The sequence below is a fragment of the Lepisma saccharinum genome, chromosome 1 (genome assembly GCF_977018435.1).
Source record: "Lepisma saccharinum chromosome 1, izLepSacc3.1, whole genome shotgun sequence".
NCBI lineage: Eukaryota > Metazoa > Arthropoda > Insecta > Zygentoma > Lepismatidae > Lepisma > Lepisma saccharinum.
The window spans coordinates 4,546,169-4,607,117 of NC_139229.1; the positions used below are offsets into that span (position 1 = coordinate 4,546,169).

The following is a 60,949-nucleotide window of genomic DNA, read 5'->3' on the forward strand; positions in this document are numbered from 1 at the left end:
ACAAACGTCAAGAGGCTGCAATGCGTGGGTTGTGTGGGGTGGCAAGAGCAACACTTCGACGTTAAATTTCTCACACCAATCAGCAACAGCGAGAGTTTTATGCGAACCATGTCCGTCCATAATTAAAATCACTTTACCTGGACTTCTAAGCCTGTTGAAATGTTCCAGCCACTTCATGAACGCTTCCTCATTTGCCCACCCTGATTCAGTCATACACACTTCGGATATTGGTGGCATATCATCTCGAAATTGGTCCCTCATTCTCTTACCCTTAAAAATAATAAACGGTGGGATGTACACTCCCGTTGCGAATGCACATGTGAGTAGTGTCACGGTTTCCTCGCGTTCTACATTTGTTAGCGATATTACACCGCGAGAGCCAATGTTACACCCAATGTTGGGTGGCTTATTGTTTAATGGTGACCCACTTTCGTCCTGGATATAAATACACTCTGGCTTACCTTCCAGTTTACATTCTCGAATCAGATTTTTCAACCGAGTGTGAAAGTTCGAAACATTTTATCGTGTCATGCCATTCATTCTTGCACGAGAAAGACCTTCGGCTTTCCGAATATAAAGTTCCCTGTGTCTTTTCGTAAATCCCTGAAACCAACCAATGCCGACCATTTCGGATTCCTCGTTGAAATTATTTGGAATCCATCCCTCCGTCACATACTTATAGGCATACTCACGTACGCTCCTCGGTGTCAAACCAAATCCCCTTTTGGACAGGTAGACTAGAGCTGCTTCAGTGTCTGGAGGTATCACTGGTTGACTTCCAACATTATGCACTGGAACATTTTCAGGCGCTGAAGTTCTTCTTTGAAGGGTTGTAAATGGGACACCAAACAAGTTTGAGGCTTTCCGTATTGAATATTGCCCTCCTCTAACAGCAGTGACAGCTTCTTCCATAGCTACAACCGACCAGGAACTATAAGGACCATGAGCAGTTTTCCGAATGTAGTTACGAGGCATCTGAAACAAAACAAAACGTTGCTATAGCCTACATTAAAGCATAGGTACACATGTTGTGCTACAAATTAGGCTGCTGATGATCATAGATAGACAGACTGATTTATTAAAATATAAATATAGCCTCCAGTTATTTCAAAACAATGAAACAGAAAGGAGAATTCGAATGATCCGATTTACCCTGAAATACACCTTATTAAAAACCTATTTTTTGTTGGCACTGATTTCTGTGTTTTGTTGAAAATTATTACAAGATCTGGTGAGGCATGCTTAATTCAATGAAATATTACAATTGAAAATAAAATTTACTTAACAAGCAATGAATAGAAGCTTATTCCACGACAATGAAAACTTACATCGGCTGCTTTTTTGTCCGCACAAAAATGCACAACTTGAAACAATGTATAGTGGAACCACAAGCAAAAAAACCTGCGCAGAAGCACATCGCGCCGGCAGGTGCGGGAAAGGGCAGGGGGAAGCAACATTCGCGCTGGCTCACATCAGCGTTGCCAGGCCTATTGATTTCTCGGGAGAATCCCTTAATAAACTATTGCTATGGAACCTACAACGGCCAGCTTAAAAACACGTTTCCTGCTCATCTTACTTGAACTTGGAGGGGAGATGTCGAGGGGAACTCCACTCACCAGTGAAAAGTGCTGTTTGAACTCTGAAATTATGTCAAACGCTACTCAATTGTGCTAGGACATTATTTTATTACTTTTACTACATTACTATTTTTAGATGGCTGTATTTTATCCCACCCTAAACTCTATTTCTATTGTTGTTTTTTTACGTCGCTTTTGTGCCTCTACGGGTAAGTACGACAATATGGATGAATGAAAAACTGATGAAATGGATGATGTGACACAAACATGTGTTTGTGGGTGTGTGTGTGTATTTCTAGCAGATGGGGAGGATGGGTGGCACCCTAGCATAAGCGTTGCTATCTTGAATTATTGAGGAAGCCATGCTGTCTAATTCACCAAATATATTTCACATACGTAATGCATTTTCTCATTATGGTGCAGGATGCGTGCCCACCCCTATCGATAGCTGTAGGATACACCGAACACCAGCAGAAGGCAAATTGATTTGTTATTGTTAGCATTCGACTTGAAAGATTGTGGAAAATCGCCGACAATGAAAGGCGGCACGTTAGCTTCATCTGTGAACACAACTTTCTACCATTTCCTGGCATAAAAATTCCTCGCGATAATAGAGGCATCGCAAACCCCTTGTGTAGGTGCTGAGAAAGGGCAAATTTGAGGGTGTTTTCCACGCACCCTCTAACCGGAAAATGCGGAAGAGATGAAAGATGTTGGTCGGTTCCCTCGGGCGATTTACTTTCTTTTGTTTGAAACATGTCCACTCCTGAAATGGAGATCTTCGGTATATTTTCGCCAAACACAGGGTGCTGGGTTTAGCACCATTGTTACAAAAGTATCTGTGACGTTTACACCGTAAACAACGTGCGCCACTCCAGCTCCACTCCCCTTGTCCCCTCCCCAGTGCGCACGACTATGCCGCCCCTCCGCCCCCAAGCACGTCGTTCATCCGCTACTATTAGATCATCGGATTTTGTAGCAGATCTTCTGGTTTCCCAAGGAACAATCTCCCGAATTTTTCAAATCTGACCTGGCAACACTGCCCCGAACACCGATAACGGCAGGGAAGTTGCGCGAACGCTTTGGACGGAAGGTTTTTTTCCTTGTGGTCGAGCTATAGTCTGATACTCTTCTGGCGCCAAACAAACAATGGGTTCTGGCAGTTCTCGTTTCTTCTGAGAGGTGGCAGCACAATGCACTCCGCAATGACGCAAAAACTTCATTTCTTGTGTCTGCAAAACTGAGTTCTTTTCAACCGATCCGATTTCCTCCATGATCCGATTTCCTCCATGATCCGATTTCCCCTACCTACCTACATATCCATTATCATATTCTTTACACTTCTTAAAAGGAAACAGTATATCATTGACATAGGCGTCCGCAGACCCTCTGATTAGGGTGGACAAAATCCTTGATGAAAGTTCAGTCTAAAAAGAAAAACCTCATATTATCTCACTCTTTTAGTTTTATTGCATTGAGGGTGTGTGTGTATATATAATATTATATTATACATATTATTTAAATACATTATATAATCAATTCATCTCCCCATAACAAATCAACAGCAAAATCGATAAAAATAGTCTGAAATGTGCGCGCACCTTTAGCTCCGAACAATTGATTGATTGATTGATTTGATTTATTTTACTTCGCATTTTGTGCCACTTTTGGCTAATATGCGAAGATGGGAATGAGTGATGATATGATGAAATTGATGAATGGACACTCACAAACATCCATGCCCAGGCTAGGATTCTAACCCGAGATCCCTGGCGTCGTAGTGTGATGTGCTTACCACTCCACCACGTGGAGGGGGGGGGGGGGGTTCGGCCTCCAAACAATTGTTCCTGCATTTAAGACAAAACTGTTTAGAAGAAACAGTCTGAACTTCTTAGTTGTTATTATTTCTCTCTCTTTCTTTTCTTTCTTGTAATTTACAATGCAGTACAGAAAAAAGTAAAATGCGAGCGAAACGAGCAAGAAAAAAATTTTGTTCTAAATTATTGCAAACTGAAAACAATATTGATTTAATAGGGCAGAAAAAAAATCATGGGGCGCCATGGTATTCGCTTTACATTTTTTTTTCATTGAGACTGTTTGGCGTCGAGGGCCAACTCCCTATAAAATTTTAAATTGAGTGGGCAGTTACCTCTCTGTGCCCCACTGCAGGTTCTCTTGGCCGTCTGGAAGAAATAATGTCAAGAAAGACGTAAAAACTAATACCATCTTGAGTGTCCTTTTGTCCTGCTACTCTTAGACTCGGCTAGCCTTGCTTCCTTTTACTTAAATGTTTGCCCCCTCCCCCAGAATTGATTTCCGTCTACTGCACCCACCCCCTTTCCCCGTATTTGCTTCAGCTTGAAAATATAATATCGCTTAATAACGGCAATAAGATTCCTCTACACTCAATTTCTAGGTGAAAGTATAATACAGGGGAATGGACATCTGGAAGGGGGACTAGGATGGCCACACTTCCCCCTTAGAAAACGAATGCCAATCTAAAAGTATATATTTCACACGTATAATTTGATTTCAGTTACAGTAATTTACATTAATTATTATATTGGAAATGCGGGAATGCGATAATTTCAAATTCAAGAGGTGTTTTTTGGGGGAGCAACACTATTATCAGTGTAATATGACCCATGGACATATACCTTGCTAGTCCCTCCGTGGAAAAAATCTACGGACGTCCATGATCAGGGTCTTTGGCAATTTTCTTTTAATATCTCGTTTAGAATACTGACATATTCACAGTACCCCTTTTGAGGTGCCCAACATAATCTTGCACTGCATGAAAACAAATTGGCTAGAACAAGTGAAGGTGTTCGGAACTCCCCACAGGTTACACAGTGGAAACTGAAACTGAGATATTTCTCTTCTACTCTAGTAAAAATTGTAAGTAAATTCTATATGTGAATACAATTCCACAAGCCACGCTACTTAGTATTGATGCTTTTCTGTTCATCTTGTGTCAAACAACTTGAGAATGTTACGGTGTTTGCCTGGTTTTCTTGCACTTCGTTTTTAGAAACCAAATTCCTTTAAGAAAACCGGAAGAAAAAAATATATAACTGATTTGACAGTCCCAATGCAGTTTCTTATTGCAGAAATTCCGAAATTATCAGGAATTTGCAGACATTTGGTTTACAGTCCCATCTAGTGTGTGAAATTACATAATTTTCTTCCCATCCGTATCCCGTTCTAAACGTCTCGAATTGAGGAGAATAAAATAAGTCCGAAGAAATTTTAATGAACAAGCGGATAAAACATGTAATTTGGTAATTTTATTGAACCATAAAGGGGGGTTTGGTCCCGTTGAACCCCACCTTAAATACGCCCATGCCAACGGCAAAGGTAATAAATTGTAAGTAAATTGACCATCACTATCCATTCTTATTTATTAAACATCCTGTGTTGTTTCAAGAAATGCAATTCTGTAGATGCGAAGCAGATGTTGTCCTCTACTTATTAACGTTTTTTTTCTATATTTGGTAATCACATTGTGAAAAACACATTGAAGTGGAAACATTCTGATTAATTTGAATTTTTTGATGTTCGAAATGGAACACGCCAATGAAAATCGACACACTTATAGTCGACGCGCTAGCTACGTTAACGACCGGCTGGCTTTGAAGTCCACGCCCACCAGCTGCAACAGTCACATTCAATGCACAGTGTTGCCAGCCACACATCTACTCTACGCCACCTTGTCCCTCCGCGCACAAGCACCTTTCCACGGTCTCCACAATGAAGTTGCAAGTACGGCAACAGCGTATCCGCAGTCATGTGACTGAGACTCCACGTGGAGTAGACGAGCAGAATGACAGCTGCGTCCGTTGGCTGAAGGTTGAGTGTGATTGGACGAAAACAACTCGCCCGCTATTTATCCCCACCCACGTTCGTGGCGGCGGCTTTCTTCAGTTCTTCGACGTTAACGAAGTAAACGCGTGGACTATACCAAAATTAATTAAATGATATTCGGCAGAGGAAACTAAAAATTCCATTAGATCCAGTCAATGACAACTAATTTAAACCAAATTTTATATTTGACAACAGACCTAGATATAAATTTTAAAAATTATGAAGCTATTTTCGAGTAAAATCGGGGCATCGACTTTTTAAAGACGAAGTTACCAGGCCGCGAGCTCACGAAGGTTAAGAACCACTGGTGTGGTGGCAAGAGTGTGCAAGATTCACCAGGCGCGTAGCCAGGAGGAGGATTTGGGAAATGATGGCCCCCGTAAATCATCTACAGAGCATTCTGTGACATTCGCTACGAGACTCGGCGCCAAGCGGCCCGGCGTCAGCGCTTGTCTTTCCCGGTGAACGAGGTCCGCGACAGTCGCTAGAGTCGGCTATTAAAATTACAGTTTTCATATTGTGTACTAACCTTGACTACAGAAGGTGTTGAAAATGATGTCCCTCTGCTGCAACACATTCCTGGCATCTCCGAAGGAGTTTGCCATTTACACGTGCAAGTTCATCTACTGTAATTCTCCCGATTTCTCGTACAATACTCTTTTAACTCACTGATGATGTGCGGATTGTCTTTGTATACTTTATTTTTTAAATTTCGCCATAAATAAAAATCGCAGGCTGATCCTGTTACTCTAAACTTTTCTACGAGGTTGAATATAGTGGTCCTATGTGGAACGGGAACATCAGGAAATTTCGTTGCACTTCTCCACAATTCCTCTTTCTGAAGTAACACTCGACAAGATAAATCCTTTGTTGTAATGTAAACTTTTGTGGTGCCATATTAAGCCACAATCTTCAACACACGGACACGACACAACACAACTTCCGAGGGAGGATAATACTGGCGTCAGTCTGCAACGTCAACAGAAAGGGAAAGAGAGCGAAGATAGGGAGAGGGGAAAAAAAACAGACTGTAGCGTGCGACTGTCGCGGACCCGTTCACCGGAAAAGACAATCGCTGACACCGGGCCGCTTACCGACGACTCTCGTAGCGAATGTCAGAGAATGCTCTGTAATTTAAATAATGTATAGTGATAATTTATTTTACTTCCTTAGCAGGATTAAACATCGTGCATAAGAATTTGTAATATACTGAGAAATTCATCTTCAGGGCTTGTACCCCTCTCCCCACGTTTTCGCCTTTAAATATCGGTTGGTGATAAAGGATGAACCCCCACCCACCCCCGCGAAATAAAGATATGGCTACGGGCCTGGCCTCGACCCTCTCTCCATAACCTTGACCTATCACTCTGCTACTACCACCACAGCCAAACATGGACGTTCTTCGCTCGAAGTTTCCACAATCTAGTGACGTGCTGAGACACTTACTTGATCCGACAAGGTGTATGCTGGATATGTAGCCCAAGTATCACACACACACACACACAAAAGAAAGCTCACTTTCATTTGGGGGGTTATGCATGCTGGCGTTTGGTTTTGAGTTGCTGTTTTAAGTCCACTTTATGCACAGTAAGGCTAATCGGGACTGGACCTACAGTTTAAAGTGGGATCCGAACCACTTGTGCCTCCACCGGGTATCGAACCCGGGACCCCTTAATTACAAGGCAATGACGCTACCACTGCACCATGGGGGAGGCTCTTATGCATGCTGGAATTACATACATACCACACATAAGTGCACGCTCAGACGTAGAACGAAAGCAGCTCATAGTGTTTTTCTTCAAAACTATTTGTTATTGCATGATAGTGTGCAACACACATACGTTAGATTGTTACTATACTGGTCGCATTTCCAGCTGGGGACTGAGAAAGAACGAGTCAGCGATCTGTTGAATTCTCTTCGACTGACATCGGGCATTTTCGTGTCACAAGGCACCGAAAGTTGCTGGCGGACGAAACAAATGAGCGTCGGCTACACAGTATGTTGCCAAACCTGCTCCAAAAAAGGGGGCAGAGTTGATCAGCGCTATTACTGGATAAAAGTTGTACAAAAGTACACAAGGCACTGTACAACTTACAAAAACAGACGTACGCTTGGTAACATAACGGGAGAGCAATGTTACCCCTAAAGCTCTTACTTTGCAACTGAGGTTGTTGACATTCAAAGAGTCACACACACACCCGAAGACGATTTGTGGACAAATGGTCGGTCGCCATTTGGGCCTGCGATCAGGGCCGGATTAAGGTGGGTTCTATTGATTGCAGCATTATGCCCTTTCCTGAAATAGGCCCAGATGAAAACAAACTAGAATTTTCCGAAAGCTGAACAGTTTTCTTTTGCTATATTAACCTGAAATTAAATCTTAGAATGAAATTAGTAAAATTTTCACCTTGAAAATTAGTTGTATACAAAAAAATCGACGGTATGCACCATCAGGCCCAATTTCGTCTTAATCCGGCCCTGGAGGCATTCAAGCTATCGACTACGAAACCATGAAATATCAGAAAATCAAATTCAATGCCTTTAAAAATGAACCGAATGTGAATTTAGACTGCAGAAAAACATAACTATTGATGAGCAACAAGGACTGTGAATTTCACAGGAAAAGCATTAGCGTGTGACCTTGAAACGAATACTAGGCCTATATGTCATTAAGTATTTGGCAGAGCATGATCTTGCATTACGGGGTCTGGGGCATAAAATATTCGCGGGACGTACTATATATATATATATATATTTCATTTTTTTTCGTTAGTCTGAAGTACAGGTGTCCTACAAAATCATAATGTAAACACTATTACATTTTCATTTAGTTTTCATTCTGATGTACGTCGTTACCAGGTGGAGGCACATGGCACAGTCGTTCGGATCCGACTTTAAACTGTAGGTTCAGTACCGATTAGCCTCTCTGGGCATAAAGTGGACTTACAACAACAAATCAATCAATCTGACGTTCATTATATTTAATTGCAAAAACGAGAATGTTCAATATCATATTGTTATTTTAACTAAAAAGTAGCAATATTTAATCATATCCAATAACATAATTGTTTTCCTTACTTTTCATTGAATTTTGACACTGTAGTGAATTTGAATTGCTTCCATAAAATAATATTTTCATATCATATTTCATTCTATAAGTAAGCAAACAATAGCCTATATGTTAAGTATTTTTGATACAAATATTTGTAACACTATCTTTATGTCGTGGCCACTTTGTTTATGATTTCAGTAATTTTGGATATATTTAAGCATGTCAAAATAATACACGCATGCAGGCTATATCAGATTAGTTACTTAATTGGAAGCACCAGCATCCTATAAACTCGTTAAAAAAACGCACACAAGTTGCCACCCCTGTCATGACCCCCATTCCGTATTTAGTGCGTTTTCTGGCAGAAAAAAATCATATCAACAACAAGGATAAATTTACAGTACATGCCTGCGAACTCAAAGAATAAGAAAAAAATTCTGGGGCTTGTATCGCTAAAATTAGGTCTCAATCAGCAAAAGTCATTAAGAAAAGGTGGTTGCCAAATTTTAAATTTTATTGGTGCTAAACGGCGATACTGCGAACGCGCGCTCGTGCTTAACAATAGGTAATAATTGCACAACTCTAAACACCAGGTTGGCGTTAGAGAATAATTTTACAAGAAACGGATGTTATCGATATTTTAACATTACATAATACAAGGGCCTCGCGGATATAGTTCGCACAAGGCCTCGCGTTCCCTAATGGCGGCCTGGGTGGAAGAGCATTCAGGAAGTCCTGGATGAGCTTTCGGCAGATAAGGAGCAGAAGGCAGATACGAGAAACCAGAGCGCGGGATTTTCACGCAGGATGAACGAACTTGAGACAGCAGTTATGGCGACTGCCCGGAACGATATCCTTGGCCGTCTCAACAGTACGAGCATTAGCCTCCAAGGTACTACAGTCAGAATGAATATGGCAACTGGCTTGATGGCATCACTGATCGACACGGTTCAGTTTGCACGGGATAGATTTGACGTGTATGAGCAGATGGCGACCGAAAAGGTTCAACACGGCGAATGCAAAGATGAGCGGCGTCGAGGCCGTAAGCGAAAGCGAATGCCTGATGAGGGAGCTGCAAACGCAGCAGATCTCGGCCAAAGGGAAACGTTCAAAACTCAGACGTATCTGGTCATGATCGACAGTCTGTTAGCTGAACTGGAAAAGCGGATGAAGGCATATGACGATATTTGTAAAACATTCGGATTTCTCTCGGAGCTAACGTCATTGAACATTGAGCAGATCGAGGAAAATCAAAGTATATCGTTTCCTCGTATCCAGATGACTTGGAAGACACACTGGCGGCTGAGCTGGTACAGTTTGCTGCATTTATGCGCACTCAGAAACCGGTGACTGTGAACGAATCAGCAGAGCTTACCATGTGCAGGCTTCTGTCATCGTTGAATCTTTCTCAGACATTTCCAAACGTCGAGATTGCGTTGCGCATCTATCTGTGCATGATGGTGTCCAATGCCTCCGGCGAACGGAGCTTCTCAAAGTTGAGAATAGTCAAAGGAGAGCTGCGGTCTTCAATGGGGCAGGAAAGGCTAAGAATGCTGGCGCTTATGAGCATTGAGCATGAGCTGCTGCGCTGCCTTGACTTCACTGACACGATCGAAGATTTCGCGCTTGCTAAGGCTCGAAAAACAGCAATATAAGTAAGCAGCAATAGCGCACCTCTCATAATCATTTCATATCATAATCACAAAAATAATAATTAAAAAAAACATAAAAAAACAAGAAAACCATTAAAATATAAATATATATATTAATCACAGTATGTAAGTGCATCAGGCCCAATTTGCGCTACAGCATCAGGCCCAATTTCGTCTTAATCCGGCCCTGCCTGCGATCAGTGTAGACGCGTATATGTATATTACACATAGATATTATCTTTTTGAATTTTTATTTCATAGCAAAGATAGTGAGTCGAGGATGCTGATAAGTATTGAGCTATGATAATGATCACTTACCATTCCACATAAATCCGAAGTTTCTGTTAAGATCCACTCCGGTGCACGAGGAATTTCTCAAGGAACGAGTTTTCCTCCAGGAACGTTCCTGCAGAGGAAAAGACACAGTTACAAGTAGCCGTAAAATACAATATTGTACGAGGGGATGCTCATAAGTGGAAAGTGGCACCGTTAAAAACTGGGTTTCCAAATTTAGACCGGACATTTCAGTACAGACAATGAGTCATGTCTGAGGAGGCCTAAAGCATGTTCAAAATTATATTTTTGTCTTTTCCGTCGAAAACCAGGGAGAGTCACGTGAACCGCTGAACCAATCGGCTTGGTCCAGTTGCCGTGATGAGGGAAAATTCTCGTGTTATTCTGCGCTGTCAATTTCTTTTGTTTCGAGTCGTTTTGGAAACAAGAGGGCAGGCACCTTCAACAAAGCCAAGCAGGGCAAAGTCTAATGGTTGCCACCCGCGTAGCAAGCGAATGGGTCTCCGATTCCCTGCCTCTGCCTGAAATGCGAGCGAAGGGTGCATGTTGACAGCAAAAGGCGTCCGGTAAGACTGAACAAAAACCCAGGGTGCGAAATCCTGGGGGAACATAGGGGATTTCCCCCCAACAACAGTCTTGGCTTAAAAAAAAAACCACCAAAAATTTTCGGGGGGAGAGTGTTTGTTATAAAAACAAAAGGGAAGCAATTATTTGTTACTTCAAATATACTTTACTAAAGATAGTATCGAAAACACACACAAAGTAATGTGTTTGTGAGTGTTGCTTACTTTCTCTCTCTCATTCAAGAGACTATTTACAGATCTTACACCAATAACAAAAGTTATATTGATATAATATATTCATAATAAAGGTAAAATAACAATGCAAGACAAATATAACTATGAAATCTAATTGATTTATACTAATAGAAAGCAAAATCTAAACAAAAACTTAAAACATAACAAAAATGTTTAAACTATTTTGTAATATATGTCAAACATATATCGTGCATGAAAGTTATGTTAATTTAAAAAATAATTATAATTATCAAACATTACTAATAGTAATAATAATAATGTTGGTTCTGGGTTCGAATCCCGGCTTGGGCATGGATGTTTGCGAGTATCCATTCATCATTTTCATCATGCCATCACTCATCCCCATCTTCGCAAATTGGGCAAAAGTGTCACAAGAAGCGAAGTAAAATAAAGCAAATCAATAATAATAATAATAATAATAATAATAATAATGTTATAATAACAACATTATTATTATCAACATTATTTTATTAACATTATTATTATTGAAATTATTATTATTATTATTATTATTGGTACGTTTATCCTTGTACTTGCCCCCCCCAGACAAATATTCGTGGTTACGCCTCTGGATAATAGTTTGGAATATTAAACAGAAACAAACACTCATATATTATACCATATACCATCCGGGGACGACTATAGGGGCAATCGTCTCTCCCAAGTACCAGGTTTTTGGATACACAATATTACAGTCCATTTCCATTCATGAACGACTGCAGCGCCACATGCGATAGAAATGTTTTCTTACCACCGTCAGAGAATAGTCGTATCCGTCTGGATTCATAACAGGCAGAATGTACCAATCCATATTGTCCACAAGATCTCTGTCAACTTTGTAATTCTCAACCAGCTGGTGGATAATGAACAAGGCAGATGCAGGTGATATCCACTCCCTTCCATGGATCCCTGTTGCGAAAAATATATTTAATATCACAGGAGTTCAATGGAAAAATAGACTGAAAATAAATAACTAATAACTAAAGGCCCAATCACACGGAATTGGATATCCAGTTAGTTGGCGCTGAACTGGCTACCTGCCCGGATGTGATGGCTGCCTGGCTGGCTGCTTGACTAGAGATTTATTTCAACATATTTCAGTACACATATATGTTACATATTTCAAAAATTGTCTGCTTTATCTAACAACATAAATGAACAGCATAAATGAAGGGGGGGACCCCCGAAGTAGGCCCGCCTCCACCCGCATACATTCGAGGGTATGCTCTTACTGTCCTGGTGCCTTTAAATAAACCAGGACGTCAGTTGCTCTGAATTTAAACGGTTCCCCCGCCTTTTTCTCTTTCCTTTTCTGTTTATTATTCAAAATATAAACGGTAATTATAATTAATTTGCTTAATATAAGAATATGATTAATCATTGGTTAGTTAATAGAGTTAATTTTCATTAGTGTTATATAATTAATTATAAGTTAGTAAAAAGATGTAGGTGAAGAATTAGTAATAATGAGTTATTTATATGCTTCTTTATATTATTATCATTTTCGATTCGTGAATTGAGAACTAAAAGTGGTAAATGTTGTTAGTGCCAAAAGCGAAAGTGTTGGGAAATCGCATCGTTCAGCACATCAGCCCGTACGAACGTGCACACTAGTGCTTTTTTGCACGCCCTTTGAACTACTTAGAGGGCTACCAGCAACTTTTCACGTTTACCACATTATAAAGCATGGCACATTTCTCAGTTTAACGTGGAAAACGGTGTTTGAATTCTTGTGGCACTTGCAGCGTTTACCAATTTTAGTCTTCAATTAGTTACGGGAGAATTGAATATCTTGCATATGTACTTTGGAAAGTGCGATATATGTTAACCATGATAATGATGATGAGAAAAATTTAAATGATTTGGTTTCTGTTAATTTATCTATTCTGGTAAACCAAAACAGATTTGGTATAGTACATTTCCACAGGTAAAATTTAGTAAAATTTACTAAAGTTCGCCATTAGGTATTATGTTTTCCTTAAACACGCGAAGACGTTCCCCTCCCGATTTTCGGGGCCAGAACAGGGCCCGATTGCCCGGCTGCAACATGCTAACCTACGTTTTTGAGACAGGAAACAGTTGTTCGCTGCTCAATAAGGTTTTTAACCTCTTGTAATTCCACCGCTGTCGCGTGTAGTGATATGTTCGGAACACTATGCTGATAGGAATTGTGCGTCAGCGTTCTTTCTCGGGGGCGAGATGACTGCAACGTCCGCGTGTAGAGTGTCGCTGCCGCGGCTCTGGGAGTTTCTCGCATTTAAAGTTCGTCTTATAAGTGCGCTGGAAAATGAATAAGATGTTGGTTACATATTATTTGGAAATTTATCTGTTACAATTAGTTCATTATTGATAAGTACGTGTATAAAGGTTAAGATATAGAAATTAAAATATGATTTCCTGTATTTGATTTTTTTAAAAAATTATTTAGAAAGAAAGAAACATGCTAGGTTAGTATTTAGAAATGAGACTGTAATTAAGGGTAAAGTCCCAGGTAAAGAGGGCCATATAGTTAGCTAGGATATAATGATCCATTATGTTACCATCACCTAAGTAATATACAATAAGAGATTATATATAAGGTAATAATGATGATTTTTAATGAAATCTAATTATGTAATATATATAATATAATGTTTGAGTTATAATTATTAATTGTGCGGACATATACACGTAAAGTGAAATAAAATTTTGTAATTTGGTGATAAAATATGGAGTTTGATTTTAATTTATAATTAAACTTTAAAATATAATGTAATTTATGATGAATTTAACATGTACGTAGAATTGAAATCACCTGGGAGGTCGCTGGTGTCAGGCGTTGTGGTGTTTACGTGGTTTTCTGCATCTGAAGTTTTGGTTATGTGCCCCACAATGCTAGTTTAATTACTTCAGGAGTGAACCCCCGGAAAAAGAGAGAGAGAAAATTATATATATATATATATATAATTTTATGTGAGGCTCACATAATTGATTTGTTCTTACTTTTTAATTTCAATTTACTTAATTTTTCTATTTCTCCAAGGGACTTAAGTATCTAATTTAGTATTTAATTTAGCATTTTTGAAAATATTTAATTCATTTATTGTTATTATTTTTTTTATTATTATTATTTTTTAACAGTTATTATCTATTTAACGATTCCATTTATCTTCTGGAAATTCTCTTCAGTGTTGGCGTCCCGTCGCTCCTCCTGGTGCTTCCTCCTCTTCTTCCTGTTGCGGGTCCCGCAGTGGTGGTGGTGGTTCCCTGTCCAGATTCCGATCTCTTAATCTTTCACTTCTTCTGAGCACTTGTGGGGTTGGAGGTGGGGAGGGGGGGGGGGGCGCCGAGTCTCCGTTACATATAAGTCCGCAACTCCGTTTCCGACACTAAATTGGCAAAAGGTAATTTAATTCTTTTTTACCATCACCTCGTAATAGCTGTAAGATGTTTCCATTGGGTAGATCCTTTCTTCTCGATGGTCTGGTGCGTCGATCTCTGTCCTGCAAGCTTTGCACAGATCACCATCCCTTTTGCCTATTTTCTTCAAGTAACTTCCACAAGGGCCATGCCCCGTAAGAAGGTGTATTAGGCCTTTTCAAGGTATATCGTCCTTCCACGGTACATTTTCCTGAGTGCAAGGGACGAATTGGTATAATCTCCTTCCCTTTACACTTTCGTTCCACTCTCTCTGCCGGTTCCTATTTATTTTTGCTTTTATATATTGGACAGTGACGTGGAAACCCCCCATTTGCTCCATTACTTCCCTTCCGTCCCTTTCTTGAAATGATAAACAACTGACCTTAACTTAATCTGGTAGTCGATAGACAGGATCCCCATCATGACAAAAAGTGCCTGTGATGATGTTGTTTTAAAGGCTCCTGTTATTCTTAAAATAACCTTTCTGTAAGAAGATCTTAATTTTTTTACGTAAGATGTTTAATGCAGCGAGGAGACCCACGCGGATGCCCCGTAAGTAATAATCGAGAAATAATAGAAACCAGGTATTCCTTTATGACTGAAGGGGGAAGTCTATAGCTATTGGACGCTATTGATGCAATTTTATTCATATGGGCTTCCCCTTTAGACATTTTCGATATGTTTTTTTTAAAGAATAGTACCTCTTCTAGGGTCAACCCCAGGTACCTGGCCTCTTTTACCCTCTTTATTGTTTGTCCGTTCAGCTTGATTTTCGGATGTCTGTTTAGGCTGACTTTGCCTTTTAAAATGATATATTTAGTTTTAGTTTTAATTTAGCCTTATTACACCACTCTGAAAGTGCGTCTAGGGCAGTGGTGGTATTTCTTTCAATTTCTCGTCTTGAGTTGCCAGTAGTTATAACCATAAGGTCGTCCGCGCAGGCTATGCATTTACGTACTTCTTTAATTTCTTTTAAGGTTTGGAGACAAGGTTCAAAGTTGATGGTCCAAAGGTGGGGACCCAAGACAGAGCCTTGCGGGCATCCCTTCGATGTCATTTTTGTGATTTCGCCATCCGGTAACTGTAATGTTACTTTTCTATCCACGAGGTAGTCTTCTACGATCCTCTAGAGGGTTCCCGGGCATTCCATTTCTCTAAGGGTGTGGAGCAGATGGGGCCAAACGCTCCCGATATGTCGGCAAGGGTTGCCACCCCGTACTTATTTCCAATTCAGTTTATTGCGTCCAGGAAACTATTTACGGCGTCTTCTGTCGAATTTTCTTTTGTGAATCCAAATTGTAGTCCAGTGTTTTGTTTCAGGGCCAGGAATTCTAACAATCTTTTTATTAACAATTTTTCTAATATTTTCCCAATAACATTTATGAGGCAGATCGGGCGATAAGACTTAATTTGTGTTTCGTCACGAACAGTATCTTTCTTTATAATAATTACGTTTGACTCTTTTCAGGGTGTGGGAAACTTTTATATTGCCAGACAGCCGTTGTACAGGGAGGTTAGGATGGGAGTGAGTCTCTTGGACGCCATCTGGAAAATTTCCACGGGGATGTTATCTGGTCCTGGCGATTTTTTTCTTTTTTAATGTCACTATCAGTGTGGCCACTTCCTCTTCCGTGAAAGGTAAAATTGGTAAATTATTGTAGTTGTCGTGATTCTCACGTCTTACGTTTTTATGGCATTCAGTTTCATTTTCCTGTGTGTCATCTGGAAGGAGCCCATTCAGCAGAAAATTTGCAGTTTCATTTATATCTTTTGTGTGCGATCCGTCGTCCTTTAACAACGTTGAAAATGTTTTCCCTAGTTTAATTTTCTCGACAGCAATTTTATAGGGGAGTCCCCATTTATCCTGCTGTAATTTTTGGGTGACGAAATTTGACCAATCTTTTGATTTAAACGAATTTAATTCATTTTCATATTCTTTTTAGCCGCTCTATAGATATCTAAATTTTTTATCTAAATTCATGAATTCTTGATTTTTGGTTTAGTCTGCGTGCCTTCCTCATGGCTGTCCTTAGCTTGGTTAAATTTCTGTTCCAGGGTTTGATGTTTTGCTTTATTTGTATTATTGGTGTCGCTCTGTCGATTGCATTCTGTAGTGTTTTCTAAATCTCCATGGCCCATTCATCAAGCGATTTATTGGAATTTCTTTGTTGAGGCAGATTAATAGAATCGACCAGTAGCTGCTTATTGGTTTTACCCCATTTATGTATACGGTTTGATGATGTCTCGTTTTCTATAATGTTCGCGAAAATGTTAAAGGTGATTACATTGTGGTCGCTTGTGGTCTCCATGTCGTGCACTCTCCATCCTTGCATTTTTCCTAGAAGCTTGTTATTTAAGAGGGCTATGTCTATATTGCTGGATGCACCCGCTCTTCCTCTGTAAGTTGGCGGGTTATCTGGTTGGTTTTGTACAAAGAGGTTATGTTACAAATATGAACTCCTCCACCTTTTCGCCGTTCGGATCCGTCCCATGCCCGTACCACCAAGGCGAGGCGGTTTTTGCATCAGCTGTAATTAAGATGCCTTTGTTATTGTAGGTATTACACGCGTCTCCCAATGTTTCCAAAAACTGTTCTATATTGAAGCTACATTGACAGTAACTGTTGATCAATATGAACGAGAATTTTTGTAATGAGATTTGTGCGATATTAACGTGTCTATTAGAGAATTGGGCTATTTTTGTAGGAACTATTTCCCTATTTAGTATTACTATAGCTGCGTTTGTATTTACGTTGTGCTGAATAATTTTTGTCCCAATGGGCGCAAATGGGATTTTATTTTTGTATGTGAATGGTTTTTGTAATGCTGAAATGTCATTTTTTTTTTTTTTTTTTTGGCAAAATCAAACATTTCCTTAGTGGCCAGTTTTGCGCCGTTGAGGTTTATTTGTACAACTCTTATGTATTGATTGTATACGGGAGTCTTGCTACCGGGAAGCACTGTGGCCATTCTTTATCATGAATGAAAACCACCCACCCGTGTGCTTTCGCAGTCAGCATAAATCTCATGTATGTCGAGGGACTCACCTCGCCGAGTAAACACAGTCTCCAATAACGCTGATAACTCATTTGTGTCCGTTGGAATGTTGTTTGACTTGAGGATGATTTTATCCACCGCCTCGGGTACGGATATGTAATCGATCTTCCCTTTTCGTGTTTAATTCATATTAAAAGTCCCATGGCCGTAACTAAGTTGTCCTTCTCTTCCAATCTACTCAGTCTTAAGGTTTTCTCGAAGTCGTTGTAGATGTTTTTTGGATTTATGTTTTGGCTCTCTTCTCCTCCTAAACCCGAAGGCGGGTCGAGGCGCGGCGACGTATATGGAGGGTGAAGTAGCTGAGAGTGGCTGAAGTTGCTGTAATGTCGTGTTGGGAAGAAGGCCCGTGCATTGGGATTCAATTCCGACGTTTGGTGCTCTGGGGTGGTGGAGTAGGCATGAAAAGGGGAACTTGCTTCGAGATCTTCGCATCCTTCTGAAGCAGTTTCTGTTTTTTCTTCGTGTTTCCGGCTATTTGTTCCGTCTTGCTGCGAGATGGTAGGTTCGGTCGATGTTTGATAACTGAATAGGGTTTCGTTAGGAGGCGTTTCTGGCTGAGATATCCGGATGTTCGTCGGTATGGAACTGTCAGGTAAATTAGTGAATACGCTGAGGGGAAGGCTGGGTATTTTCGAGCCAAGGAGAGGTTTGATTGGTTGTGTCGGTTTTGAGGGAACTTGTTCTGTTAGATAGAGGTTATTCTTTAGTATGAAGTTCAAAAGTTTTTCATTACTTTCTTCGGAAAGGATAGGAAGGTCAGGAAGTTCAAGATGTGCTATGAAGGAGTTAAGATTTTGGTTTTTCCATAGGTTATCTATTTTAGTTCTCTAGCAACAGCTTCAATTCGTTGAATTTTCTTTCTCTGTAAACAGCCGCTTTCATCCTTATTTTATTTTTCCTTTTTGTCTTAAGGTCCATAATTAGTCCTTTCAATCGGTCTTTGTAGTTGCAACTTGTGGGTTGGACAGTCCTCGCCATTGCAGTCCTTTTTTCTTCGCATGCAGGGAATACATACTCTGGGTTCATTGATCTTTGGGCATGTGTCTTTCTTATGATTATTAGCTTGTCCACAGTTTGCACAGACTTCGCTTCCCTTACAATATCGGCTTACATGTCCAATATCAAAACACCTGCTACATCTAGGGACCACAATGTAATCCTTTATATCTTTATATCGAGGGATAAAAATGGGAGAAACATTTTCTCGCTTTTCAGCAATATATTTCCGTAAATCAGGCGCTACTTCGAACACGCAGTGGCAAGTTGCCCTGTTTCTCGGCCCCGTCTTGAATTTCATATTGAATTTCTTGACGTAGTCGTCCCAGGATATCTTATCTTCCAAATTGAGCATGTAAATTTCTTCATACAGGCTTGTTTCTTCCTTTCTGTGCCGGGACGTCATATATAATTAGCAGGGGATTCCTTTTCTTTGGGAGCTCGGCCCTGAGTTTTTGTTTCGCCAGCTCCTGATGGTTCACAATCTTTTCGGCGTCTTTCTGGGAGGTCGCTTCTACAATGAGCATCTTATTTGTGGTCCTCATGTATTTATGTTTGATCCCATCCCGGATGGACCTTTGTAAAAGTGTCCTGAACCTTTTTCGCGTCTTTGTTTTTATTTTCATCAGAGATGAACACGGTGAATTTCGTAGTCTCTGTGGATTTTTGAATTTGTGCTGCTCTTCCTCTCATCCCAACTGCAGGTAATGCTGCTGTTTCTGCATATGTTGGCCTGGCAACACTGGACTTATCTACCGTTTCTTGTAGTAATTTGCATGCAGTCTTTAAAAATTTATTTTCTACTATCACCTCTTGACGAACTTGTCCCATTTTTGCAATTATTTCATGAATTGATGTTTTCTTTTCAGCACTAATGTTTTTATCTTTCGAAATTATGGTGTTTACTTCTAGAGAAAGCTTTGTAAATAGATGCAGATGAATATAATTTATGTGAGGAATATTGTTCAGTTCTGTATCCATGGTTACGTTTTCAGATTCACTACCGGCATGAAAAGGGAGCTGTCTCCTTTTTGTCAGATTTTTTCTTCCTCGGGTCTTCTAATGTTTCAGGGGACCTTCTCCTTTTTTCGTTGGACGTCTCTGGTACAGGTGACTTCTATCCACTTTGGTTTCAAACCGGTCCTCGGATTAAAAATTATGGGGTGTCATTCCTGTTTTGTTTTGTGCTTTGGGGGGTATTAAAATGCGAGCCCCCTTTTTGGGGCATGCGTGGTTTGTTCTGTTGTAAGTGTGAAGAAACACTGTTCCGCTGACAATTCAAAGTCACTCACTTCACGTGGGAAAAAAAAGAGGGCAATTCACATGGATCAGAATTTTAAATTTCTATGTGTTAAAAAATCAGTACTTACCAGAGAATTTTGACCCTCCAACACATTTTCACGCACTAACGCACATACACAATATAGTCTTCACAAACTTAACACAAAACCATTTCCGCACGAACAGAAAAGAAACGAGCAGACGCAGCACCACGCACGCGTGACCGCTCGCTTCCGAGTCACTCAACGAAGTCTGGCTGCTTGACTGTTTTGGAGGAATAGGACATGTTCTAATTGCTACTGGCTCTCCTCGACTGGATTCTGTAGAACAGCCAATCAGACCAAAGTTTGGCCATGTGAAGATAATCTGTGAGTTTGCAAAGGGGAGTTTTTGTCTGTGGTTTCCGGGTGTTGGCTGTTTTTGTTAGCTTCTCGATAGAAGAAAAAAGGAAAAAGATGACGTGCAGTGCATTCGTGTTCAGTTCATTAATATTTAGGTATTTATGCAAAGCGATGAGATGTGTACGTGACAACTATGATTAACCGAAAATGAAAATCCTTATTATTACAATTGTATTAAATGAAATGTTTGATTTTTTAAAAAAAATTGTGAATGAATCCTGCGAATCTCATGCATGAATATGCATACCAGAGTTAATTAAAAAGCTTGTTCGGTACGCATTAATTACCATATTTCCATATTTTTTTCGAGCCAATCTCCAGTCCATACATTTCTCTTTAATTTTTAATAAAGTCACAAAGCAGTAATTCTCCTACAACATTCTTCAAATTGCTCGTCCATCTTTACAAATTGTCTGCTCTGCGCAATGTCTTATGGGAACAAAAGTATATCGATAAGTACGGTACTAACAAGTATCATGTGAGGCGAAAAGTAGCAAATGGGTAGCCAATCCAGCGCCAACTAGGGCATTCCTACTGGAAATCCAGTTCCGTCTGATTCTGGCTTAAGACAGATCTACCTTCCACTGACTCGGTTACTAGAAACACAGAGATAACAATAATAATATTAGAAATATTTGGTAACATTTCTAGGTATTGACAATGCCAGATAATAGACATCGTATATATCGTCTGCAAGATATCGCCATTGCCCATAAGTCACCATACATTTCTGTATCATGCACAAAAACTTGAAATTCGACCTTCTGAAGTTCTCTTAGTTTAGAATTAATGGAAAATTCCTAGCATTAGTAGAATTTATTACGGGAAATTACTTTATTAAATAAAATTATTGGGTGATTTTATTTTAGATTTGTGGGAGTTACACTTCTTTCTTTTTAAAAACAAATAAAATAAAAAAAACACGTACGAGGACCGACAATTAAGTAACGAGAATGATTTTATATTGTCCCACATGTGCATTCTATCTCTGAAGTAACGCGTTCCTGATGTAGTGTGGTCCATAATCCACAACCTGGCAACACCTCATGAACTTGCGATAGGCATGCTGGGAATTATGCAGCCATGTCGTGAAGGAGGTGCAAGGGTGTCGTCACGTAATAGTTATGGAACAGCGAGTGAGCATCAAGTTTCATGAAGGACATTCTGAAAACTGCTTGCTGGAATAAACATTTCTTGAATTCTATTGTTGTGGAGGACAAAACAGAGCATTTTACTACGGTCCTTGTTCGAACTAACAAATCGCTGAATGGAAGTCACTAAATTTACCAAGAGGCAAGAAAATGCAGCTCGAAAAGCCAAGGGTGAAGACAATGTTGCGTTTTTTTAATGATAGCAAAGACATTATTCATCATGAAATTGTTCCAGAGGGGTTGTTACTATCATAGTGCTCGGATTGATTATGGAAGAGAACTGACCGTATCAGACCTCAGTGTCCTGAACCAGGCAGTTGGTTCCTGCTCCACGATAATGCACGGTCCCACAGAGCAGTGGTTGTCTATACATTCCTAGTCCAAAAACAAGTGAATGTGTTGAATCATCGTTTTTACTCCCCAGATTTATCCCCCTGTGATTATTTTCCGTTCCCGAAAGTGAAGCTGCTGCTGAAATTACGCACTTTTGATGAGCACAGGACCAGTCAGCAGGTTGTGACGTCCAATCTTCAAATCATACCACATGAGGACTTGCAGATGGCGTATCGATCGTTGGCCAACCGTGCCAATTGCTGTATTGATGTACTTTTAGTAATAAACAAGCAATGTTCAGTTATTTTGTTTCCTTTTCACAATATAATATCTTTCTCATTACTTTATTGTCTGACCTCGTATTCTTATAAAAGTTAATGTTCTGCACATAACATTGATTTTCGATATTTTTCATAGTTCACTAGAAAGACACTGTTAGGTAAGCCTATTGGACCAATTATATAATGACTCATTTTAGAAGCTGCGCAAAAACTCAGAATTCTTGGAAGCTGACACAATATTAATTTCTGTGGGATGCGATTCGATGAACTCAAGTAGTTGTTGTAGACCCACTTACGATTGACAAGAACATAAAATGACTTCCTTATAGAATTATGTCGAAGATATATATATATATATATATATATATATATATATATATATCATTTGAATTATAACGATAATGTGGTAATGATTTCTTCAACATATTTCAACTCAAATTACCTGCATCAATAAAAATCCCAGAATTTCCTCTTTTCCCTCCATGAATCTTCAGGATAAGCATCTCACGACCTTCGTAGCTTTTCCCAATGGATTCCACCGAGACTCGATCAGGGTACATCACTTTTAGAGCCATCAGATAGTTATTTATCTGTAAAATAAGAATTGTCAAACGTTTAAGCTAAATAATTCGTATTAATTCAATGTGCATATAAACTTGAAAGGGTTTTTACAGTATTACACATAACATTGGTTTGTAGTTCTTCCATTGTGGCAAACAAAGCTAGTGCTTTTATTTGTGGCTTTGGTGGAGCATGAGGCAAGTATGTGACGAGAATTTTCCGAAAGAATTTTTAAAAAAATAAAAAATCTCTTTGTCTACTTTTTATTACAAGAGATTTCTTCATGTTTCTGTATACATTCTCAAAGCCTCATAACTGACTACAAAGGGACTCTGGAGTATGATATTCCCGTAACATTCCAAATTCATCTAGAAATTACACACTGTGACCGAATATTGCTTATTCCTTTCCTTTTGGTTATCTTAAGCCTCCTTTCTACTTCTGTTAATAGTAACGATGAGGGTGAATGATAAATAGATGATGAATCAAGAACATAATCATATCTTAAACAGGATTCGAATCTATGACCTCTGGTTTAGTAGAATCTCTCCAGCATTTCAGCTACAGACACCATCTTGATCCAGTGTTGCAAACTTCAATTTTATAGAAATCTTTTAGCATTTAATGATATTTCAGTATAATTAAAATTGGTGATTAAACTTCAAATCATGCAGGTGAAGAAGACTAAACTCTCTCGGATTTTGACAAATTTTGTCGAGCTGGTGTGAACCCTATTTTTTATGACAATTTCTCTGAGTTTTGGAAACAATCAAATTTGTCTAGATTTTATGAATTAAAAAAACCCACTTATTTACGAAACGTGATATTTTCAAATGAAGAACGAATCAAGATAGAATGATGAAATCGGTCTTATTTTGAAATTGGGCCAATTATATACTATATTACCTGGTCAAATGGGAATTCCGAACATTTCGATTTGTTCAATTTTCAATGTTGAATGCTTCATATATATTTTTTATTTCTTTTATGTAGTTTTTCTGCCGCCTTTTGGCATGAGAATGAGTGATGATTAGACGAAAAACGATGAATATGTGCAAACAACAAAAACAAAAGAAAACATACTCCTGCAGGGATTCAAACCCGGCAACTTCACTGGTGAGATCGAAAATCGATTATTGTTTTCGGCCACCGAGCCAGTATACATTTATTTATGTATGTATTACAAAAACATAACTGTTTCAGTGTTTACTTTGCATGTGTTACGGAACTCTTTTCTAATTAGAAAATCTCACAAAGGTAACATAACCTAAATAATATTAGTTTAGGTTGTAATAATCTAATATTATTACCATTCTCAATTAATACATAAAGCATAATGTCTCTCATGCTGCATGCTGTTACCGATAACATTATTATGCAGATGCTGTATTGGCATATTCTAATCATTAACTTACCTCAATATGGAGACAATACTTATCAAATGAAATATTAGACACTTCTTTTCTTGATAACATACTCTGGTTTTTTCCCTCACTAAGCCATCTGTAAATATACAAATTTGTCAGATTTTCTGTCTATGTGTTTGATTGATTGATTGAATTGTTGCATTAAATCCACTTTATGCACAGAAAGGCTATGAGATGTGTACGTGACAAATATGATTACCTGAAAATGAAAATCCTTATTAGGGGAGACCGGGGCTAGTTACAAGGGGCAAGTTGTTACATAGAGTTTCCGGTGACTTCCGCTAGGGGTAGCACTTCCTTACTCATACAGCACGTGATTTATTCGACTAATTATTGTAGTTTGGCGCTAGTGGTGGAAAGTGAGTGGACGTCACGAGTGTTTTTTTTTCCCCCACTTTTTTGGTTTGAAAGTAATTATTGAGGGTTGCGTTCCAGTTGTGATTTTTGCATGAAGAAGTAAAGGTAAGTTTCCGTTATTCCTTATGTTTGAATCACTAATTATTAACGTTAATTTCAGGCAGTTACCGATTACTGTCTTCTCTTGGTCCAAAGACAGGACTACATTGAAACTAATGGCGTCGCGCGGGGCATAGTTGTTACATCGTGTACGGAGCGTGACGTCAGATTGTAACAACTCACCCCATACCTTTGAATATTATTTTTTTCTGTTTTTCTCTTTACAGAATGGGCGAACATACAAGGAAAAAACTAACAGAAGTTCAATAGATGAAACAGTGTATGAAGAAGCAGCAAAGGATGTTAAGGAAGGAAATCTCTCTCTCAGAAAATCTGCAGATATCCATAAAGTAAATTTCATGATATTTCAGCGTTATATGAAAATAACAGAAATGTGAGGATGACCGTACTTCAGAAAAATGTATTGGTTACGTTAGACACAGACAGGTGTTTTCAGACGATCTGGAAGAAAAATTAGAACATTATATTATTCACAGTAGCAGGATCTACTACGGATTGACTTCCAAGGATGTGAAAACTCTTGCATATGAATATGACGTTGCTTGTGAAGTTAATTATCCTATAAGCTGGGATGAAAGAAAAGAAACTTCTGAAGACTGGCTACTGAGTTTCCTCAAAATACATCAAAACCTATCCTTGCGAACACCGGACGCCACGAGTCTAGCCCGGGGTATGAGCTTCAATGGACACAACGTTGGCAAGTTTTACGATAATTTTGATGATGTTTTGAAAATACATGATTTGGAAGCGCATAAAATCTGGAACATCAATGAAACGGGGGTCACAACAGTGCAGAAACCGAGGAAGACATTTGCGGAGAAAGGCAAGAAACAAGTTGGAAGGATGACCTCAGGAGCGGATCCACGGGGAGAGCGATGGGGGCGATCACCCGTCCCAACTAATATTTGTTAAAGACTCAAATGCTCTGTCTTTTGTTTAACAAGCTTTAGAATATTTTTTTTAATATTTGATATAAATCCACTTTATGCGATTGAAATCGGAAATGGACCTACAGTTTAAATGTGGATCCGAAACACTGTGCAATATTTCTCCAAAGGTGATCGGGCCCGAGGACCCTTGATAATAGGTTTTTGTTTTCATTTTTATTGACTTTTCTCCAGATCGTTCAGTTTACTGTAACAATGGAAGGAATTATGATAATAAGTTAATAATCATCTATTCCAGAGCCCTGCACCCCTATATATGTAAAGCAGTAATCTCTAGGATATGGAGGGTCTCCCCGATGGCGCAGTGGTAGCGTCGTCGCCTTGTAGTCAAGGGGTCCCGGGTTCGATACCCGGTGGAGGCACATGGCACAGTGGTTCGGATCCCACTTTAAACCGTAGGTCCAGTCCCGATTAGCCTTACTGTGCATAAAGTGGACTTAAAACACCAACTCAAACCAACTCTAGGATATGGAAGTTATTGCTCCCTGTTCACAGTACCTTATAGTGTTTACATAAAACATTGCGTGTAGGTTAGAATGGTGTCTTGGTGAGGTGAGGTACGTGACTGAAAATCACCCCTCCCAACTGTAACTTCTGGATCCGCCACTGGATGACCTCGGCGGAGAAAGGGACAACTGTAACCATTGAAATTGCTGTAAACGCTATTGGAAACTCAGTTCCTCCTCTCTTTATTTTTCCACGCGTTCATTTTAAGCCTCATTTCATTACTCATGGACCATCTGGAAGCATTGGCGCAGCTCACCCTAGTGGATGGATAACTGCAGAAATTTTCTTGAAATTCATGGGACATTTCCATAAACATGTCCCGTCCTCTGTTGACTCTCCAGCGCTTGTTATTGTGGACAACCACGTTTCACACTTATCAATTGCATTGTTGGACTTTTGCAAAGAGATCGGCATCATTCTTCTCTCTTTTCCGCCTCATACCTCTCACCGTCTCCAAGCACTTGATCTGAGCGTTTACGGTCCTTTTAAGAAGTATTATAACACTGCGTGTTCTGACTGGGTTAATTCACACCCTGCATGTCCCATATCTATTTATGACATTGTTAGGGAGTTTCATCCAAGTGCTTTGACCCCTAAAAATATAACAGCTGGTTTTCAAAAGGCCGGCATCTGGCCTTTGAATCGTAATGTGTACTGCGAACAAGATTTCCTTTCATCCGACGTGACTGACAGAAGTCAACATATGTCTGAACCCCTCAGGATGTTTCTGTCCAGTGAATCAGCCATCAACATCATTTGTTTCAACGATTGAAAGAAACCTTGTGGACAGGAATGGAGAGAATTCAGTCACCTCCGAAAATGTGAGGCCTTACCCTAAAGCTGGTGCAAGGAAAACTGATGACCGTATAAGAAAAAGAAAATCACTCATCCTTCCTGATACACCAATCAAGTAACAACTGCGTCAAGAAGAAGAAGCAGCCTTGAAAGAAAAAGAAAGAAGATTGCGAACGCGAGAAAGAAAATTGTAGCAGATTCTGCGAAAGACCGTAAACTAAACAAGAGATTAGAAAAGTACAGCATGATATTAATTCAGATAGTGAAGATGAATGCTGTTTGTGTATTATTTACTTTCATCCGTTTACCGAAAGTTAAAAGGGGGAAGATTGGGTACAGTGTACACTCTGTAAGAAGTGCGTTCACCTATGTGGCGGAGATGACCCATTTTATGTTTGCGATTGTGACCGATTACTTTGGGTCACGTATAATAACGCACACGTAGGACGAAAGGATGATTACGAGGAACAGGAATAGTGCGTAGGAAGAGTGTTGGATTTCAGTGAGCGTGTTTTGCATAGTGTCGCAATAGAAGCTGTAGCTAGGCGGGTAAGAGCTTGAATGCGATTGGATAACATTGCATGGTGTGATTATGCTAAGACCAATCACAGCCTTAGAGTTGCAATGGGGTGAGTGATGCAAAAAGGACGAGAACAGTGCAGCTGGAAACAGAAAAGGCTTAACATCAACTTTCTCGGTGAGCAAAGATTTCCTCGGTTGGCAGTAGTGCCACCAGACGTCGCGTTGCGAGTTCCCCGCGATTGACCAAACTTTATCCGGGCGTCGAGAAAAAAAACACTTTTAAACGCATTAAACGGTAGTTTAAATCGTTAGTAAAGTTAAGTTTGTGAAGAGTTGTTATTGAAACAAATTGTTACTATTATAATCCCACACCACATTCTCTGGCATAAGAAGAACAGCATAAGAAGAAAAGTTGATATTGATTTGGAAATACCACTGTTTATAGTGTAAAATGTAGTGAATATTGTATTTGAAGGTTTATTTTCAAATACAAGGTAAAAATGGGATATTATTAGTAGTTTATTTCCTTTTGTGTTAATCTTATTTACAGTTCACTAATTAGCTAACTTAAGACTTCCGAGTGACTGGTCGGTTTGGTGCCATAAACCCAGAGCTCGCACGCCGAATCAGGTTACTACAATGAAAGCATTATTAAAATTAGAAAGTAAGTAATCAACCACAAAACAAAAACGGTTAAACATTCACTGTACATCTGGTGATGTGTCTTTTTCTGATAATGAAAAACATGCCTATTAACTTTTCCAGATTGTGTTCTTCGGACCAATTGATTTTGTGAACGTCCGATATTATTATCGTCTAAGAAATCGAAATCTCATTGTTTTTATATTATTTTTGTTTCTTCAATTCGCAAAAAGTTGCAAGGGAAAAAGTAACAAGTGGATAAAATGTTTGTGGACGTTATATAATTTTGCATCCCTCTCTTAATCTTTATTGTTGTATGTATGTTTTTAATGTATAAAGCTTTGTTTAACAACTTGCCCCGATACTGTAGTGGGGCAAGTTGTTACAATTTTCCGAGTTCCAAAAATATAACGTTTACAAATTCATAATGTAAAGCTATTCCATTGGGAAAAATATATGCATTGCCCAAAGGTGTGATGGTTTAATACTGAAAATCTGATTATTGCATGTGATATGATTCACATTTTTATGTGACGTCACCAGTAGAAGATATGTCACTAATGTATTTATTTTGGTAAAAGAAAGCGTAATTTCTTTGTTATTATATGTAATAATGCACCTTGTTTGTAATATATATCTTTTGTTTATCGTTTATTGTATTTTATGCTACATTATAGGTAATTTAATGTATCTTTGTTTGCAAGAGTGCACTATACGAATTTGTATTTCTAAAGATATATAGATGTCAGTTTTGTTGATAGTATCCTTTTGTAGATAGTGAATGATTCATCTGTACTTTAATCTGTGTTCTCGAAAATAGTATAAAAGCGAGGATATCGCGTAAGAATCATCACACTTTTTCGCCACGGATCGACGAAGCTTTTAAACTTAAAAAGAACTCCTCGGTGTTGTGCATACATCTTGGTATGGTAGTTCGGGGCGCAAGCTAGGCCTATGTGAACATAGGAACGCCGATACCCATGCATTGATGATATGCACAATACTGCAACCATTCTACGTCAAATAATAAAGTTAGCCTAAAGATTAATTTGGAAATAAAAGGCTAAAGAGCAAATATTGGCTCAGTTATCATTGCATATCTCTTGGTGTGGTAGTTCGGGGCGCAAGCTAGGTCTATGTGATCATAGGCTTGCCGATAGCCACGCATTGAGTTTCATGCGTTTTAATTGAGTCAATTCATCGACAAAGCGAAATCCTCGCCTTCGTCTCAAGTATAGTTGCATTATAATTGCAATAAATAAAGAATAAAACTTTTCAGTTTATACATACGGCAGTAATGTGGTTTTATTTCTCTGTGCTGTGAATATTGTCTTTGCCTAACACTATCCCTGTACCTGAGAGGAGTCTGTGTACTTCACCGAGTCTCATCGTTCACCGCTGAGTATTATTAAGTTAATATTAATAGTATAATAATACGACGCGTGAAGTAATTGTGCATTAGAACGTATCACATGTGCAGTAGGAAGCTCATTAAAAATTCCGAAGTTGAAATTGTAACAACTAGCTCCAGTCTCCCCTATTACTAGGGTATTAAATGTCTGATTTTTTCTCTCTCTCTCTCTCTCTCTGTGTGTGTGTGTGTGTGTGTGTGTGTGTGAATGAATCCTGCGTATCTCATGTATGAATATGCATACCAGAGTTCATTAAAAAGCTTGTTCGGTACGCATTGATTATCATATTTTTTTCCGAGCAAATTTCTAGTCCATACTTTTATTTTTTTTATAAAAGCACAAAGCAGTAATTCACCTACAACATTCTTCAAATTGCTCGTCCATCTTTACAGATTGTCTGCTCTGCGCAATGACTTATGGGAACAAAGTCTATCGACAAGTACGGTATCAAGTATCGTGTGATGCGAAAACTAGCAAATGGGTAGCCAGTCCAGCGCCAACTAGGGCATTCCTACTGGAAAAACCAGTTCCGTGTGATTCCGGCTTTAGATAAGCGGACTTCTCCTCATGTACTTAGAAGGTTGCAAAATGGCCATACGTGCCGACGCATCTAAAAATTTTAACTAATTCACATTCACCATGACAAAAGTACATGTATAGTATCTTCATATGTCTCGCATTGTGGCCGTGCGATCTAAGTTGTCAGGCTATGAGCTGAGGTTATGGGACGCGCGCAGGTTCGAGTCTCCAGGGGGAAGGTATGTGTATGAGACCGGTGACCACCGTGAGGAAGTTGGGGAGCTACGAATGAGTAGCGTAACCCGGTCTTCGAAACCTACAACAACGACTGAAGGTTCGTCGTGCTGACCACACGTCAGCTCGTAACTGGTTGGATGATGTCTCACCTTGCCAGGTGAGAGTGAGGCAGCTAGTCGTTAGGTAGACCCTAACCGTCACGGGCTGCTACAGAGCAACCACAAGGAAAAGAACCTTCGGCCAAAATTCTCAGCGCACCTTCCCCTCCACACACACACACACACACACACACACACACACACACACACACACACACATATATATATATATATATATATATATATATATATATTAATATTTATACGTATAATGCATATTTATAATAATAAATATACAAGTCAATTAATATTTAAAATACATTATTATTATTAAGTATATACATATACTTTTATATAGGTATATCAGATATTTGAAAAGTAGCAAACTAATTCCTTTACTGACTGGTTAAGGATATCAATAAATTACAAAATAGTTTATATATTTTTGTTATGTTTAAAGTTTGTGTTTAGTTTTTGCTTTCTATATAAGTATAAGTCAAATAGATATCATACTTATATTTGTCTTGCATTGTTATTTTACCTTTATTATGAATATATTATATCAATATAACAATTGTTATTGGTGTAAGATCTGTAAATGGTCTCTTGATTGAGAGAGAGAGAGAAAGTATGTATCACTGACAAACACATTACTTTGTGTGTGTTTTCGATACTATCTTCTTTAGTAAAGTATATTTGAAGTAAAAAATAATTGCCCGCCTTTTGTTTTTATAACAAACACTCTCCCCCCCCGGACATTTTTGGTGGGGGATTTTTGAAACCAAGATTGTTGGTGGGGGAAATCCCCCCTGTCCCCCCAGGATTTCGCACCCTGGTTTACAAGCACAATGACAAAATGCACTTTATGCACAGTTAGGCTAGTCGGGACTAGACCTACAGGTTAAAGTGGGATCTGAACCACCATGTGCCTCCACCGGGTATCGATCCCGAGATACCAGTATATTATGCGTCTTTCAATAATACATATGTGAGGAAATATTTACCATCACGACGCCATCTTGCAGGCCAACGACTCAGTATTTCTCCACGGAAGATTTGGGTTCGAGTCCCGGGATGGAATTATTTATATTATATTACACGGCCACCCCGGTCGCCTGACATTACTCCCCTGGATTTCTTCCTGTGGGGGTATGTTAAGGACAAGGTGTACTCTATCAAATTGACAACTGTGGAACAGCTTCGTGAGAGGAATAGAGTTGCTATTGAGACAGTTACGCTACAGATGCTACAGGCTACCTGGTGTGAAATCGAGTATCGATTAGACATCCTCCGTGCCACTCGTGGGGCACATGTAGAAATGGTGTGATTGCACAAACAAAACTTCATAACTATGTGTATCAATTGTTGTATCAATCTTCTTTATGCATGGAATACATGTCGTATTACAGACAGTTCAAATTAGAGTGTATCGTCTCGGACACCCTGTATATGTTAGGAAATATTTACCATCACGACTCCATCTTGCAGGCCAACGACTCAGTATTTCTCCACGGAAGATTTGGGTTCGAGTCCCGGGATGGAATTATTTATATTCCTTTGTCAGTGTGAATTCATCAACTTCATCACCTTTATCGCCACGATTAGCAAAGCGAAACAAGATACAAGAAATTACAAGTACCTCTGTACGGCAACATTTGACTAAAGTGATGAACTTACCTCTTTTCCTTGCTTCCTCTAACTCCTATCACGGAAACAAAAAGCAAGAGCACTAGCTTCATGGCTCTCTTTCACCAATGATAGCTACAAGGATACAAGGAAAGTGCAGAAAGGAAGGAACAAAAGCTGGTTATGTATGTAGGAAGACATTTCTGATTTTGTAATCCTTCACTTCCGTGTGTAACATCTGGATCTACTGTGTTCTGTCTTTCGACACTTTGATATTTTCTTGTTACATATTTAGGCGTAATGTTAATTTTATAACATTACGTAGCTTTGAAGTGCAACAGCTGAGCTTAGAACAAGGACAAAGAAAAAACGTATCTCGTTGAAACATGTTTAATATTTTTCTGTACTTACTGAACTTTTATTCCTCAGATAGGCTACTTTCCTGGCTTTCATACCCTGTCTCATCTAGCTGTGGAGCGCGAATAGCGTCATAGAAGCGAAGGAAACCGAGTGGCCAGAGCGAAGGAGTACACGCAGCTGGGAAGGCTTTCCCCCCACTCCACGCAATCCCGTTTCTCTCACGTGTTCATTGGTGGAACCGTTTCGCGTCACTACTTGCGCAGAGACTCGTTTTCCATTGCCTGCTCCACAGTTAGCTGGGACAGAGTATAGTGTTGATAATAATAAATTCATTTCCGTCAGATATGTTTTAATTAAGACATACTATTTGAATTCATCGCGTATTGTTGGTGATAGGTTTTTCCTCCTGCTAAACATGACAATTGCCAACAGTCATACTGGACACTGGCGTAGGCAGATATTTCTTTTCGGACGTGAAATTGCAAATGCGGACAATACAAAGCTGCATTCTAGGGAAAAGGGCGAATACACTATAAAATATTTCTTAAATTACCGCCACTAATCTTCATTTTAAAAGATTCTAAAAAACAAAAATTGTGATCAGGGGCGATTTTAATGGAATTTGCATTTACCACTCTGGTTTTTCCCTAGTTTTTCACTGCTTTTATTTTAAAATGTTGATTTTTCCATCAGTGAATTTCGAGCTAATATTTACATTTGTCACTACTGGATTCTGTCCTCCACCGTGGCTGTGCTGTTTAAGGCATCAGGCTTCTGTCTTCGGTGTACGGGACGCGCTCAGGTTCCAGTCTGCTGGGGAAAGCTTGCAATTTTTTTCGTGTGATCTATTTTGAACTATTTGTTGGTGACATTGCGTCAAGGAATTCTCTACAGTCTACAGTTGTAAAAAGATATGTAGGCGATTTCGCCCCTATTGGTCAATAAATGGTTTCTCTTTGAACTGTGTTAAAAATAAGACGACTGGAAAATTGATAACTACTTTATTTTTCAAATTAACTGTCGGCGTCGAAGGTGGTCATGTTAGCGTTTACGCGTATAACTTCCAGGGTGGAAAATCCTGGAAAAGGGGGGGGGGGCAGGGATGATTTCCCTAGCAACAGCTTTGGCCTCAAGAGTTCCCCCGCGCCAAAATTTCCGGGGGAGGGGAGAGTTCTGTTATAATATTGCTTAAAACCATGTAAGAAATGTGTTGGGACTCAATCTTGCAACGTGATGACACATTAATATGATCAATTGTGTACATAATAACATGTGCATAACATGAGCCTCCAATTATATTGAAGAAAATAAACAAACTATTATCATTAACTCTGTAATTTTATTTGTTATTTCAAGTACATTTTCTGAAGAACAAACCGTAAACTACCAGCTGTGGGATCCTTTCTTTTGCCTCGGGCATCTGGCGCATGCGCACACGCAATTCTGCGCACTAGCGGAGACCGTTGGAGTGCGTTGACCAAACACTGCGTCTGGAATCGGACGCTCTGCGCTGTCGCCTTGCGCAGAAGGGGTCGGGCCAACGGGTTCTCTTTCTAAATACTCTGTGGGGAAAACACAGTTTTTAGTTTTTCTCGCAGACTATAAATATTTATACAATTGAGAGTAAAATTAACGGAAGTAGGGAATAGGAATTGGAATAGGGTACCGAAAGAGATACAAGAAGAAAAAACGGTTAATATCTCCACCCACCACCATCTTTGTTTTTCGTAATTTCTATGTAAATGGGGTCTGGACTTGAAATTACGTTATTTTACGTCTCTTTCCTGCCACTTTTGGCTAATTGCGACGATGAGGATGGGTGGTGATATGGTGAAAGTTCTGAAGGGGCATTCACGAAGAACATTCATGCCCAGGAAGGATTCGACTCCGGGACACCTGGCGTTGTAGAGCGCTATGCTATCCATTTCGCCACAGAGGACGGCGAACAGACAAATGATTGGATAAGTAAACATATCATTATGCCATTTCAGAGTCCTTTCAAACTCAGAATTCCATATTTCTTGTTTCAGTAGTGTTGGAACTATTGGAACGTAAAAATAACAGTCAAAACGGCGGATTGAGTTAAATGATTACATTACACGGTAAAAGTCTTCAAGAGTCCTATTTCGTATCTTTATACCTCTGGTATCGACATATCATGACGGACAATACATACAAGACATGAGTAAGGGCTGTATGTATCTTTTTTGGGGGGAGGGTATGCTACGGTACGCCTTACCGGCACCTTTTATAGGCGAGAATAAAAACTAATAAACTTTTACTTTTACGAAAAAAGTGTGTGTGTGTGTGTGTGTGTGTAACTATATTACATGCACGATCATTTATGAACATGCCACGATATTTGTAGTGTTAGAGGAAAAATAACTGCAATTCTTATTTCTCAGAAAACGCACATGTAAATTGATATGCTACATGAACACCTTCCCATTTGAAAATATGGATGTAATTCCAAGATGGCGGCTTTCAAGATGGCCGCCATAATACATACTAGCCCCATCTGGTGTGCCCCTACCCCAATTACCCATATTCGAAATTTCATCACCCTCCGTCAAGTAGTTTTCAAATTAAAAGGGTGGTGCCGGACTTTTGCCTCACCCTGTATATTGGCGTGGTGTTTACGTGCCATCAAGAGAAAGAAGTGTTTTAAGGGAGATAGAAAAATAGAGATTAAAGAAACGGTAGAGAATGAGAGAAAGGAAAAGAATTAACGAAACCACAGAGAGAGAGGGGGGGCATAGGGAAGTGAGAGAGAGAGAGAGGAAGATATAGAGAAGCCAAAAAAGAGAAAGGAGAAATAGAAAAGAGATATATATGGAGAATGAAACGAAAAGAAAATGGAAAAGCGAGAGATACAGAAAGAAATATAGAAGGAAAAGAAAAAGAGAGAGAGAAGGAAGAGGAATAGCAAAGATCGATAGAGAGAGAAAGAATAAAAAGAAATTGACAGAAAATGGGAGAGAAAATGTAGAAAAAGAAATCGTGAAGAAGAGGTAAAGTAAACACGATAGTGAGGAAAGGTCGAAAGCTGGGAAGAAGAAGCAAAGAAGGAAAAGAGGAAGAGGAAGTTTTCCTCTTCCAATGGGACGCGCTGTAACCATATGCAGTGGCTTTATCAAAGAATTGCTATTCGTTTGCCACTACAGTCGGGAGGCGCTAGCAAGCGGCGTGGAACCACCCGCTCTGGTAGGGACGCGCAGTTGCCGGATTGACCTACTTCAGGATTTTAGCGAGTCCACAGAAACACGTGTAGGATTAAACATCTGGTTAAACAGTCAACAACGGGACACTTGCATTGTTCTCATTCTCAGCAAAAACAACTGATTCTTTAACTACTACTTCTGTTCTTTCATTCATTTTTTGATGTTTTTCCATACAGGTAGATCGAAACATTAATTACACATGTACCAAATGTATCATTAATGTTTAAAAAATCGAGCAATTGCCAAGCGTTTCGTTGTAATTAATTGATCTCTGTATTGCCTGAACCTGTATTATCCTGTAGATTCCCAAATTATCTCACTTCACACACCCACATGTGCCTCCCCGATGGTACAGTGGTAGGGTAAGCGTCGTCGCCTTGTAATCAAGTAGTGCTGGGTTCGATACCCTGTCGAGGCACATAGTGGTTCGGAACTCACTTCCAACTGTAGGTCCATTCCAGATTAGCCGTAGTGTGCATAAAGTGGACTTTAAAACACCAACTCAATCAATCAATTCACACACAATGGATTTGTTCTTGATAAATTCTTCTCTGTAATACAGTAACTCAGTTCTGTGAAATTCTGTATAAAAGGTAAATTTTTGTAGGTTCCGCAAAATATAATTTAAAAAACGTGTTAACGAAACCAAGTTGTACGTAATTTTTTTATACGTTATTCGCCCTAATTTTCAAGAAATACATTTCATTTGTACGTTCTGAAGCTTCAACTATGTCACAGAAGTATAAATTCCATGTCGTTACAAAACAAAGGGCGAGTTTCGTATACAAAAACAGTAGGCGGGCATAGGTGCGGTCGGTATTGAGTTGCGAAAAAGACGAACATCGGGTGTGACAAAGAAGGCACAGAGAGGCAGCATGAAATCAAAGGAGAACGATTTGCCACAGTTGTTCATAACACAAGACGCATTTTCTTTTGTAGGTAATTATGATACGATACTACACAAGTAAAAATATGCCGGTAACTGATGCTTGCAATGTACCATAATAAAAACACAACAGATGTTCTTTCAGTCAAGGTTTTCGGTTGCTGTGTAGAGCAGGAAGGTAAAATGTTTCATGCTTGCCAGAATGTAAAATTCACACGGGAACTTAACGTTAACCTAGAACAAACTTCAGATTGAAACTTCTAGATTCGTTAAATTATCACTTTACGACGGAAATAACATATATTAGCATACTGATACGTACTACGTGCTTAATTTCGCGTGACGCTTAATTTTTTCCCGAGCTTGCCAACAGCTGACTAGCCTGTCCGTCTGTTTGTGCGAACGTGCCAACGTAGAAAACCCCCAGCCACATGGCAGCCAACGAGGAGACAGAATTTTGTCACGTTCTGCCGTTCTGCGTTCTGATTGCACGCCGCTTCTTATCGCGTCCCGACTGTAGTTGGCTTTGGTTATATAAGGGGCGTGGCTATGAAGTACGAAAAGTCGGCACTTTAAGAGGGCGCTGGAGTTTGGCGAAGGTCACCGTGAAAAGCGCTTAAATTTAACATGGGCTTTTTTGCTTTTTGTTGAATATAACGTTTTAGGACAAAAATTTGCCGGAAAACACGAAGCGGATGTGAACTTACTTTATTAAACTTTGACTACATGATAAATGTGCACAAATTGCATTATTTTTTTTCAATTTCCCATAAGGAAATACGTAAATAAGCACAGAATGGTTTTGCGATTTGCGTATAGCACAAACGAAAATGGCCATTATGATGGATACTAACGTAATGCTCAATTATTTTATGACCAATCTAGAAAGGGCTTTTTTTTTTTTTTCCAAAAGACACTTGCACAGCCCAAAATGATTGTTTAAAAAACTCAAAACGGCGAAAGATACGGCCGCCAGCATGTTCTGAAATCCAAAGCGGTTCGCCACCTGGCCAGTAGATGCCTCTGTTGGAAAATTGCCCCAGGCTGACGGGGAGGGCTAGTTCGCGCAGTTGTTTGAATCCTCTGCACAGCTGGGTTCCGTTCCCTCGTCAGAAGATCCCGTAGCTGTCACAGCTGGACATTTCCACTCATTCTTTTGTACAACAAATTTAAAAACTACACCCTGGAAAAATGACCTCTGCAAGTTCTCGCGTTTCTCTGCGTCCAGTTTAAGCCAAAAACGAGACTTCCAAAGTTGCGAGGCTAGCGTTGCGCTGAAAACACGCCGCCGCCATGTTAATACGTCACGCCTTAGAGAGAGCTCGTGTGTCGTCTGCTTCGAGCGTCCAGTTTACTGCGGGTAGCCCGCGGTGAGCGAACATGTGCAGCAGTTTTACAAATCTGTACAGATTTAAATAATGGAAGAAGGAGCGATAGTGGAAAGGAAAGCCATGCTTTGTAATGATCATTCTTCCATGAAATATCCCTGCTGCTCACGTGCAAGAGAAATGAAAGGGTTCTGCTGCGTGCTTGTTCTCAGGTCATGCGAAAAAATATTGCTTGTAAAATTGGTTGCTGACCAAACTTTCAAAAATATATATATTTTAAACTTATATTTATCGAAATTTACCGTAACCTATGTAGTGCAAAATAAGAATTTTCACATTCTTCACTTTATTTATAAAGCCTATTTTACTTTATTTTCCATAAAGCAATTTCAGTTTGTGTTTCATTTCTGTTGCTCAAGTTATGATCAAATATTTTTGGGCAATTAAGAGAAAATACACTGAGAAGATTACATCACAGTACATGTTAATACTTAGTTTATGTATAATTATTAGAAGGAAATAATGTGTATAACCAAGGGCGTATTTAAGGGGGGTTCAACGGGTCCACCCTCCTTTGGTTCAGTAAAATTACCAGAGTTACCTGTTCATCCGTTTGTTCATGTAAATTTCCTCGGACTTACTTTATTCTCTTAAATTAGAGACGTAGGACAGGGAAGGAAATTACGAAATTCCACACACCAGATGGGACTGCAGACCAAATGTCTGCAATTTCCTGATAGTTTCGGAATTTCTGCGATAAGAAACTGCATTGAGACTGTCAAATCAGTTACCCCCCCCCCCTCTCGAGTCATCTTAAAGATATTTGGTTTTTAAAAACGCAGTGACACAAGATGAACAGAAAAGTATTAATACTAGCGTGACTTTGTGACTACATACACACAACTTTGTCGGGTCTAGCACTCCCTGCTCTCCAACAAGCTTCTGGCCAGCAGTGTCCTGGATTTTCACTTACGAAATAAAGCAACCCTATTCATACCAAAAGTTGATCCATCCCCCCACCCCTCCACGTGAACTATATATACGCCCATGTGTATAACAATATCCCATTCTGAAATGGTACGATATATTTTGAATTTTGTACTGCGAAAATAGCCGCCTCATCTCGTTACCCCGAACGCATTAATTTGTTGGTTCACAACTTCACCACTAATTATCCTATCGAGACGAGACATGGCAGCCTTGGTCTCGTTCTCGTTGAGTTGTAAATGTCTGTCTCCTGTTTATTTGTAAATGTCTCATTGACAGTCTCGTCTCGATTTATAAACATCCGTCTCGGTTTGGGAGGGCAATTCTCGTTCTCGTCTCAAGTCTTGAAAAATATAGAATTAACAACGTATGCAAAGGCCATTATAAATACAAAAAAACCCTTTCTTAATATAATTATTATACACAAAATTCATGATTTATCTGAGGAAGTCGCATGTTCCAGGTTTGACTCTCGACCTGGGCATGACTGTTTCCTTGTGAGTGACATTTCATTAAACTGGAAATTGTTACATGGGAGGATGTTTGCTCGAAACTTTGGGGACAGCTAGGGGGATGCTTCTATTGTTAATGTTAGTGTTGCTCACGAGACGAGACATTTTGCGTCTCGTCTCATAAAAGGAGATGGGACAAGTGAATGTTTTCGAAATGAGATGGGACAGAAGAAAAGGTTCGTCTCGTATCGTGGCAGGTTGGGTGATACTTAGATTGTGCTTGTTGTTGGTGGTGGTGGTAGAGTGTGTGTGTGTGTGTGTGTGTGTGTGTGTGTGTGTGTGTGTGTGTGTGTGTGTGTGTGTGTGTGTGTGTGTGTGTGTGTGTGTGTGTGTGGAGGGGTGTCCTCCTGCACCCCGACTTCGAATACTGCTTGTAGTCATTCATCTTCATTGTAGCAATTAGCCAAAAGGGGGAAGAAATGTGATGTTAGAGAAGATACATACTAAATTAACCATGCGTTCTCATCGTTGTGGTTAAACAGTGACAGAAAAGCGACGTAAAAGTAGGCTAAATACAAAAATTTGCAATATATATATTAACTGAAGAAAACTGTCATTTACTGCAGGAAATTTAAAAACTCACCGTACCTTTTTATACCGTATCACCTCTTATATTGCAGAAATTGGCGTGTAAACCAGTGTGTTCTAAACGTATTATCTTAAAATTTGCGAAGAAAATATTATGACGAAAATAATTGTAATTCCAGAAAAGGCATTCCTATAATATTAAGTTCTTGCCAGTCAGAACTAACCTATGTATTCGCAATGAGCAAGGCTGTTCACGTGTTCAGCCATTGACTGTTACAAGGTTTGCTTTGTCACCCTAATGGGAAAACCTTCTATCGAGTGGCTGAATTATAGTAAATACTGCTATAACTGCTAGGGCATAATTCATCTCCAAGAAACGGAGCACAGATTTTTGCACTGGAAGTTGTAAGATACTTGTTTTACAAGTAACAAGTGACTTTGCTGTCGCTTCCGCGGCTCATGCTAAGTTGACGGGACGAGCAGAAGCCCCGCCTGCACGCACTTCTAAGTGATGACGTCAGATGACCTCCTGTCTGTGGAGAGGACGTTTTCAAATCCGTGACGTAGGAGGTGAATTTCAGCGGTGATTGAAGGCGTGTTTCTCGAGAACCGAAACAAATATCGCCGAGATATTTTGCACTTCTCATGTTTGTGTCATTATCTGTAAAATGAATGGATTTAAAACGTTTTTCATGTCAAAGTGGAAATGTCCATTGCCTCTTTCTCAGGCAAGAAACCAAGAAAGCAGGAAGACCATCCGTTTATGTATGTTTAGGTGTAGAGAAGCAGAGCATATTTACCATGAATTGGAATCAGTGACACTTTATATCGAACCCTACGGCCAAGGACGTATTTTGAAAGACTTAAGTTCAAAAATTAAATAATGAAAATAACTAAATAATACCTAGGTAAAATAACTAAAATTAAATAATGAAAATATGCTTATTTAAACGATGGTTACTTATTTCCGCAAAACTTATTGGAAGGCAAGGATTATATTGGGATCATACGACTTTGAATGATAGTACCAAAGAAGATTTATTACTACATGCATAAAATATTACCAGCAATTTTACTTTTCGTCAACTGAATCTAACATCCTTTTTTGATATTCAATAAATATTCAATTCTTTATCTATTTCACATTAATTTCCTTGCCAGGACAGTTCCTATATTTATTTTTTTACACATTTTGTCGACCTTAACTACATGTAAGCTAGATAATAAATACATGATGTTATATCACTATCGTTATACCGCCTTTTTACTATTCATATTATAAAAATATAATAATTAATTTGAATATGTCAATTCATACTACTTTAATTAATTTAATGCAATTATACTTATTTTAACTTAACATTATTATTATTTTGAGACATTAGGTGAGGACCTCCCTCCGAAATATATACTAGAAACGTGCCTGCCTACCGCGTCCGATTTGAATAAAATATAGAAAAGGGGGGAGGGGGTGTAGCGCTTCCTCTTTTTACATTGCCACAGTTTTTTTACCTGATATGTAGTATTTTGTGAGTCAACGCTGTAGTACAGCACCTTGAATAGCTGTAGTCAGGAAATACATGTATACACACACACACATGCATACTATTGATGATTCGCAAGGAAACTTCTTTAAATTCCCAAGCTTGTTCCGCTCGCAAATCGTTCTCTCTAAATTACAATAATATTGTCGTTGCTTACATATATATATATATATTTGTCTGTCTGTGTGTGTGTGTGTGTGTGTGTGTGTGTGTGTGTGTGTGTGTGATGGTGTGTGTGTGTGTGTGTGTCCTAGAACATCACTACTTCCAAGCGTCGTCGCCTTGTAATCAAGGGGTCCAGGGTTCGATACCCGGTGGAGGCAGATAGTGGTTCGGATTCCACTCTAAACTGTAGGTCCAGTCCCGATTAGTCTTACTGTGCATAAAGTGGACTTAAAACACTAAATCAACCAGCCAACGAAAAGGTTTACTGTTTCTTTGCAAATCTTCAATTAATGTAAAATTTAGTATAAAAACATAATTTTGGCTGACTTGCTAACTTGAGATTTAAAAAACAAATTATTGCTTCGAATTCTTCATTAACAATAACAAAAGTGATATAAAATATAGGATAAAATTCTTGCCTTCACTGAGAATCAAATTAGAGATGTACAGATTAGGAAAGGCGAGGGAGAATTTCCTGGCTTCTTCCTAAGTCTTTAAGACTTCTTTCTAAGTGTCAAAAATGGCGGGTAAAAATGGAACAAAGGCAGGGGGTAATGGTGTTATAGTAGTGCTGTAATTAATACTAATAATAAATTAGCAGTTCACCACGTGGTTGGTTTTCTTTGACACAACCCCGAACTAACATCTGCATTATTGCTCTATAGTATCTTCTGACATCAGACCCACACCTAAGGGAGAGGCCATACCCCCCTCTCAAACTATGAAATATTATTTGAACCTATAAATATCTACGAAATTACTATTGACGATTTTTCAGATTTTGCAAGAATTTCGTGGTGTTTCTTTAATTTGGATTATAATATTGTAATTCTACAATTGTATGTTTAATTCTCTAGCTGTAATACTAACAAGCATTGTTGGTTACATCTAACACCCCCATAGGCGCCGACTCCATGGGGCTTGGGGGGGCTCGAGCCCCCCCCCCCCATGTTAACGATGTGGGACAGAGTCCTCCTATTAATTTTGCTTAAGAGGATATAATGTATTATTTTGCTTCTCTTGTAAAGTTTACTCTGAATTGTGCCACATGAACTTAACTTTAAATACACATTTGAAATGTTATAGACCATCAACTCTGGGGAGCTGAGACCGCTAAACCATCAATTTGGGGGGAGCTATGACCAGAGACAGCAAAACACATGACTTATTACTATATACTAAGTATATAATTACGAGTATTGTTAACATTTTTACTAAAAAGAGTTTCAAAAGATGTGCCTGAACTATGAGAGTGGATGCGACGTTCGGACTACAAATGGGTCTCACATGACATTCAGAACGAGATACTTGATATATTAGGGAGATCTGTTTTGCGTTCCGTGGTAGCAGATATTAAAAGTCGGGAATATTTTGCTATTATGGTTGACGAAACTTGTGACATATCCATCTGTGAACAATTGACATTTTGCATTCGAACTGTAAAAAAAAAAAATAATATTCCTGAGGAATTCATAGGTTTTTACGAGATTCCGAACACTGAGGCCAAAACTTAAAAAAGGGAAGGAGTGAGTCATTCATTATTTTTTTCAGTGATCAGAGCCCCCCAATAATTTTGAAAAGTCGGCGCCCCTGAACACCCCCAACAGCATTTCGCCGACCACAGTGGCGGAATAGTAAGCACAGCATGCTACGAAGCCAGAAGTCACGGGTTCGAATCCTGGCTTGGTCAGAAGTGTTATTTGTGAGTGTTTCATCATATCGTCACTCATCCTCGTCGTCGCGATTAGACAAATTTGGAATAAAGAGACGTAAAAATAAAATAACTCAATGAATTCAACAACATTTCGGATCTTCTCTTTATTCCACATTTTCGGATCTGTCCTACCCCTTCAAAAAAGTTCTGGCTATGGGCCTGTCTGGTATGATTTAGCTCTAAACGCACGACCCTGAAAATAGGCGGCCGGACAGAATTGCGCTGGTGCCACATATGGGAAAAGCAAAGCGAGGGCGGGACAAAAGTAGCTGGTTCCCACACACTGTGTGGCAACATCAAACGGGCTGCGTTGCCTAGTTCGAGCGTCAGACCGACCTCTCTCTGGGGCACTTTTGTGTCATACCTGACCTTACGAGCAAATACTGCCAGTTTGCACCACATGGATTACAAAGACCAACTCTACAACGAGATTTTTAATTCTCTTAAGCCTCCGAACACACGCGTTGTGCTGCGACGTGGCAACAGCGCCAACTTCTGCCACCCGCCTAATTTCATGGCCGTGCCTTTATTACTCTCTCCACGAAAGTCCAGTGAAGGTCGGAGCCATAGGCGTGCACACACGGGGGGGGGGAGGGGGCAAATGCCCTCCCCTAATCATTGGCGTCCGCAGATTTTTTTCGCCGAGGGACAAGCAAAGTATTTCTCCATGGGGCATACTACCCCGATGATAGTATTGCCCCATCAAAAAACACCTCTAGAATTTGAAATTATCGCATTCCTGCATCCTCATTATAATAATTAATGTAAATTATTATGACTGAAATCAAATTATACTTGTGAAAATGTACTTTTAGGTTGACATTCGGTTTCTAAGAGGAGATGAGGCCATCCTTTTCTTGTCCCCCTTCCAGACGTCCATGCCACTATATTATTATACAGGGTGCGGCACGTAAAACCAGCCCGCTGTAATCCTGATATAATTGCTTTGCTAATGAACATGTAAAACATCTAAATGAACATGTCAACAGAAGATGGCGTTGCATGAGTTACTAATTCTGTTTCTCACCAACAGGTGGCTTGTGAACCCGTGGTCGAGTGAAAGCAGTTGAGAATCAGGCCTTGTTGGGTGAAGCCGTGATAATGCCGTATTTGATTCCTGAGCGTGTTGCAATTGTTGAAGCTTTTGTGCGCACCGGATCCTTTGTGCAAACAAGGAAGTTGTTTCAGGAGAAATTTCCAGGACGTCCTGTCCCAGCACAATACAGGATTTGATTGGGAAATGGAGGCGTACAGGATCTGTTGCAAATGCTCCCAGGGACAGACGACCATCTGTCTGCACACCTGAATTACGGAGGCAGGTGCAGAACATAATGGCGAGAAGTCCTCGTAAATCAACGAGGAAATTAAGTCAACAGGTTCCAGCTAGTGAGCGAAGTTGTAGACGTGTGTTAAGGGCGCTGAAGTTAAAACCTTACCGGATAAGTGTAGTGCAACAACTGAGGGAGCTTGACCCGGGGAAGAGGGTGGATTTTTGTTCATGGCTATTGACGAAAGTTGCCAGTGGTGTTTTGGATCCATTGATGCTCTTCATGAGTGACGAGGCGTGGTTTCACCTGTCGGGATACGTAAATTCCCAAAACAATCGCTATTGGTCGTCACAGAATCCACACGTAATCCACGAGCAGCCATTGCATGACGAAAAGATTGGTGTTTGGTGTGCCATTTCCGCACAACGCGTTATGGGGCCCATATTTTTTGAAACCACAGTAGACAGTATCGTGTATTTGGGAATTCTGGAAGAATTGACAGAAGAGGAGCGTCAGTTCTGTTACTTTCAGCAGGACGGATCAACAAGCCACACATCAAATGCTTCACTATCCCGTGTGCATGAAATGTTTACTCCAGAGAGGACAATTAGCAAAGGCCTGTGGCCTCCTCGGTCACCCGACTTGTCAACTTGTGACTTTTACTTGTGGGGAATGTTAAAGGGGAAAGTATTCGAAACAAATCCACACACAATTGAAGAACTCAAGACCTCCATCCAGAATGTCATGAACAGCATCAACACTCAAGAATTAACAAAGGTGTACATGAATCTCCTGAAACGTGCTCAGACGTGTGTTGAAGTGGGTGGAGGACACTTTGAGCATCTATTGTGAAGGTGAGAAATCTTAACACACAACATTAAATTTCATTTGGTGTATTGCTTTTGTTTGATTTTGTTTTAATTTCACTTAATCATTCAAATTGTTCATTTAATGATATCTTATGAAGGGACGGGCTGGTTTTAAGTGCCGCACCCTTTCACCTAGAAATTTAGGATAGAGGAATCTGATCGCCGTTATTAAACGATATTATATTCTTAAAGAAAAAGAAGTATTTTCAAGCCAATGAATATTCAAAGCAACTACGGGGAAGGGGATGCAGTGGCGCAACAACAGGGGGGCAGGTGGCATTGGCCCCCATCCTTGGACGGAAATCAATTTTAGGGGCAAACATGGAAGTAAAGGAAAGCAAGACTAGCAGAATCTAAGAGTAGCAGGTCAAAAGGATACTCAAGAAGGGACTAGTTTAGTTTTCACAGAGCTGCAATTGGCTCCTCCATTTCAAATTTCATACAAATAAAAATACGTATCGTAAAATTGAATTTTCTTGCTCGCTTCGCTTGCAATGTCTGCTTTTCTTGCAATCTTGTTAAGTTCAGAGCAGTAGCTAGGGGTCGGCGGGAGTTGGTCCTGGACGCCGAACGATCTAAATGAAAAAAATGTAAAAGAGAATTACTTTTTTCCCGCCATATATTAAATCAATATTGTTTTCATCTTGCAAAAATTTAGATCTGAAAAATTTCTTGCTCGCTTCGCTTGCAATTTCTTTTCTGTAATACATTGCAAATTTCCAGGGAGAGAAGTACTGCTGCTAAACGGATTTCTCTTACGTGGATGAACAACTGTTTGGAGAAGAAGGAGCGCGCACATTTCAGATCCAATGTGATTTTTACTGTTGGTTTGTTTATATATATATATATATATATATATATATATATATATATATATGGGGTGCGTATATATACACACTCATCAATGCAATAAAACTTAAACAGTGAGATAAAATTAGGTTTTTCTTTCCCGACTGAACTTTCATCAAGGCTTTTGCCCCTCCCCCCAATTCAGAGAGTCTGCGCACGTCTATGTTCGGAGCTTCCCTCTGCCTCCTCCAAAGCAGGTGGGCGGCGTGACCTTGACTGGACTATTTCAATGACTTCAGCTTTAGTGACTTTCGAACGTCACAATTCTTCCACTTGCCACACTCACCCGTGGGAGTTCTTTGCTGAGGGACCTCAAGGCGGGGCAGGTCCTTGCTCAAGGAAATCGTCAGCTGCTCCAGTTGCTTCATCTGCGACGAGAACGCCCCCAGCATGGGCTGCAGCTCTTGGGCTACTTTCACAATGACGGACGATTGCCTGCAAAAAATCATTACCGACTGATTGATTTGCTTTGTTTTACTTCGCTTTTTGTGCCACTTTTGGCTAATTTGCGAAGATGGGGATGAGTGATGATATGATGAAATTGATGAACGGACACTCATGCCGAAGCCGGAATTCGAACCCGGGACCCCTGGCGTCGTAGAATACATGTATGAACAGTGTTGGTGACTAGAGCGTCGGGAGAGAGGGGAGATCATTTTCTTACAGAAATTGATTAATCATGGCTGTGAGTGTTCTGCACTGTTAGAAAGTATAAACTTTAATGTAGGCCGACACAGCGCAAGAAACCGAAAATGATTCTACATGGAGAGGTCAAGTGTCAACACGCATAGGTTTTCACCTGCAGTGCGCATGCAGAACACGGTGAATGAACTATTAAAATCTGTACACTTTGATATGTTAGCAGACTCACGTAGTGTGCTGAAAAAGAAGTTAATCACAACAATAAGTTAATAAATTGATGTAAATATTGTGTACATAGACGTTCATACTTTCATGTATTCTTTTTTTTCTCTCTTCTATCTTGTTATTTATTCACAGTGTATTATGTTCAACATAATTGGGAAATTTATCCTGTGCTGAACAAATAAATAATAATAATAATAACCCATGGACCTAACCAAGTTGACACACGTGCAGAGGGTTGAAAAAGTCTCAGCGAGGAACATTTCCACCATGAGCCGAGAACAAAGTGTCAGGGGCGGGGTTAGCCCATAAGAAACCGTGCCCGTCTTCGCCTGGCACAGCGAGGGAATTTTCGCAGTGTTGACGCAGTTGCCACCTTCAGAGAAAAGTCGCTAAATACGACTGATTTGTAAGACCCGTTGGGGAAATAATTTCTGCCTACTTTTGGAGAAACGAACCTAGTATTTTTCCAAAGTTAAATGAACATTTTGATAATAGATAGATGCGCCTAGAGGGCCATCCAGACTTTTTTAAAAATATAAAAGTAAAAAATCCTATGATGATGCGAGTTTCCTTTGGCATTTCGACAATTTCTTTTCATATCAAATATATTTTCGACATCCAGTTAGAATACATGTGCATGGAAGAGGAGAAGGTGATAGGATTTGTTTTTCCTTTCCTCTTATAATTGTTATATTTTTAGAGAAGTGTCATGTAGTGTATAAAGATTAGTGAGTGAAGATGAATCGGATTAGTGCGTTATTACTTAAACACATGTTGTTTTCCACGTTACTAAACGAGGATGAACATCTTGGCCAGTGGCGCAACCTCAAGGGGCATTGCGGAAGTTTTTTTTTTCTATTTACCTGATCACGTTGGCACTACCCATCATAGTTGCCGCCGGCCGCCACTGCCTACAACTACCGTGACAAGTGTGTAAAGTTGTTAAATGTGTGTGTAGAGAAATATTTATACATTTATATAGAATTACTAAACACCACTATGTTGTGCAGCAAGCATTTTATAGGTGGCAATCGATCTACACCTAAAAAATCTAGCAGTTCTGTATTTGAGTGAACAGATAAGTGATTTTTTATTCATTTTAGGTAATGTTATTTCATTTTACGGTTACAATATTTTAACATTCGGAGTGTTACTTGAGGTCTCGGTACCTATTCGTTCCGTGAATGCAGGAAAATGATAAGTAGCTAATGTTCAAATTATGTTCAGCGATTTCCACTTATTCTAATGATTACGCATACCAATTACACCAAATATATACCTGTCGATTTAGTACAACTTGTAGTTGTGACTGCTTGTATAGTTTTACTAGTTATAATGGACTTTCGTGTGTATAATTGGTTTTTTGACTTTCTTTCTGGTTTGCTGGACTTGATCATGCGAATTCAACTGTTTTCCAGAATGCATTGCATGTAGTGTTGCCCACGGGACGAGACGGGACAGGCTTTTAAAAATTCGAGACGAGACGAGATTGACCATGTGTCATAAGACAAACGAATATTTTCGAGACGAGACAGCATTTCCACAAGACTCCACGAGACGAGACAGGCCAAAGTCTCGTCTCGTGGGCAACACTAACTGCATGCTGACATCAAGTTGAATATCGTAGTCTTCCTAGAAATAAGGAAGGGCTGCGAGAGGTAATTGTGTCGATTCATTGGGGATGAAATAGGCGGATGTTCATCCTTGGCAAAAGGAACGAACAACCGCCTACGAATTTACGTAGTCGAATTATAAAATACCCATTTATATCCACATTTCTAAATAACTGGTACAACAGACAGATTCACATTTAGGTGCTAGGTTGGTATAATTTACCTGGGATGAGTGAGACCCTTCTCCTGAAATGGATGCCGACTGTAATTCAACTCCTCTACCCACCAAAACTACGATCATTCACCTCTCTACGACAACATCCTTACCACATCTTGCACTCGCACCAATCCGGATTCTCGCTCGTGCTGACGTTTACACTTCCTCGTTTCTCATTCTTTCCAAACATGCCAGAATATCATTCATTGACAACACTGACAGACAACTAGGCTATGTTTACTGTAGTACACGTAAGGTTGGCTGTACCTGTTGATGACCTGAGGAACCTTCTTCCCAAAAGAGTCCTGGGTGTTGTGGTAAGTCCTCTTGATCTCCTCGTACTGTGTTTCCAGGATCTGCAACTGCTTGGCCGTGAGCCTCGGCTTATCCAGGAATCTGAAGAAGTTCCTGACGGCCATGTTGTATTCCTCCTTCCTCTTCCTGTGTTCCTGCACGAGCTTCTTCACGGAATCCTCCTCCTCGGTCGCCGAAATGATCTGCTTCTGAAGATACCTCATCTTCACGGCCGAGTTAAACTTTGCGTTGGTGCATCTTTTCTGTGAGGAAAATGGCATTGTGATCAGGTTTCCTTTTCTTTTTAATGGGTCAATTCATGTACAACACTAACAAGATTGGAACGGTTTAGACGGTTCTATGTCTGCTCCTCTTCCCGCCTGCTTTTGAGAAGAAGGCTCAAGACTATATGTACAGTCACCGACAAAAAAATGGGTCACTTAGTTCCTGAAGTAGTACTTGATCTCTGCAAGGCGCTATGTGTGTTGCCTAATTCTACGGCGGTGGTAGAACTTGCCATTGTGTGTGTTGCCACAGTAAGGCAAGGGAAGGGGGTATTTCAGGCTCTGTGTGTCCCATGTTTATTGCCGGTGGCTGTAGCTACATTCATGGACGCATTTGGATTATGACGTTCCGTTTGAAGTCAAAGTGTTTGACTTAATGTTTTGTTAACTCTAAGCAAATGTGTAGGATTACTTAAAGAATTTGGTTCTTGTAAACAATCTTTCGATTGTCGCATGTAGCATGCTCACACGAATCTGAGCGATCTTTCAGTGGTAGCAGATCGAGTCGAAAGGATCCGTGAGGAAATCGCCCAGATTCCTGTGGACATGTTACGTCGAGCTATGCAGGATGTCCCTCAATGACTGCAGGAATGGTTGCTAAGAAAACGTCGTCATCTACTGGACGTCATCACCAATCCCCTCTCTTCAGCAGTATGTATATAGTATGTAATAGCATTCTCTACACTATTCATTTGCATGATTAAATCTCTTGCAGCTATTTATTCTCTTTTTTAAACCTCAGTTTCGAAATATTCCGTCTCCTTTAGACACTTTTTATTATGAACTGTAAATACACGACTAGTAAGAAATAACACTACAACACACATAAGAAAAATCAAATAGAGAACTCGGTACTTCCTCAGAACTCGCGTGATTTCGTTTGTCGACTGTCTACTTTGAATATCTCAGACAGAGATTGTTGCCATTGCAGTACAAGAAGCGAACCTGCGTTTAAAATGGCCGAAAGGATTCCGAGCTCTAGCAAACTAGTCGACTACGAAGGAGATTCGGACACCAGTGCGAATAGCTGTCTGCTACCTAACCATGGTCTCGGAGATAGCGCTCTAGCATTCGTTGACTATACAGTACATATTTGTTTCTACAACTATCTCTTGTCCATGAAGCTAGCGTACCTCCACGTACCTTGGGATGGTCATGATCCATCAATTCGCTTATGGTATCCCGCAGCCGGAACATTGATCTGTCTGTCAGCTGCAGACAGGAACTGAAGTTACCCAGAGCAGACAGCAAGTTCATCGACTGAGTCGCTTTCGAGTGAATGTCCTGGAGTCTGTCGGAAATCGTGGACTCTTGGATCTGATCACGTGTCAATTTGATCTGAAGCTGTGAAAACAATAAGGGTTTTATTGGATTCGATTTATTCATTTGGTGTTTAAGTCCACTTTATGCACAGAAAGGCAATCGGGACTAGACCTCAGTTTAAAGTGAGATCTGAACCACTATGTGCCTGCACCGAGTATCGAACCCGGGACCCCTTCATTACAAGGCGATGACGAAATCGTACACCATCGGGGGTTGACCTTTTATTATTGGAGGTCAAGGTCGTCACCATATTTTTTTGTAGGCGTTAATATATAATTTTACTGTAGAAATAATAATAGCAACAACAACAATAATAATAATAACAACTACGACGCCAGAGGTACCGGGTTCGAATCCAGACCTGATCATGGATGTTCCTTGTGTGTCGCTTCATCAATTTGATCATATAATCATTTAATGCCTATCGTCACGATTAGTCAAAAGCGGCAGAATAGCGGAGTAAAATAAACCAAATCAACAATTTCTCTGAAAAAAAAAATCACAAAGCCTTACCTTTTCCTTGTAACTTCTTAATTTATGCTGGTTTTCAAGCCTGTTTTCCGATGATACTTTCTTCCTTACAATTTCAACTTGAAAATGAGCTTCTTGAGATGTTGTCCCCGTTTTAAGACTATTTTCATCGTTGGTCGCTTGGTTCCCATGCCTTCTGTTTCGGACATGACGTCTGCGCACGCCATCTGTTGTTCGCCCAGTACCGTTAGTGTCCGAATTGTCGAAGGAGTCATTGACAAACAACATACTGAGTGAGATACTTCGGCAACAGTAGCATTGACAATCGTTCGGGTCGGTTGCGTGACTGGATTCCTTCCCCTCACTGCAGAGCTTGTTCAATTCCTGAGTTTCGCGCGTGACTCGATCCGGACCCTGGACGGGGCTTCGTTGCGAGTTTCTCTCTGCATTGAGCAGCAGCAAGTCTGCGGACCTATCACTGGTGTCCGAATCTCCTTCGTAGTCGACTAGTTTGCTAGAGCTCGGGATCCTTTCGGTCATTTTAAATGCAGGTTCGCTTCTTGTACTGCAATGGCAACAATCTCTGTCTGAGACATTCAAAGTAGACAGTCGTTTGTCAGGAAACCATGCTTTCCACATCACTTAGAATTTTTCATACACATCGTCGCTATGGTTATCAATCCGTTGATTGTTGAGTCATCTTTTTGGAATTTAGGAAAGAAAAATAAAGGGATAAAATTAAGCGAGGGTGGTTCAGTCTGTGGCTGCTGTCATGAAAACAGTTAAACTTCGGCAGTCAGTTATCAAAACGGACGATAAAGTAAATTAGTTCATTATTTTAACTTTTAATTACGAAGTGGACTGAATCAGTGCTTATTATTACGAAAAAGCCAGAAAAAATACGTTAAATTAAAGTGAGCGAAGGAACAAGGTCGCCAAAATTTGTAGCTTTTATCTGAATGTTCTGCAAGGTTATTGAATTTTGGGGGGAGGGACTTTTTAATTTCCGGAGGGGATTCCTCCGTGGCCACCCTATGAATTCATCGCTGCTTATAGGTGTTCGCAAGGGGTGGAGTAAAGAGAAGTCGCTCGACTCCCTTTGGAATAAGGAAAAATCGTCTACTTCTCCTTCCTCCCTCCCTTTTACTTCTAACTGCTTTGGACCTTTTCTCGGTTTTAGTACTGCTTCGTTCGCGTTTATTTCTTCTCTTCTTGACCCATTTTTTGTCACTCCCTTCTTTGTTTTTTCTATCGAACTTCTGTTTTTCCTTCTCACTCTCTATTTTTCTGCCTGTTTTCTTCTTTGTCTGTTATTTTCTATTTTTTCATTCTCTTCTCTCTTCTTATTTATTCCCTTCTCTCTCTCTCTCTCTCCCATTGTCGCTTTCGTATTTCTCTCCTGTTTCTCTCTCTCATTTTTATTTTTCTCTTTGTTTCTGGCTTCTTCATTTCTTTATCTCTTTCACTTTTCTACATCTTCCTCTCTAAAGTAAGAATCACGAACCTTCCGACCTTCTGTAAACAACCGTCTCACTTCGAGTAACGTATCACTCCGCGCCAGCTGTTCGTGAATGGTGCGGCCATCATATGCTGCTCACTCGCAACCTTTAATTTTACGTAACATGGATAAACGTATTCTAATTTTAACTGATAATCTACACTTTGAAGTATAATAAATTTTCTACAAGTGATTAAATACGTGTTCTCGTTCAAGAATGAACATATTTTTCTACGCCAAAAGTTCCATTTATATGACACTGGGTTAACAGATCCCCCCTTCCCCCTCCTCTCTCATTATGACAGCACCAAAGTTATACAAGAGTGTGAGAGATTCGTTTCAGTAATTCAAGCCTTTTGGTTTTATTTCCACCAAATTATTGCCCAACATTGTTGACATGTGGAGTATTGTTTTTCTCCTTTGTGCAACAAATATACCGCCAGTTTTAGCAGAAGCTAAACAAAGATAAGCCGGGGAATAAAAAGAGATTGTTTATCTTTCTCTCGGTTTCTCGTGCACTTGAAAACAAGAAGACGATAATAAGCACATTATTCACGCACGTCTCATGCAAGTAATGTATTTTCTTACCTTGATTCAGTACTTCCTTTTTGAACTTGAGCCATTTTCGGCGCTAGACATCATCCTGTCAGAGTACGGTCTGTCAAATTTGCTTGCCAAAAAGGAACTCAACGTGGCACAAGAGGCCATTTAACGTCGACTGCTAAAATTGGGGAGATCATCATCAATCATCACTATCAACATCTTCTCCACAGTGGACAGGACGGCTCTTTGATTGAAAGAATACGAAAGCACCTCGCGTTGTATTGCATTTATCTCAAAATCGGTGCACTTGTTTATACGAGCAACAACGTGTTTTTTTCGCGGGACTCACAACTTGACCGGTGGTTTTCCTTTCTTTCACCACACCGAAAACACAAAGACGGAGACACACAATTACACTTGGACACCAGCTTCCCTGCTTGCTCAGGATAGCACCGACACAACGTCGCATAAACGTTAAGAACAACCTGCTTCTTGCCACTTTTCAAACGGCTGTATTTCCGAAAGACTACTCTGAAAACACGGGAGACCTTCCTGCACGCATGGAAGTCGCCATGTTCGAAACTGGCGCTATTTTCTTGCTGTTCACGTGATCGATTGTAATTTATACAATAATCACGTATTATTATTATAAACAGAAACCCTTAATGAAAATATATTTTAAAATGTATAATCCAATGTAATTTACACGTTTTTCTTCCATTAGCGTACTTTCATAGAACGGACTACATGATGCGGAAGAAATCCGTTATTAGGCTGTTGCCAACCACAATACTTCTCACTAAGTCAAGTACAGAAACGGAAGTGGTATGTCGATTGTCGGCATATGATACACCATCCGGATGGTGACATCCTCACACTCCGGAATACTTTTGCGGGTGAAGGAGGGCAGGCCGTAGGGTGAGGAAGGTTGGTTTAAAATGAACACCTCACAACAAGAGAGAAGAAAAATGTGACAATATTTAAAAATTCACCCCCAAATATGCATTTTATTTTATATGTAGCGTACAATAAAATGTGACTGCCTCAAAATATTTCTGTATTCTACAGTCTTCTTTCCCCACTTTTATGCTTCACTAAGTTGCCGTTTTAGTTTCCCTTGGAGTCTTTGCTGCATAATTATTAATTTAGTCAATCACATCATATGTATTAGCTTACTTTCATTATCTATAATAATAAATCATAACACTTTCCAACATCACATAAATTTAATGATCAAACCCCGGTTTCAAAACGTAATTTATCTCATGTGTCACATTCTTCTAGCAAGGTTTTTTTTAGTAAAATATGAGAGAAAATTAATCCTTTGGTACGGAACAGTCTTACTTCTGGGGGATAAGATGTACATTTTGTATTTGATTTTTTTAATTTAGCGTTGCTTTTCTTCCCCTTTTGGCTAATCCCGACGATGAGAATGAGTGATCGTGAGATGAAATTGATGAAGGCACACTCACAAATAACACCCATGCCGGGATTCGAGCCAAGGAACTTCGGTGATGAGTCACGAGGCAAGATGTACATTTTTAAAACTTTTTTTTTAACATACGTACATTCAATAACTTTCAACAGGTCATCACTCAGTGATACACTGCTTATTCCGCATCTGTTGACAAATGGAATGTTTTTACACCTTGTAGGCTATGTGGATTATTTTTTCTTTCATAAGTTTGCAACACTGTTAGGGTACACGTGCTTTTGTTTACAGAAAGTCTTAAGTTCTATGATTCTCACTTTAGATTCACTATTTCCTTCTTTCTCTTTCTCGCTTCCCTATATCTTTCTTTCTCTCCCAATTCATTATTTCTCTTTCACTCTAGCTTCCCTATTTCTCTCTCCCTCTTTGGATTCTTATCTCTCTTTTTTTTATCTCCCTGAACACACTTCTTTTGATCATACGTTAAAACGATTTTGACCCCCTTTTGGAAATTTTTCTGCGCCCACCTATGTAAGAACATTCAATTCCCAACTACAAATTTAAGGAGTTATTGTGGTATATTCACAAATGATTACACATTCATGTAGTTGCACTTAGTCTTGAGGAAAGAAACAGGTGCCGGTACGGTGTACCTTTGCATACCGCCAGAAAAAAAGCACTGTGTATACATTGGGCAATCAATTAGCAGTTTCCTGATTCCTTTCCTTTTATTTATCTGTCTTCCATTCAACGCAAAGAAAAGTAAGAAAGAGTTCATAAACCATTTTATGGAGTCAGCAGTAGCTCCGAATTAAACATGGATGTAACTGGAGCGAGTTATTTATTTCGCCAATTCAAGACATGAAAGGGGCATGTAAGGAGTGTCCTTCTGGTAAGGCACCCAAATGTGAACCTCACTCCTACGTAGTACTTCTCAGTTACTGCTTCTGGCAGGCCAACGAGGCTCTGGCCCCTGGACATACAGCCAGTAGAATCCTCTGTGGGGCTGTGTGTGTCTTATCCTGTATTTTGTCTTATGCGTGCTGAGTGTCCCTTTACAGCCTCAGGTTTTAACACAGGTAAGAATATTTTAGTCCTCAGACAAGCAGTGGGGGCAAAGGGGGGTAAATCCCCCCCTTTTCGCCACTTTTGCTTGGTAAAACTGTTATATGCGGAAAATCGCTCTAACTCGTTCATTCTCTACTTTATTACATTCGTACTTACCTATTCTGCATTGCGAAACATTGTTTAACAAGGGATTTCGCTTTTTTTTTTAACGAAATTAGTATCTATTGTAGACATATCGAGTAATTATTGTTCGTTATTTTCTCGCTTCCTGAACACGCAAAATGGCGGGCAAATCTTGACTAGCGTTGTGTTTCAAACGGCAAAGCAGTGTTTCAACCTTCTTAACAGAAAAATTCCCGCATAGCCCCGAAAACCATTCCCGCATAGCCCCAAAAAACATTCACGCATAGCCCCAAAAACCATTCGGGATAGTATGACCATCCACGAATAGCCCCAAACACCATTCCCGGAAAAACCATTCCCGCATAGCCCCAAAAACCATTCTGGATCGCATAACCATCTACGAATAGCCCCCAAAAACCATTCACGATAGCCCCACGCACCATCACGGTAACGTTACGTTAGGTTGCTTTAGGTTGGGCAATATTGTGAAAAAACTGCGTGTTTGGAAACACTTGCCGGGGATTACATCATCAGATGCTCGCAACATCCGGTTCAAGTACATGGATGGAAATGCAAGCAACAGCTTTCGTGCATCGGACGGACATTATTATAGAAAAATACATGATTTAGCGGCCAAATACATTGAAAAATGCGAGGAAACACTTCCAGGACCTTCAGAAACTCAATTCCGTAAGTACTTTTTCCTGTAAATTTGAAGAAATCCATTTCCCGCATACAGTATGACATTTTTACCGAATATTTGAGTCCTCAGACAAGCAGTGGCGGCGAAGGGGGGTAAATCCCCTCTTTTCACCACTTTTGTCCCCGCACTATGCTAAACCTTATCTACAAAGGGAAATATACTGCCCTTGCCCCCCTTTTGGAACCCAAAAGACAAGTGTTTATTTTAGTTAATGGTAAGGGAAGGGGCCCCGTATAATAGCCTAAGTGCTGACGCACCCATAATTTTCTATTCAATCAATCAATCAATACAAGAAAACAACTATATTTTCTCTTGTTTTCTCTTGCAGAAACTGAAAATGGATAATTGAATACCCCGGTGCAAGAACCAGGAAACACGAAAAACTGAATAAAAGAATGAAATGTCGAAGAAGTAAGGGGTATTCACGTGCAATAGCTAGAAGCAACAGTAACATACATATTGAAGTGTGCGGTCCTGATAGCAACTGCTGCACGCCGCCGAGTGACCGAACACTGAACTATAGCCGCTGCGAGAACAAGAACAAGACTGCTCCAGGAGCTGTATTGCGATGATGCGCCGGCAGAAACACGCCAGACAACTCCTTTTCCATTCCTACTACGCAACAAATCTGTGGAACTGTCTGATTCTTGCACCAGCAGATAGAGCATTTTTTTCATGATAGATTACAGAAAAAAAAACAAGTTTGACCAAAAGAGTGGAGCTGTCTGGTTGTTGCACCGGGGTCTTCAATTGGATTTTCTCCTGTTAAAGAAACAATTCGTACATGTCAACAGCTGTAATTTGGCACCTGAGTTAATGGTAACATTGACAATTGCAAGCAAAACGAAAAACTGATATGTTCATTCCTCCCCTTCGTCCTTGTCTATTTTGTAAAGTTCCTGCTCTGAAAGACTTCTGGATAATATTTCGGAGTATGTCTTAATTTTAGATGCGACGCTCAGATCAAGATACTTGTCGTCGATAGCAACGGTCATTCCGCCGAGAATGGCAGGATCAACCTTAAACGTTACGACGGTTTTGCCGGTCTTGCCGACGAATGTTCCTATTGCACACTCTATTTCGTTCTTCATCTCGTCGCTAAGCGGCTTGGCGGTCACAACCTGGCACGACACCTCTGCGCGATATTGCGCCAAAAGGTCGTTGTAAACTTTAATCACCCTGTTAATCTCCTTCAGCCGAACGTTCTCCGCGAGGAGCACCAGCAAGTTCGATGTCAATTGCGTAAATTCCAGTTTCTTTCCCAGCTCCTCCATTGCAGCCACCTTTTCATGACTCGAGATGGTTGGGTTGTAGAAGTACTCGCGCAGGCCTTTGTCCCGTGATAGCAAATCCTTCAGAGTTGCCAGCTCCTTCTCGACAGCCTCAAGCTTCTTCTCTTTGAAGGCGGCCGAACACAGTGCGGTCGCGTATCGTCCTGCCAGCGTGTAGGTTTCTCTCGGGGGATCTTTTTCGCTGCAGAATCTTCTCGTAAGGTTGGCAACACTGCCGCTGGCCGTTTCGGCTGCTGCTCGTTGGGGGCGGTAAGAAATGGGACTCCTCACTTGTGCCCCTGGTCTCATTCCAGTGGCCAAACGGCCCCTGACCCACGTGCGCAGATAGAATCTGGCCCTCTGTAAACTTTGCATCGGATCATTTGTATTACCTTATCGTGCGATGGATATTATCTTTGTTGTTACCATGCAACAATTTAACAATCAAATATCGTTAGAGGCCTCTATTTATTCGGTGTTTTTTTTAATTTGGTGTTATTCTCTTTACTTTTCGGTGCAATTTTCCCCAAAATTAGCGTTTTTATTTTAGCACATTTTCCTGCCAACTATGGCTAAAAGTATATAGTCGTCCGCTATTGACGACCACTTTACTTTAAAGAAAGTTCCGAAAGGCCAGTTTTCCCTCTAACAACCACATGTCAGGTCCACGTGGAGTCCAGTAAACCTTTCCCACCAATAGCGGCCGTCCAAGAAATACAGAACTTGTCATGTCCATGTGAAGTAAATGCGATGTTGCTAATTCAGTTTAGAGATTTCTGAACGCGAGATTGCGATTGCGTTATCTTTGATAGGTTGTGTTATTGTATTGTGCTACTTTCTTATGCAATATAAAGACCTTGGGTGTATAACATCGCAGTGAATGTCTAAACACTGCATGGGGAAGTGACAACGGTGCTTTTTCAAAAAAAAAAAAAAAAAAAAAAAAAAACAGGTGGTGACTCTAATACAATAAATGAAAAAGAAGATGAGTGAAGCAGACAGTGAGACTAAATATCGAGAAGACAATTCCGTTAATCTATCTCACTAATTAATCACTTTGATAAATGCCCTCGGTTAAATATCAAGTCCTGATTGACACATCATTTTATGTATATACCTGTCAGAATTCAAATTAACGTTATAGCTCAGTAGGAAGTACGGATATACAGGGTGGCTCAATAAGTCACTTAACACCCTCAGTACAAGGCCACTGCAGCATGGAATTTGAAATTGGCGATGACCAATCGTTATCTGGCCAAGGGGGAACCACATTGACGCCACCCACACGGTCGGCGGCCATCTTGATGTCCGCCATCTTGAATTCAACTTCAGAATTTTAAATGGAAAGAGGGTCGTGCGACATATCAAAATGGGCTAGAATTTCACGAGAAATGCAATGGTGAAGGTTTTTTCGACGTATCTTTAACCAGTAAAGAGTTATGACTGAATTCTTGTACCAATTTGCTCCTTTTCGAGGTGTTAGAAAAATGCCTTAAAATTTGTTTAGCGCTTCGGTAATGCATCGAGATCAAAGTGACATCTATGGAGAGACGTTTGCATGCCATTGCACATTATTTTAATCGGATACATCCATGAAGAGCTGTGCATTATGAATGGTTGTGGCGAACAATTTACAGTGTGACGCTTCCATTCAATTAAAAGTCCTTCACAGTGACAAGGCTAATGTTTATGTTCATAAGGAAGTTCATAAACAGAATATTGGATGATTTTTATCTGATAACCCATTTTCGACAGATCAAAGCTGAATGGTTAGTGTTGGTAAGTTAATGGTGTGGCATGCTGTGTGGAACACGATTGGTTAGTCAATTTTCCATCAACGGAACCTTAAATGCTTAGGGCTACTTGGATTTGTTAAATAAACAGTTTTTTTCATTCTTGCTTATGGAAGAAGGTACTTTTTACAGAGCTTTTTCAATAGGGAAGAACACCAGAACACTTATGGGAACGTTATGAACCAGTTTTTGTCCAAAGTTAGTTATCAGATGACAAGGGTCACATATTCTGTTTATAAACTTCCTTATGAACATAAACATTAGCCTTATCACTGTGAAGGACTTTTAATTGAATGGAAGCGTCACACTGTAAATTGTTCGCCACAACCATTCATAATGCACAGCTCTTCATGGATGTATCCGATTAAAATAATGTGCAATGGCATGCGAACGTCTCTCCATAGACGTCACTTTGATCTCGATGCATTACCGAAGCGCTAAACAAATTTTAAGGCATTTTTCTAACACCTCGAAAAGGAGCAAATTGGTACAAGAATTCAGTCATAACTTTTTACTGGTAAAAGATACGTCGAAAAAACCTTCACCATTGCATTTCTCGTGAAATTCTAGCCCATTTTGATATGTCGCATGAACCCCTTCCCATTTAAAATTGTGAAGTTGAATTCAAGATGGCCGCCGACCGTGTGGGTGGCGTCAATGTGGTTCCCCCTTGGCCTGATAACGATTGGTCATCACCATTTCCATGTTGCGCGCTGGAGTGGCCCTGTACTGGGGGTGTTAAGTGACTTATTGAGCCACCCTGTATGTTGAAAAGGAATACCAGCTTACATATGCAGAGGAAAAGTATTTATGCTCAAACAATTATACGTATTTGTATGCAAATTATATTGATAAAACACAAGTAAAAACAAAAGTTACAACAGCATTAAATTATGCATTTGTTAACAAGAACATTTATAACATATAAATGTAATTTATATGAAGAAAATATTTCTATATTATCTCCTTTTGAGGTAGAGTAAGTCTTTTTCTTATATTTTAGCATTCATCAGTTCTACATCAGTTCTACAATATGTCAATTTCTTCAACCTATTTTACAAGATGGCTTCACTTCTTCCATTTTCAAAACTCTACATTTAGTTAATTCACATCCAAAATGCAGAAGATATTTCTCTCACTTTAAGTCTTATTCCTTAAAACATCCATTTGAGGTAATGCATTATTCATCTACTCGTTTGATAATGCAGATGCAAGCAGATAATAATTTCCTGCTTCAAATTTAAACTTGGCACTTTTCACAAGTTCCAAATCTTTTTTAAAGATTATGCCAT

General features: G+C 39.8%; 1 protein-coding gene and 1 pseudogene across 2 annotated transcripts; both read right to left on the reverse strand.

Moving 5' to 3' along the window:
* Window positions 1-33,669: 33,669 nt before the first annotated feature.
* On the reverse strand, window positions 33,670-51,867 carry LOC145995966 (uncharacterized). Of its 2 annotated transcripts, none has more exons than XM_083132494.1 (5): window positions 51,269-51,867; window positions 50,576-50,776; window positions 49,122-49,411; window positions 46,444-46,592; window positions 33,670-33,848 (listed from the first exon to the last, which is right to left on the reverse strand). In XM_083132494.1, the coding sequence occupies exons 1-5, from the start codon at window positions 51,863-51,865 to the stop codon at window positions 33,670-33,672; spliced, it is 1,416 nt and encodes a 471-aa protein (XP_082988620.1). In that variant the 5' UTR covers window positions 51,866-51,867. The 2 variants fall into 2 exon arrangements, with proteins under 2 accessions (XP_082988620.1, XP_082989224.1); XM_083133098.1 differs by lacking the exon at window positions 33,670-33,848 and adding an exon at window positions 45,703-45,883.
* A 5,586-nt stretch (window positions 51,868-57,453) lies between these two features.
* Window positions 57,454-58,239, reverse strand: LOC145979640 (ATP synthase subunit O, mitochondrial pseudogene; annotated as a pseudogene).
* Window positions 58,240-60,949: the final 2,710 nt, after the last annotated feature.

Excerpts from the sequence above, each read along its gene's own strand:
- LOC145995966 (XM_083132494.1), bottom strand. The coding sequence starts at position 51,865 with ATGTGGAAAGCATGGTTTCCTGACAAACGACTGTCTACTTTGAATGTC. Across the intron at positions 49,412-50,575 it reads TGGATCATGACCATCCCAAG|AAAAGATGCACCAACGCAAA; the intron begins GTACGTGGAGGT and ends TTTTCCTCACAG. Across the intron at positions 46,593-49,121 it reads GTTCCTCAGGTCATCAACAG|GCAATCGTCCGTCATTGTGA; the intron begins GTACAGCCAACC and ends GATTTTTTGCAG.